The sequence below is a fragment of the Xyrauchen texanus genome, chromosome 34 (genome assembly GCF_025860055.1).
Source record: "Xyrauchen texanus isolate HMW12.3.18 chromosome 34, RBS_HiC_50CHRs, whole genome shotgun sequence".
Taxonomy (NCBI): domain Eukaryota; kingdom Metazoa; phylum Chordata; class Actinopteri; order Cypriniformes; family Catostomidae; genus Xyrauchen; species Xyrauchen texanus.
The window spans coordinates 25,761,205-25,833,293 of NC_068309.1; the positions used below are offsets into that span (position 1 = coordinate 25,761,205).

At 39.0% G+C, this 72,089-nt stretch overlaps 2 protein-coding genes across 3 annotated transcripts; one reads left to right on the forward strand and one right to left on the reverse strand.

Annotated features, from left to right (window-relative positions):
* Positions 1-275: 275 nt before the first annotated feature.
* LOC127628062 (CCR4-NOT transcription complex subunit 6) lies at positions 276-24,027 on the reverse strand. 2 transcript variants are annotated; one of them, XM_052104736.1, is made up of 12 exons: positions 23,896-24,027; positions 22,475-22,596; positions 19,829-20,015; positions 19,219-19,304; positions 18,453-18,554; positions 18,117-18,185; positions 15,462-15,619; positions 13,723-13,877; positions 13,429-13,583; positions 11,645-11,878; positions 11,361-11,563; positions 276-3,943 (listed from the first exon to the last, which is right to left on the reverse strand). In XM_052104736.1, exons 2-12 carry the CDS (start codon positions 22,584-22,586, stop codon positions 3,731-3,733), a joined length of 1,674 nt encoding a protein of 557 aa, XP_051960696.1. In that variant the 5' UTR covers positions 22,587-22,596; positions 23,896-24,027; the 3' UTR covers positions 276-3,730. The 2 variants fall into 2 exon arrangements, with proteins under 2 accessions (XP_051960696.1, XP_051960695.1); XM_052104735.1 differs by having other exon boundaries at positions 23,852-23,977.
* A 36,118-nt stretch (positions 24,028-60,145) lies between these two features.
* On the forward strand, positions 60,146-61,860 carry LOC127628067 (alpha-2Db adrenergic receptor). Its single transcript, XM_052104744.1, has one exon. The coding sequence runs from the start codon at positions 60,301-60,303 to the stop codon at positions 61,684-61,686; it is 1,386 nt and encodes a 461-aa protein (XP_051960704.1). The 5' UTR covers positions 60,146-60,300; the 3' UTR covers positions 61,687-61,860.
* Positions 61,861-72,089: the final 10,229 nt, after the last annotated feature.

Consider the following 72,089-nt stretch of genomic DNA (forward strand, 5'->3'; position numbering starts at 1 on the left):
CTCTTGCAATTCAATCTTTAAAAGTCTTGGAAATCTCTCACGTGAATATAATTTGTTCTCATTATGCACAGCTCTAAAATATTCCATCAGCAAGAAATTATTCTTTGGGTGCGTCATCACTAGAAAACTATTTAAAACATCCAGTAATAAAAACAGTTAATTCATGGGTCAGAAGTTGTGAGAATCCTGACTTTGAAAGCAGCATCAAATTATTATATTTTTTTTTTTGGCTGTTCGACAACAGTTATCATAATAAAAACAAAATACCAAGGCTGAAACAGATATAGAATTTATTTAACCATGAGTAGGAAAAAAATACATAGGAGTAAAGGAAACAAGCGGACCCTGTTATAAACACATCACTAAGAGAACTGGAGAAACAGTGAAATCCAAAGTGCCTTGTTTACCATTAGGCTTTTATCCCCAACACTTTTATATTTAAAAACAGCTGCCATTATTTGATTTTTTTTTTTTTTTTAATCTATATTCTTTTCCATATATTTATTTGCAACATTCTTTTTAAAACATTGTGCAAGTGTTATGCTGGTATTCCTTAAATGGTAAACAAGAGTTGGTCCAGTGCATCATATAGTGTCATTACCTAAATACTTAGACTCTCAGCTGATTCAACCACAATCCTGAACATTGAACTACTACCCATATTGACAGAAAAGTTGCCTATGAAACAGAAAAAAGGAAATGAAAGATACTTTAATGGTAAAAGCCGGAAATATCTGCGAAGTAGTGAAAGTCATTATTGCCAAGTTGAGTACGTTGACATGATTAGCATAATGCTATTTTTGCTTGTCGTGCACAAGACACCACCTGAAAGCATTGTCTTTGACCCAAAGGAAATTAAAAAGATCCTTTAACAATATGGCAACAATATATAAACATGCAATTTATTTATTAAAAGTGACTGGCTTTCAGAGAACAATGAGTCGGAGACAGAGAGAGTGCACAAACAAGAACACTAATATGAGCGACTCTTTCCAAACCAAAACCTTACTTTCTTCTGGAGACAAGAAAACACTTAAAGTAGGAAAAACAGGATAGAGAATTGTCCGCAATGCATCCCACATACCAAACACATCTGTAAGCAACTAAACTGGCTCTCCAACCAGGTGAAATGCCACAAAGCTTAGGGTCAAAGTTGAAGAAAATCTTGTTTGGTGACAAACGACAGCTCTTCTCTTTGATGCATTTTCTTCTTAAAAGTATCTTGAAGTGAAAGTTAGCAACAATATAAATCTATAATTCAGTGTGCCAACATCATTACAAAAAATTTGGTTTTGAGTATTACAAAATAAAAATGACCAAAAATAAACAAACCAAAAATTATTAGATAATTATAATACACACATCAACACAATTCATGTCAGAGATAGGAAACATGATACATTATTTATTCACACTTTACAAAATCTTTTTACTACAACACCAATCCAATAGAACCAGACAAGTTGCTTTCAATTAAAAACAACCAGAAGACAAAACAAAATTCATAGATTTAGATGTGAGGAATAAAAAGGAGAACTATAAGATGGTCCTCCCCAGTTCGCCCATTTACTCTTGATAAAATTAATAAAAATTGACCTTTGCCTCAAGGCAAAAGTTTACATTTAAAAAAAGCAATGGGTAGCTGCACCAGTTATCTACAATAAGTGCTTGTCAATCCATTCAATTTTTAAAACATGACAAATTCAACAGGGAAGGGGATAACACAATTGCTTTGCGAGCACGCATCAATAAATGACATGTTGATAGCGGCTGCTATTGTTGATGAAATAAAAAAATTAGACCTCGTGCGTTTACAAAGAGAACAAAGAGACAAACTCGCCACGTTTGTTTCATTAGGTCAGAGCAGGCTTTAAAGTAGTAAATCAAGTTTGAACTTGTGTCAGAATGCAACGGATGGCACAACAAGATAATGGTGGTCGAGCAAAAGTGAAATACAGAGTGAGAACCAAACAAGGAGAAGTTAGGAAAATGTACAGTTAAAGTGAATTGCCTGAGTAGAGAGGGAAGTGGCAGTAAAGAGAGATAAACGGGATGGATTGAGGGATTGACCATGGCATAAATGGACTACACAAAATGATTGTAAAAATCAGGTTAAAGAAACCGGCCTAACAAGAGCGCATCAGCAAAGCAGCTAAAAGGGACGAAGATATTCACGCTTCTCAATTTTTTTTTAGAAGCCCAAAATTATCATGTTTGATAGCATACACACAAAAGAAATTAACGGAAATGAGGATATTGGAGGACGGTGAACATGTACAGAGAGATTGAGGCGTTTCAGGTGTTCACTGATAGCACTGGCGGTACGCTTAAAAAAAATAAATAAAAAATTTAAACAAAGTGAGGCGCAATGTTGCATGTTCTTGAATATCAATACAAGTAACAGGACATCACCAGATATCTGCCTCAGAACAATTGAAGAAAAAAATTTAAGGGAAAAAAATAAACTGGTAGATTGGGGAAAACCTTGATAAGTGCAATTTTACACAGCAGAAACATGGAAAAAAAAAACGATATCTTAAACACGCTGGTCTTTTGAATGTTCATCAGGATGAACATCTAACACGGATAGAAATTATGCTTTCATTTACAATACAATCATTTTCATTCAAATCAAAACGGTGTACTTACAAAAAGAAACAAATGCAGTAGAGAAGGACTTATGTTGCTTGTATACAATCATGTAGAGATTCATTGGGCAAGAAATCTACTGGCCACATTGAGGGGTTAATTTATCAGTTGGATGTGCTTGTCTTTGCCTGTGCTTGCATATTCCACCCTTACTTCGGTGTCTTAACACGATCTTCTGGCAAACTCAACAGGTTTGGGAACAGCACTACAGGTGCAAAAGCTAGTCACTGCCACAAAAACACATCTGCCCATTACAGGTCATTTCCCTTTACTTCTCTCTGCTGTATACACCAGATGTGTGTGGGCACCTCAGTGAGGGCACTATGGCACATGAAGCTTGATAACTTCATAAGTGGGCCATTTATTGGCTAATTGAAATGTTTTCTTAAAATAAAAATAAAACTATCAACTGCACATGGTACGACTAGCATCCTATGGAGAAATCCGTTGAGATGGACCTGGTCCAACGTGTGTGTGTTCAGCTAGAGGGTGAGGCAGAATGCCTGTAGAGAGGCCACAGCATCACTAAGTGCAAGTATGAGAGTTTGACCTGCTCTCTTTATACATTAAAAGCCCTTATATTAAGGGACTTCAGCAGAGCTGGTGAAATACATTTTTATTTATTTTTTCAAATGCAGCTGCTCACTCCTAACTGGCCTCATAAATAGCATGATCCAAATGATTAATTTTATGAGAACTTGCTTGATCTGGACTCCCTGCATGTATTTCAAAGATATTGCCATATATTTATAAAAAAAAAAAGCTTTGAATTTTGTCTCAAGGTAAAACTTACATGATCACTCAGGGCCCTTAAGTGCATTATACAGTTTGAAAATGAATAATTTTAACCAAGAAAGGGAAGGTGAAAACCAAAAAGGAAACAAAACAAAATTTGGGATGTGGTATAGATAAGACTGACATTGGTGTCTGCTTCGGTTAAAATCCACGGGAATAAAAGTTTGCCATCTTCCTTCTCTTACTGGATTCAGATTTATACATAACAGCTCCTGCCTCGTTCTCTCGCTCTCAAAACAAAGCAAAAGGAGGCACAGGCTGGAGCTCACCCTGCTGGCTCGGAGAACTACCTGCGAACAGGCAGATGGATGCCGTTGACAGCAGGTGGGTAGGGCAGGAGTAGCTCCATTTGTGCAAACAGCGAAAAGTGATCAGATGGGATGTGGGGATGGGGGCAGCCAGAGATATTGTTCTCATGGAGCCAGTGGTGGTCCAGTGGACCCAGTACGCCCAGCACGTTGAGCAAAGGTTGAGAGTAGAAGATGTAGTCAATGATGCCCTATAAAAGGAAAAACAATATTACAATTGTGCCATCAATGGTTCAAGACTTTAAGATGGAGGCATTCTGACTAGGGCTGGGTGATGTATGGAATATTTAGAATGTGGCGATTTTGCTGAAGATAAAATACGCAACATCCCAAGTATCACAGTAATCTTATTACATTTTTATCTGGCCAATTGTAGGAGTGCAACGTCGATTTTAACAGCATCTCCATTTCAGTCCTTAGCAGCAATTTGTTTTTATAATTTTGAAATAGCAGAAATAAATCTACTTTCCAAACCATCCAATTTCAAGAATCTGCCTTAAAACATTAAGCAACAATTCGTCCCTTATACAGCCTTCATGTGCCACCAGAATTTTCTTTCTGCAGTGTAATCTAGTCAACGAAATCACTGACAAAAGCGTTAGTTGATGAAGGGCTTTTTGATTTAGTGAATAATGAAGAGACGAAAAAGACGCATCATGACGATAATTAAACTATTTTATTAAAGCAAACGGTTGATGAAAATATGACGTGCAGAGCAAGATATAAACAGAAGAAAAAATATGTATAGAAACATTGTTTATAAAATATGGATTCATCTAATAACCAACCATCTAACATGTTGGGGATTTCAGTTCCGCATCAGCTGTATGAGTTGAACACGCTTAATACAGGCCAAAGGAACCACTTTAAAATGAGTTATTAATCTCACTAAAAATCATACCATTTAAACATGATTTATCACTATATCCACAACATATCTGCGCAGACAATGAAGCAAGTGAACTTGAACAAAGTTATGCACTAATATCATGAGCTCAGGTTTAAGCAAAAAGCACAGTTGTAAAGTGGCTTCTCTTTTACACATTTGAAACAATAAAAAAATAAAAAATAAAAAAAATTGTTTATACATTTTTCCATAGGTTTTCAAATTGTATTAAAAGTTTGGCCTGTTACAGTTTGACACACATTTGTAATTTTGCCATAAAAGAACTGTAGATATTATTTTCGTTGACTGACAAAAATGGCACGTTGTTTTTAGAGTAAAACTGACTAAAATGAATAAAAATACTAGGGAAGGGTATTGGTACAGGATTCCCAGATTAGATTTCACAAGCTCTTGATTCCATATCAAATCATACTGGAATATTTCAGTTATAAGTCCCTTGTGCTTACATATGAAATTCACTCCCAGCTAATGCTGTTAATTATACAGGGGACCTTCTAAATGGGTACATTAAGAAAATATGAATTTTACTAATTATACTTTACAAGCTTTTCAGAGTCACATTTTGGCTTTTTAAATATGAACAAATCCATGCATTGAATCAATTTCATATTTTTTGCTACATTTGTTTAATTGAATAATTTAACCTTTTTACATCAGCATTTTTGTAAAGAGCATCTGTAGAGAAGCGCAATGAGAGAGGACTCAAATTACTTCATCTGTGCCATGGATGAGTACAACTGTTTTTAAAATCAACAACTGACTGTAGAGAACAGATTAAAAAGAAACAATGACAAATGGGTCATGTGGATCTCGTCTTTGGAGATGCACGCGGAACAACTTTTACCCTCAACACGCAGTGAAAGAATTTTTGCTGCTTAACACGTCACCAATATACTACACAATTACTGGTGAGAGAAATTTAAACATTTACCAACCAGTTGCCAAATACATACAATTTAGCTGCTCTTGAGTGATTTCCTCTCATTGCAGTGGAGGGATGTGCATAGAGTACAAGATCGATCTTGGGATTTAAGAATCAATTTCACGATCATTTAAATTAAAATCGCAATGCATCAGAAAATGTCAGAAGTGTCGAATAATTGTTCGATTAATCGTTAGTTGCAGCCCTAATAACAAGGTAGCTGCATTTAGAAAAATAAGTAAAACCTATGCCGTTTAATATTGGACAAAACAGCGCAAGCGCAAAAACAGCGCGCAAGTGAATTTCAACAGTGTGAGCACCACGACACAGCTCGCATGTAAAATTTAAACCTGCAGAACTTGCAAATCTACGGAAGCGTATTGCATTCACTTGAGAAAAAAAAAAATCTACTCTGTTTTTCTGAATTAACGACTTAATTATCTCAGAATTACGAGATAATTTTTCATTAAAAAAAAAAAATTGAGATCCCTCAAAATCCTGCCAGGAGCTCTATTTTAGCTGGATTGCATGGAAGTAAACCTGTCCCACCTTTCAAGTTTAATCCGGTTTTATTTTACTTTGGGTCTGAGACAATTTATTGAGATATATTTTAAACTTGGCCTTCAATACAAAGACATTACTGTCTATGACATTTGTAATACTGTCATGGCTGAGACACGCTTTGATCTTCCAAAGGACACTAATCAAGCAATAGACTTGTAGGCTACTTGCATTTAACACTAGAACTACCGGAATTCTAGAACTACTAGAATGGCCATAGTGGTCATTCTGACCGTTCATACTAGACTGTACCAAAATGTCATGTCATATTTACATTCGAAACTTCTATTGAGGTTTTAGAATGAAGCTTCTAATGTCTGTCGTCATATTTTATGGCGTCATCACCCTAAAAATGTATTGAATAAAATACAATAATATGGATCAAATGGAGCGCCAAGCGAACGCAGATAGTCCTACATAAGATCTTTTTTGTAATAAATAATAGTGCTAGACTATATAAATACAGGCCTATATATATTATATATTAGCTGCTAGACTGCCCCGGAAGGTGCGTGCCTCGCTTTGTGTACAGCAAGGTTTTTCCACCACAGTGAAAATGTTTTCGAAAGTCTAAACGCCAACAAACATGGATTGAGGCTGAATATTTCGTTAGATAAAAACATGTTGTGAATTTTGGAAATTATTACATCTATCCTTTTTCAAAACATGTTGACTTTTGGACTTTACAACGCTCTGGAGTTATTGGAAATTGGAAACAATCCTATTCAGCCACCACTGGAATCAAAATCCATGACTAAATGAATCTGTTATATTAATAATAAACACCAGGACACGAAATTTTAATTCTAATGAATGTGAAAATGTATTAGTTCATCGACAACCACAGAACTTGCTATTGTAGCTAATTACAGATACAAATTTGATTATTTATATTAAATTATTCTCTTTGTAACATAAAAACAAATCAATACAATAGCTTATAAAAACATCACCAATGTGTATTTCAATGCATAGTAAAAACCTTAGACATGTATGAAACACATATAGGCCAAACCCAAAATGGCCAAAGCGGTTAATAAAGAATATGAACATTTGCTAAACTGTGGGAAAACGAACTGATTTAGAAAGCAATATTTGTTTTACTGTGAGCAAAAATATCATGCTGTAAAACTATAATGAAAATAGTATGCTGTAAAATCATTATGAACGAATTCTCCTAAAAGTGGGCTCACTTGAACAAAAAAGGGGCCCCCTTTTAGGAGAATAATTTAATATAAATAATCAAATTTGTATCTGTAATTAGCTACAATAGCAAGTTCTGTGGTTGTCGATGAACTATTACATTTTCACATTCATTAGAATTAAAATTTCGTGTCCTGGTGTTTATTATTAATATAACAGATTCATTTAGTCATGGATTTTGATTCCAGTGGCGGCTGCATAGGATTGTTTCCAATTTCCAATAACTCCAGAGCGTTGTAAAGTCCAAAAGTCAACATGTTTTGAAAAAGGATAAATGTAATAATTTCCAAAATTCACAACATGTTTTTATCTAACGAAATATTCCGCCTCAATCCATGTTTGTTGGTGTTTAGACTTTCGAAAACATTTTCACTGTGGTGAAAAACTTGCTGTACACAAAGCGAGGCACGCACCTTCCGGGGCAGTCTAGCAGCTAATATATAATATATATAGGCCTATGTATTTATATAGTCTAGCACTATTATATATTACAAAAAAAAGATCTTATTATGTAGGACTATCTGCGTTCGCTTGGCGCTCCATTTGATCCATATTACTCTATTATTCAATACATTTTTAGGGTGATGACGCCATAAAATATGACGACTAGGGTTGGGCGATGTCCCCTAAATTGGCAGTTGACGATGTTGACAGTAAAACATCGTGATGGACGATGATATGGGGGGTTATATAATTTCATATAATTTTCAAAAATTATATGAAAAATTAGCATTTCGTTATTTTACTAACCCAACCCATCGTCGGCGCTTTATCAGTAGGTTGCACGACACGTGAAGCATTTTTTTTTTTTAGCTTTCACTTAAGAGTTGTGCACTTTTTATTTTAATATATCTCTTTACATAAATACTATTTTCCACTTAAAAACTATAATTTCAGTTATTTTACTATCCCAACTGACTCATCCAGCTTTCCAATAGATTGCACGTAAGGGGAAAAATATTTCTTCCACTTAAGAAGAGTTGTGCACTTTTAAGCACTTTTTATTTTAATATATCTCTTTACATAGATATTTTTTTTTTCTACTGAAAAACTATAATTTCGTTATTTTACTAGCCCAACTAATTAGTACTCATCCGAGCTTTTTAATATATTGCGCCTAAGAAAAAAAAGTCGTCTTTGGGCAGCCTTCTTGCGAAGAGAGCAGCCACAGCCACGCTCACTGATGAGCAAAAGGTCGAGGCAGAAATGTCCATGTACCTGCAGGAAATGGCCATTGATGTGGAAGAGGACCCGCTGACTTGGTGGAAAACGAACGACAAAAGGTTTCCGTTCATGGCAAGATTAGCACGGAAATATCTGTGCATATGTGCTACCAGTACTCCATCAGAGCGGGTCTTCAGCACAGCAGGTAGTGTAGTTACTCCAATCCGCAGCTTATTAAAACCAGATAAAGTGAATATGTTGGTATTTCTGGCCAGAAACATCGAAATTTAAACATGGTCTATGGTGAAAGATATTAGACTGCTTTACGCATTTTTCGCCATCCGTTGCGGAGCTATTCGATTTTGCATATTATTTTTTAAACGTTCATTTGTGTAGTTCATATGACCACTTTACAATATTTCAATAACATAATTTATTTTGTAGCCTGTGCTGAAGTTAATTGTGCTGCTAATTATAAGTGAAATTTTATGTTAATGCCGAGTTTCGGTCTGAGTGTTGTTCCCGTTTTCTTGTTCTTTATTTGTTGTTCTTCTATGTTTTAATAAATGCGTGTTATTCATATTCACCTTGTTTCTTTCATTTGATTTGACATTATGGATTTATGGCCAAGGAAATTTTTCTTTAAAAGTATTAACCAGACAAAAGTTATTTGACGTTCGCTGGTCTGGGTTTATCTTAAACTGCCGCTTCAGTGTATACAAGAGCTATGTGACAATGAGCAGATGTTCTGAGACACTACAACTACTAATAATTAATTAATAAAGGCTATTTTCTTGTAGCCTACAACATAAATATTTTAATCTAAATGTACAGTGTAAGACATGTAAAAAAAAGACAAGAAGCTAACAATGTCAAGATCAATATTTGTGTAGCCTGCCTGACACGTTATTTTCACAGACTAACACGTCACGTCTCTGGCATATACTACAGTATTTAAAATAGCATATATGCATTAGTTATATTCTCAATTTAATTTACAGAGCAATCCCAGCAAAGTTTTTAGGTTAACTATAGAAGAGACTAGGATTAGTGGGTCACACTAGCAAGACTCGCAAAAGCGGCATCACGATGGTGGCTCGACATCGTGATGTTGGTCAGCCATCACGATGGACTATGATATCGTCCATCGGCACAACCCTAATGACGACAGACATTAGAAGCTTCATTCTAAAACCTCAATAGAAGTTTCGAATGTAAATATGACATGACATTTTGGTACAGTCTAGTATGAACGGTCAGAATGACCACTATGGCCATTCTAGTAGTTCTAGAATTCCGGTAGTTCTCGTGTAATTAGTGTCCTTTGGAAGATCAAAGCGTGTCTCAGCCATGACAGTATTAAAAATGTCATGGACAGTAATGTCTTTGTATTGAAGGCCAAGTTTAAAATATATCTCTATAAATTGTCTCAGACCCAAAGTAAAATAAAACCGGATTAAACTTGAAAGGTGGGACAGGTTTACTTCCATGCAATCCAGCTAAAATAGAGCTCCTGGCAGGATTTTGAGGGATCTCAATATTTTTTTTAATGAAAAATTATCTCAGAATTACGAGAGAATTTTTCCAAGTCGTTAATTCAGAAAAACAGAGTAGATTTTTTTTTCTCAAGTGAATGCAATACACTTCCATACAAATCACAAACTCGAGCACAAAAAAAATGATTGTGCACACAAATTAACAAGTCCCACACACACAAGTTATTTTCTGCATGCGCGCAGAACTGTACACACACGCGAGTTCTTTTCTGCACACAAGTCGGTTTTGACACTCAGGGGCGGGGTCCAATCCTTTCTGTTAACAAATGCTATTGGCTGCTGACCAAATACTGTATTGATTGGCTGCATCTCTTCGAATCTCTCGTGACTGGCTGCTGTTGGACGAGAACAGACAGAAAGCTGGAACTTTTTATTTTTGACAAGAAAAAAAAAATAAATAAATACAAAACTCTCTTAGTGGAGAAATAAGAAATATACATGTATGTATGTATGTATGTGTGTATGTGTGTGTATGTGTATGCACAAAACATCTTAAAGCTACAAGAAACTGAGGAATTTAGAAAGAAACCATAACCTCTTAGTCATACATTTTTGGGGCATTTACGTGTAAATGGTTGAAATCATACTTTATGTGATAGATAAATTGTTTCGATAAATATCCACTTGTATGCCACGTCTAAAGGATGCTTTTATTTAAAAATTCTCTTTAATATTTAAATTTTTTTTCTCAAGCCTTTTGATCGAGACTTTTTTTTAAACCAATATCACCTTGTTGTTTGCTTTTTGTTGTTCAGTATTGTGTAGGGGACACTTTTCTTTCATTTACACTGACAATAATTGTATTGTTCCAATGGATGTATATTTCTTATTTCTTCACTAAGAGAGTTTTGTAAGTTTTTTCTTGTCAAAAATAAAAAGTTCCCGCTTCTGTCTGTTCTCGTCCAAAAGCAGCCAATCACGAGAGATTCGAAGAGATGCAGCCAATCAATACAGTATTTGGTCAGCAGCCAATAGCATTTGTTAACAGAAAGGATTGGGCCCCGCCCCTGAGTGTCAAAACCGACTTGTGTGCAGAAAATAACTCACGCGCGTGTGCAGATCTGCTCACTCAATAATTATGAATTGAGAGGGCATTCACGGGCAAAGGGCTTACAAAAAAAAAAGGGTTAAATATTTTTTTTTTTTACATTAAAAACATTTTGAACCAACTTGATAACATTAGCAGTTTGGTCTTAATCATATATTCCTCTGAATGAGAGTAGGGAACACCCCTTTGTGTCACTGAGTATATGCACAGAAGGCTGAAAAATACATGCTATGAGAGACCATCTAACCTTAAAATCAAAGGTGTAGTTGGTGTAAGGCATCAGGCTGTTCTCATAAGCACTCTTCAGTTTGAATCCATGTGTTATCCGGGTGCTGGAGGAGCCGTTCTTGCCATTGCAGTTGAAGTTGGTCAAGCTGTCAATGTATCGCAGTTCTTTGAAGTCCTTGTGCGTGCTGTCCACACCACCTGTGCTTAGGTACTCCACCACACCTGTGTACGCATTAAAACCCAATCAGAATTTAAGCAAAAATGTAAAAAGTTATTTAAACTTTTTGGTACACACATACGCACCTGAGTCAGGTAAAGAGTTGAGGTCAGCACACAGGACGAGAGGGATGGCATTGGTTTCTCCAGAGATAGAGGACAGCTTGAGGCTGCGAGTGGCCTTGTCCACGATGTTCTTCACCTCAGAGAGGAACATCATGGTCTGTACTAGCTTTACATCCGAGTATTCAGGGTCCCAGTGCATATGAGCATTGGCCACTAGGATGAGCTGTTTCTCCATTCCATGCAGTGGCTTCCAAGCTGTGGAGCAGAAAGAGCAAAACATAAATTAGATAAGAAGGATCACAACAGGACAGCTAAAAGACCTGAGGGACTCCTCCTAGTGGCAAACCAAATATGAAGTATGTGGGCCTAAAATATAATCTATATGGAATCACAATACTACTTTCCACTACACACAGTTGAAATCAGAAGTTTACATATACTTAAGATTTAAGTCATTAAAACTCATAAATGGGCCAAAATTCCAGCAACTTATTGTGAGAAGCTTGTGGAAGGCTACCCAAATTTTTTATCCAAGTTAAACAATTTAAAAAAGGCAAAGCTACCAAATATTTATTTATATTGCCATATCAGCATCACTGGCTATTTTCATGGCAAGATCAAGGTAGATTTAAAAAAGGTAATATATACAATGAAGACCATTCATTTCAATACATGATCAATTTACAATTTTCCCTGGCGAGACATTTTTGAAAACATCTAAATACACACACACGATTTGGGGGAAATGTCATATTGCGATTAGTGAGGTTAATATTGCGTTATGCGATTGCGATATAATAAACAAATGGTATCATGAGTCATGATACCATTTGTAGCAACTTTAATTTTTCACAGTACCTCTCTCTGCTCGGTGTCGGTTATCTTAAAGTCAAAATATCACCATAAAACCAGGGTTTTCCTGGCTCAAAATGAGGTGGTACAATACTGATAAAAAAAAGTGACGTTAAAAACATGGCTTTGCATGGCTTTGCATTAATACAATCCTAATGACCTGGCAACTGAATACTAGTGTTAATTTTGGCAGCTGTTTTTTTTGGCTAATCTTAGTCTTAATCCTGTGTCAAATGTCCTTTTAAATTTATATTTCCTATTTTCATTGATTGTTTTTAGTCATTTTGTTTGACAAAGTCTAGGCATTTATGTAGTTTTAGTCATTGAAAACTGTAAACATTTTAGCCTTAAGATTGACAAATGCTTATCAATAATACTCGTCTATCCAAAATACACACACGTAATTTTTCACACAAGATTTATCTTATGATAATCTCATGACGACATTGCGAGCTGCAGACAGCGGTGGTGAGAGACGAGTGTCTCCGTGTTAGTGCGCATCAGCCGGCGGAATTTTAAATCTCTCCCGCTCAGATTGGGTCTCTTCCACGACTGGTTGAAGCAGCTCGGACTGCACAAAGAATGACTGTTTTGGAGTTTGTGCTTATTTACATGGCAAACACCCGTATTATTTGAAGCTTAATTAAGGATGAAATAAAGATAATCGCCATGCTGTGATTGTGTTTCTATCGGACACTCGAGCTGCAGTGCTCCTCTCGCGTGTCATCATTACAGACTGGTCATCTTTTTATTAGCCGTGTAGAAAATGGGCTGTCACGTCCACACATGCACATCTTATTTCATAAATATTGCAGCATTTTGCCATCATATAATCGCACAGGCTGACATCGCGATTGGCTTAAGCGTGCAGCCACACACACACACACAAACACACACACACACACGCGGTTTGAGATCGGATGGTGGGAGAAAAAGCCAGAAAAGAAACAGACCAGACTGCTCCATCATCTCTTTCCGTAGCTCTAGTAGTACAGCCACTCCGATGTTGTCCTTGGTCATCACCCTGTTCAACATGGCCTCCGAGCCCTCTGAGTTCGCCATTGCAAGCTGATTAAACTCCACTGTGTGTTTCTGCACCAGACTGAACCTGCTCAACACACAAACAGTGAGGTCCAAAAGGCTACCAGAAAATCCGGCATGCTGGCACAATTGTGGTGGTCTTTGCCATTCTGAAAGGAGCCCTGCTGGTCTTACAGAAAGTAAACATCGGCAGTTACTGTACTCACTTCTCTGTTTTGTAGAAGACCGCACAGCCATCCACATGTTTGCGGTCAGACTCAGACATAGTCCTGGCTCGGGACTTAGGGCTGAAAAATCCTTCGTAACCATGTTCCTTCAGCTCCACCAGGAAGTAGTTGTAGTACTGCTCCGTCTCCACTTCCTGTTAAAAACATGATAAAAGGGATCCTCATCCCCAAACCGCAACCACCCAAAAATTATCTATTCTTTAAATTGCAAAGAAATAATAGCCTTTAAGGCAGATTGGAGTTAAACTGGGAGCAAAAATGTTTGAATTCTTTTTCCTTCATACGAAATCGAGGAACGAATGGGTGTGAATTAATTTGGAACAAAATCTGGCAAAAAAAAAAAAAAGTTGTTCGAGTTTGTTCCATTGGTTCGTAACAGTCCACCTGGGCTAACTTTTATGGAAAACAAACACTGCTAAACACCTTCTTACTGCCATTGGTCCACATCATCTGTAGGTGTGACCTGGAGCTCCACCTACTTTGTTTACATTTGCTTGCCGTGCGTTCATGTTGACTGAACTTGACTGACTGCACAGAGATATTATCGAGCTGGTGCAAATGTACCTATATCTGAACGACTGCTCACGTAGAGACATTTTCCAAGACCATGTAATGCAATTTGCTTTATTTAATTGGTTTACAAAAGCAATAAGATCTACTCAAATACCCTCAAGTGCCCATTCACTCATGTGACATCTGCAGTGAAAGCCATTCACACATCTGCCCATAGTAAGCTAGCTTATTCTTTTGTCTGTATCTGCCATATTAACACTTTTATACACCCATTTTAGCAATAGTATCAATGTCATCTAATTTCAATAGTGTAACGAGCACATATGGCACATTGTTAGCTTAATAGCTCCATGAATTTAGAATGCAAACAAGACAAATATATATTTTTTTACTGCATATAATTACTTTAAATCATAATTGAGGGGTAAAACAGCTTTTACTGACCTCATAAGAATTGTACTCATGAGGCATAAAGTCACTGATAACACATTAAGGCTTTATGGAGTGTCCTCAAATTTAAATGTACTTCTAAACACCTAACAGCGTTATGGCCGGTATCTAAATGTTCGCAAACAGCATACCATTGCGTTTTTTTTTTTCAAACTTCTTTTTACCCCTAAACGAAGAACTTCTGGAGTATATTGGGGCTTTTAGCTTGTCACGGAGTGTTGAGACAAAATGTGTCCTTTCAGACCAGGGGTGTAAATCACAATTCAATCTCACATCAATTCTTTAACCAGCGATCTGGTGTTTGCCACGAACTGAAAGTCTGCCTCGATGCGATTTCGATTCAGGGGTCTGCAATCGATATGAAATTATATTATGTGCCTATTTTACACAGCTTCATTTCCATTAACGCAAAAGTAAATCTTATTTGATAATTTTATTTAGCTCTCTGAAAATTGCAAATCCAGTCTCCACATTGGGACATTCACAACAAAACAGGTGAGGGGGTCTCACTCACATTACCCATAGCAGCTCCCTTTTCAGGTGTCCTGACAAGTTTGTCATATTTCCAGAGTATTTGAATTCGTACAGGCATTCTTTGCAAATTACACTGGTTTTGTCTGTCCATCTTTTCTTCTAAATCCTTAAGAGGAAATTAATTGGCTGTTGGCAAGCATGCCAAACTAGACCATCCAAGACTGACGATATTGCCCAACGACAACAGATATATAATACTTCTGCAAGTGCGGATGACCGACCTGTAAGCTGATGATGTCTGCACTGCAGCTGAGGACCTCCTGCATGATGGACTTCTTCCTGTATTCCCAGTTCAGGGCCCAAGAGGGACAGTAGCCATAGAGCTGACGTGTGGCATACTTGTCACACAGCACGTTGTAGCACATTACAGAGAACAGTGCTAAGGGTTGAAGGGAGAAAAGGAGACAGATTTCAGTAAGGTTCTCTCTCCAAAATACTCAGGATGTATCCGAAAGGGAATATCAAAGGATGTCTCAATATTTGTCTCATGGCTGTGGTTGGAGGATATTTCTTTTAAGAAAATAAATTTTTCTAAAGAAGGGCTCAACTTTCTGCCTCAGACAATGCAAGTAAACTTATGCTGATCAGCTACAACATTAAAACCACTGACAGGTGAAATTAATAACATTGTTATCTAGTTACAGTGGCACCTGTCAAGGGGTGGGATATATTAGGCAGCAAGTGAACAGTGAGTTCTTGAATTTTATGTGTTGGAAGCAGGAAAAATGGGCAAGCATAAGGATCTGTGTGACTTTGACAAGGGCCAAATTGTGATGGCTAGATGACTGGGCCAGAACCTCTCCAAAACAGCAGGAATTGTGGGGTGTGTTCTGGGTATACAGTGGTTAGTATCTATTAATATGGTCCAAGGAAGGACAACAGGTACTCCGGCAACAGGGTCATGAATGCCCAAGGCTCATTGATAAATGTGGGGAGTGAAGGTTAGACCGCCTGGCCCGATCCCACAGAAGAGCTACTGTAGCACAAATTGCTGAAAAGCTTAATGCTGGCCATGATAGAAAGGTGTCAGAACACAGTGCATCGCAGCTTGCTGCGTAGCCGCAGACCGATTGGAGTGCCCATGCTGACCCCTGTCCACCGCCAAAATTGCCTACAATGGGCACGTGAGTGTCAGAACTGGACCATGGAGCAATGGAAGGTGGCTTGGTCTGATGAATCATGTTTTCTTTAAATCCTGTGGACGGCCGGGTGCGTGTCGTTTACCTGGGGAAGAGATGGCATTAGGATGCACTACTGGAAGGCAAGCCGGCGGAAGCAGTGTCATGCTCTGGGCAATGTTCTGCTAGGAAAACTTGGGTCCTGGCATTAATGTGGATGCTACTTGGACATGCATCACCTACCTAATGATTGTTGCAGACCAGATACATCCCTTCATAGCAACGGTAATCCCTGATGACAGTGGCCTCTTTCAGCAGGATAATGCGCCCTGCCACACTGCAAAAATTGTTCAGGAACGGTTTGAGGAACATGACGAGATTTCAAGGTGTTGACTTGGCCTCCAAATTCCCCACCTCACAACTTAAAGGATCTGCTGCTAACTTCTTGGTGCCAGATATCACAGGACAACTTCAGAGGTCTTGTGGAGTTCATGTCTCAACGGGTCAAGAGATGATTAGGCAGCACAAGGGGGACCTACACATTATTAGGCAGGTGGTTTTAATGTTGTGGCTGATAGGTGTAAGGTTAAAATAGATAACCTACAATGAAACTATAAACTAAAAAAAACAAATGAGGATTCAATATGAGGGATGCCGCAATTATATTGTCTGACTGCAGTCATTTGACTCGGCCGTGATTTTCAAGTCGTTACAAGAGGAGCACGAATAAATACAGTATTTGATGTCAAAAACGTATTTTCCCTTTAAAACAGATGTTTGTCATGCCTTTCATCCATAATGACCATGAATGGGAAACAATCTTTTAAATATTAGTGTTGTTAGAAGGTTAAAAATACTTATTCTTATTTTTGTCATTTATCTTTCATAATAAAAATGTTTAAATATCTACAAAGAAAATGCAGTGTTATTGATACAGCGATGTTGATGATTAATACAAGCTGTTTTAATGTGTGAGCTCAATCATGTCGCAGGTGATTGAGTCATAAGTGTCCCAATGTTCAGTGGATGAACACCCTTGCCAATGCCCGAATTGGTGTTCACGATATACTGATTTATGACACAGGGAGCAGATTAAGATGCACCATCTGTTACTGTAGAGATGATACAATGGCAGAAAAAAGGAGAAAGTGATTGGATTAGCCTTAATGCCGAAAAATTGCAAACATAATATCAAATTGCATATAATGTGGAGAGTAGCTGAATTTGCATAAATTCTTGGAGGGACTGGTTCATTGATCATGAACATGCACTGTTATGCATTGACGTAACATATGGTTTTCTGTTCTGCATATTGTTTTCTGTTTAACAAGAAATCTGCAACTTTAAATCACCAATGTAAAAGTCACTTAAATGAAGAGGTTGTCAAACTGCAAGAATGAGGTGTGATAGTCTTGAAAAAAAATCTGTTAAATGGACTGAAAATTATAATGAAATTTCTGTTTGCTATCATTTTTCAGCAAAAGTCTGTTTACAAATGCACATCTATATAATTGCCAGCTACTACGGATTAAACCTAATAACAATTGTAAATTGGGTCATTTTTATGAATACAATTTTACATTTAATGACTTGTCAGACATAAAAATGCTGCTAAAAATTAAATATTTTCTCTGGCGGGGTCATCACAAAATCCTAATGGTTGAGCACTGTACAGTGCATCACAACTGCAGAGGAAAAGTACATTGAAGAGTGATTGGTGTTATGTTCAGTTTGTGTAACAATCTGAAAGTGTCACACCTGCTGGCCGTGTCCTTTCTGGCTCCTGCAGTGGTATCCACGAGCGAGGTGGCGGCTGTTCTATAGATACTATGGAAATGGAGGCAAAAAAAGAAAATCAAACACTGAAGTGAATTAATATTTCAATAGAGAGCAAGACTCAACAGAAAAAGAAATGGTATGACTGCTGCATTGCCAAGCAAGCACATAGCAATTATCCCCACAGAAATTCAGATTTTTTTTTCAAATCATACAAAACAATGTCATGACTCATCCAATCGCATGAATCAAATTGGTTCTAAAAAGCATGCATGAGAATAGAAGCCATTCAGGGCAGTTGTATGAGGTTTGACTCACCACGTTTTGTGCCTGCGAGATTGTCCAGCAGGTAGTTGAGGAGACGACGTGTCCCATCAGGCTCTTGGTAGAGGTTTAAGATTTCTTGTGCAAGAGGGTTTCCTATAAAACAGAACCAAACATGAGGATTGAAATGTCACGGCAGCATGCATCATCAGAACAGTGTAATATCGCAGGGGACAATGCTATCGCTCGTGATCAGGCCTTTCATCTAATTAGAATGCACTATGATGTATGTGCTATGATGCACGCAATTTTAGTCTTATAAGATTAAAGGTGCAATCAGAAAAATTTATGTTTTTAAAGTTCTCAATATGTGTCAAGTGCAAGATGAACACAATTTTACGGAGTTCACCTTTAAATGCATTTAGAGTTTTGAGCAGATAAACAAACATACTGCATGATCGTCATGGTACGAACACCCCTTGTTCAAAAACCAATTTGATTTTACTTTCAGCTACAAATGAGCTACACTATTCTCAGTTCAGTTTAGGACATTTAACCAAGTTTAAATCTACTCAGAAAAGTAGACAGGGAAATTTGTGATAAAGTTTTGGCCAATGAAGCTTTATGCAATTATTTAAAATGCATCCGATCACATGCACAATTATCTCAAAACACTGTGAATCAACACCACATGCAAAAAACTTTGCGAAACACAATTTATGTCACTGCCAAATTGCCAATACGAAAACATTATTTGATTCAGTCTCTGCCTGCACATAACAGAGCTGAAGATGTATAGGTTTCAAAAAGGAAATAGTACCTTTCAAACCCAATGTTTGCAACTGAAAGAGTTTTCCAAGCTCAAAAGGCAGAACTCGTAACTGGTTGTTATTTAAAAGCAGTTCCCTGTGAAACAAAGACAAAATTTAAAAGCCATAAAATGTGATGATCATACAGCAACAAGCACAAAGGGTGAGAGCAAACCATGTGTTTTCTACATTTACCAAGTATTACATTAAAGGCCAAATGGTACAATAAAGCCAATTTGGTTCAGACTCCATACTACAAAAAAAACCTAATATGCAGCCTGGTGCATTTCAAGTGTTGGATGAAATTCAAAGCTGCTTTATACTCAGAACATGATTTATAACCATACAGAGCTGCTGTAATCACACTAGCAGAAGTAGTAACATATTTCAACCTGTGACAAATGAAATTGATTCAGAGTAAACCACTGTCACCCAAATAGGAGATGGCTCCTGGAGACAAACTTATAAGACCTCAGAAGGTGGATCTTAATTAGCAATGCTCAGAGGGATTAAAAGTCTCTGCAAGCTACCACAATGGCCTTTCATCTACCCAACCATAATCTTTACGTCTTAAGTCATGCAATTTACTTAATGCAAATTAAGAGTGTATTAGCTGCTCACCTGAGAGATACCATGTTGCCTAGTTCGGCGGGCAGGCTCCTGATCTTATTAGAGGAGAGGTCCAGGTACACCAAGTTGTGTAGTTTGGCAATGTCGGGTGGGATTCGTGAGAGAGAGTTATCACTGATATGAAGAGCAGTGAGGTGGGTGAGGGACCATAATGCTGTACTCAAACTCCTCACTTTACCTGCAAAGTGACATAATTAATGGAGTTACACTTATATTAATTATATGTTTTATCATTTAGATCCAAATTATAGATCTAAACTTATTTATATACCTTAAGGGCTTCAAGTACTAGGTTTTGGTCTTTTATTTACATCAACACGAAATGCCATTCGCAAACCCATTTTACTTCCAAAATGTGACCCATGTCATCATTTTATATTTACGCAAAGTTGAAGTCAGACGTTCACATACAATTAGATTGAAATCATTCAAACTAATTTCTTAACCACTCCACAGATTTAATATTAGCAAACTATAGTTTTGGCAAGTCGTTTAGGACATCTGCATTACACAAGTAATTTTTATAACAATTGTTTACAGACAGCTTGTTTCACTTTTAATTGACTAAATCACAATTCCATTGGGTCAGAAGTTTACATATACCAAGTTAACAGTGCCTTTAAGCAGCTTTGGCTAAAGGCTTGACATAATTTTCTGGAATTTTCAATTAACTTCTGATAGGTTAATTGGCATCAATTGGAGGTGTACCTGTAGATGTATTTTAAGGCCTACTTTAAAACTCAGTGCCTCTTGACATCATGGGAAAATCAAAACAAAATCAGCTAAGACCTCATAAAAAAATTGAGGACCTCCAAAAGTCTAGTTCATCCTTAGGAGCAATTTCCAAACACCTGAAGATACCTAGTTCATCTGCACAAACAGTAGTATGCAAGTATAAACACCATGGGAGAGAGCAGCCATCATACCACTCCGGAAGCAGAAGCATTCTGTCTCCAAGAGATGAACATAGTTTGGTGCGAAAAGTGCAAATCAATCCTTGAACAGCAAAGAACCTTGTGAAGATGCTGGAAGAAACAGGTAGACAAGTATCTATATCCACAGTAAAAACGAGTCATATCGCAAGGAAGCCACTGCTCCAAAACCACCATAAAGCCTCAGTTTGCAAGTGCACATGGGGCCAAATATCATCCTCTGGTCTGATGAAACAAATTAAACTGTATGGCCATAATGGCCATCGTTATGTTGGAGGAAAAAGGGTGAGGGTTGCACACCAAAGAACACCATCCCAACCATGAATCGTGGGGGTGGCAGCATCATGTTGTGGGGTGCTTTGGTGCAGGAGGGACTGGTGCACTTCATAAAATAGATGGCATCAATTATATGGATATTGAAGCAACATCAAGACATCAACCAGGAAGTTATTGCTCGGTCGCAAATGGGTCTTCCAATTGGACAATGACCCCAAGCATACCTCCAAAGTTATGGCAAAATGGCTTAAGGACAACATAGTCAAGGTATTGGAGTGGTCATCACATTGGAATGTGATGAAAGAATTAAAAGCTGAAATAAATCTTTCTACGATTATTCTGACATTTCACATTCTTAAAATAAAGTAGTGATCCTAACTGACCCAAAACAGGGACTGTTTTCTATGATTAAATGTCAGGAATTGTGAAAAACTAAGGTGCATGCAAACTTCCGACTTCAACTGTATATTTCATGAATGTTGATTATTATGGAGGAATAGTCCCTTCCTTGAACACCACCGCATCCACATTTGAGGGAGCTTTATGACTAGGATGTGGAGACTTAAGGTCATGATACTCTCGGAGAGCATCTTGACGTATCCCATAGGTAGTGCTTTGTTTTTTAAATTGCTAGTATTGCTGTAACCATAATATTAACACACATTAAACTTGTTAACAATTGGTAAGATTTTAGAGAGACTGCATTACCTACAACAGTAGCCTAAAACAATGCCAAAATAACCTTTTGGCTATTGGTTACTATTAATTTCCAGGCTAGGAAACAGCAGCCAATAAGGCTAGATTGTTTCAAATGCTGTGCAAGTTATTACATATTTTTAAGGTATACTCCTTGTTCAATATATGTTGAGGTCAATCGACATAACTTGTGGCAAAATGTTGATTACCACAAGTTGACTCATCCGTCCTTTAAAAAAAGCAAAACTGGAGGTTACAGTGAGGCTACAATGGAAGTGAATGGGGCCAATTGTTGCAATGACGATAAGTTGTAAAATTGGCTATAACTATACACAGAAAAGGCTAGTAAGTGATTTTCTCACTAAAATCCCATTAACACACATCAAGTCTTGTGTATATATTAGTGAGTATTTTAATGTTATGGATTGGCCCACTTCACTTCCATTATAAGTGCCTCACTGGAACCCAGATTTGTGTTGCTTCCTTTAAGAAAATGAGAAGCCCAACTACATTTTTGTAGTAATCAATATTAAATCAGAAATGTTGTCAATTGAGCTTAGCTTGTATTGAACACAGAAAATTCTTTAAGAAAAGATGAATTTGGAATAACACGCCTGTATTGTGGAAGACACGAATTCAAAATTAGTCCAGAAGTGACTTTTTAAAAGAGTCAACTTTGATTTCATGCAGACTTTACCAAGACAAGAAACACCCTTTGAGAACCCCAACATACCAACTATCTCCAGCTCTCCCCAATATGACTTCTTTCCATTGGCGGCCTCCTCACTGGACATTATAGTGTACATCCGCCTCGGGTCAGGTGGATCATATTTTTCCTTGGGCATCCCTGTAATACTGAAACACATCAATGATCACATTCACTACCAAGCACCATTACTGTGAATGAATGCCACTTTATATGCCCTTTCTATAAATAAAACTGCTTAGTATATTGACAGGACTTCAAATTTCTGAGTAATTAGTAAAAGTACAGACTAAACAGAATTGAGAGACAAGGTGTGAGGCCTAATAAGACAATGGAAGCAGACACATGAGCATGGGAGCAGGAATGGGGATCAGTGCAGAGTGCAATTCCAGGATCAATAGCGGAGGGGATTTTTCCATTAGGCCTATGACAAATGAACACTCGCGAGCTGCTAAGTTAAGTTTTATGAGAAAGTGACATGTACTAATCTTTCCCATAGCAGCGCAGCAACGGTTTAGGAAACACGCGACTCTCCTGAAACAAACTTGAGTCAGTTTAATGTCTGTAAAGACTACAATTCAGTCAGTTATGGCAAAATAAAAAGTTGGCCCTTTAAAATTGGTATCACCTGGCGTTCATATTACAGTTACAATAAGCAAAATCCTTTCAGCCATCAGATAAAATTTACAGTGCCAATATGTTTCCATTACACAAATGCAAGCCATTAATCGCAAACTAATCAACCAAAAGGCCAGACGCGGGTCATCTTTGCGCTTTCATTATTGCAGTGCAACCTAAACAAAACCACCTCATGTTTATTTCTCAGAGCCACGTTACAGCGCGTGGACTGCTAGCTGTGTGATTCATGATCCTTGGAGTCTTAATGAGCAAATGACGCGCAATTAGTTAGGAAATCATTTTGCTTTAGGTCGTTATATGTGTTAGCAGATCTTCGGTCTAAATACTAAGTGGATTAATTTGATTATGCTCCCTAAAATGTGAGTTAACCGTTTACAGAAGGGAATAACTAGACTAAAATGTACAATTCACTCAACGTTTTCATTTGAGTGACACCAATCGCATGAAACCCCAAAAATCAAGCTATGGTGTGTTAAAAATAATTACTTTATTATTAGCTTATTTAGCATCCCCACTGACACAGCAGGCTGCTTATATAATAACAAAACAAATATACTTTAACATTCTAGACTGCGTGACTGATGCCTTTCATAACCTAGCAGTTTTTCGGCGTATGAACGCAATGACAAAAAATAAAAATAATGACACAGTAATCTATAAATCATTCTTTGATCAAATAGCTAACTGGCTAACACGCGATTATGCATTAACAAAACTAGACCGACGACGCAATCGGAAGGAAAACGCAATCACTCGTTTATATACCTTCAAACAGTGTGGAAAATGTCCCGAACACGTTTCCGTTTTACCTGTAGTCTCATACCAGTTTACAAAGACGAGTGCGCGTTTCCTTTGTTTCTGATCCGCTGCTCTTACTGATGGCAAACAAGCATCATGGCGGCCGTGAGAGTTGCAGGGCGCGATAAGAAGCGCGCTCTTCATTAGCTGGCCCTGAAACGACCACTCTGATTGGTCCTCTCGACGCCTCAACACTGCTTACGCCAGCTAGGCAGTCCAGAAATGGGAATCATAAAAATAGGTCAATTTTGCGAATGTTGACGAGAAAATACAACAAAGATGTCATTTGTTATAAACACGCTATTAGGTCATTATCTGTTAATGGTTATGTTAAAGATGTGTCGTGCAAAAAGATTTAGGAAGTACATTAAGTAAATGGGGGCGTGTGCTTGTTCTATAAACACGTTTCATTATTATTTATGGTGACAATAATATTAAAGAGATCGGGCTCATTGCCTTTGTTGCATTCAGACAACCCATGCAAAATTGGGTCTCGGTGAGTTTTAGAACGCTCGTTCTCAATGAGATGGAGACGTTTAGATGTCAACCACAGAGTACCTATAATATATGAAGAAAGTGTCATGTCAGTCCAGTAAACATAAAAAAAGCTTAATCAATATACCACATTTGCCTTCAAAAAAGCCTCTATTCTCCTAGGTACACCTAGACAGTTTTTCTTGGATGATAGCAGATAGGATGGATGTTCCAAGCTTCTTGGAGAATTCACCGCGGCTCTTCTATCTAGTTAGGCTGTCTCAATTGATTCTGTCTCTTCATGTAATCCCAGACTGACTTGATGTTCAGGGGCTCTGTGGGGACCATGTCATCTGTTGCTGGACTCTCTGTTCTCTCATAAGCTGCAGTACAGTTGATGAACACTGGATGACATTAAAGAGCTTTTACACAGATCAACTAGAACAGGGCTTCTCAACCAGGGGGCCGGGCCCACTAGAGGGCCTCAGCAAACTCAAAGAGGCCTCAAGATGACTTAAAGTGATTTAAAATAAGTTAATGAGCTATAATTTAATGCTATAAATGTATATAATAAATATCAAAAATGCAAAAAAATTACAATAAATAAGATGTAAACACTTACAATATATATATACGTATTACGGTGGCCGAGAGAGCTCAACGTGCTGCAACCTAAAGAAGACACATGCAAATAGAAAAAAACACCAGCAAATTAAGAAAACATCTTCATCAGTTTCACAGCACACGTGTACTCCAAATACTCACAACACAACCAAATACAGAAACGCGCTGCAAAAGTTCACAACACAACCAAATACAGAAACGCGCTGCAAAAGCTCACAACACAACCAAAAACAGAAACGCGCTGCAAGTAACACAGAACACAACGGAAATGTTTCCGGGGGAACCAAATAAGTGACGAACCCGGCTGGGACGTGCTTACAGCAAAGAACTGATATTGACAAGAAGTGAAATCCTATATATATATATATTTTTTTTATAAATAAACTATAATATTAAAATAATATTGTAATATATTGTATATAGAAATAATATTATAATATTATATTGTAATATTATACTTTTTTATAGTTCTTCTACTCTTTGCTTACAGCTCAAAATTCTACTTTATTTTATTTTATTTTATTTTATTTATTTTTACTTTTTTTTCCGCAAAACATACAGAGATAAATTTTTTATGACATACAACTTGTATACAATATACAAAATGTATTAACAATATGTTCAATGTCATCAGAAATGAGAAAAGAACAATGAGCTGAAAACTAAAATAAATAAAAAAGATAGAGAAGAAGAACATGAAGGAAAGATATTAAACTTTACATCAGTTACACCAGAGCCATTCTCTCCATGGCTCTGAGTTACACTATACAAATTGTTTCATGTTATGTTTAAATTTTCATAAAGAAAAGTTTCATAAGAAGGTGTAGGTAATGTAGGGTCCAATGTTTTAAAGTTGAGACACTGACACACAGATATATAACGGATACATAAAACGCATATTTTAACAGTTTTTTTGTAAAGTAAAAATACATTTATTTGCAACCGTTATGTTAACAGCATTATATTTATGTCCTCAGAACAGCTATTCAGCTGATGGACAACGTGCTGCGTTGTCATGGGAACATCCCAGGTGAAAATAATTACGTTGGAAGTTGTCTTTCATTGCTCCCTTCATCAAGTGCGTTCCAAACGGCTACATAAATGGCACACTAGTGCCGTGCTCACTCCAAAGTCCCACTTGAAGAGCTCTGCCGTCTGCCCTTCGAAGGGAGTAGGGCATAGGGATGCTCACGTGCAATAAGCACGTCCCAGCCGGGTTCGTCACTCATTTGGTTCCCCTGGAAACATTTCCGTTGTGGTCTGTATTACTTGCAGCGCGTTTCTATAGCCTATTTAGTTGTGTTGTGAAGTTTTGCAGCGCGTTTCTGTATTTGGTTGTGCTGTGAGCTTTTGCAGCGCGTTTCTGTATTTTGTTGTGTTGTGAGTATTTGGAACACACGTGTGTTGTGAAACTGATGAAGATGTTTTCTTAATTTGCGGGTGTTTTTTTATTTGCATGCGTTTTTTTCTATTTGCATGCGTTTTTTTCTGTTTGCATGCGTCTTCTTTAGGTTGCAGCACGTTGAGCTCTCTCGGCCACCGTAATACGTACATATACGTATAATATATATATTATTATTATTTTATTTGTATTTTATTTCATCAACTTAACTGTGGGCGTGTTCATGTGTCTGTCTGCGGGAGAGGGAAAGTTTATTGAAGAACATTTAATTCTTGAAACTTCTGTAATCACACAATTATTTTAATTTATTTACATTCCATGTTTCTGTTAATATTTGAAAACAATCAGCTTTGCTGTCATTTTTACAGCTAAAGTACCAGAGGAAATATATTTTGCCTATATGAGGGAACTTCGAATATTGTCTTGAATATTGACAATAGGGGTCTTCTATTCTCCTCGGTGTCAAAAAGGTTGAGAACCAATGAACTAGAAGACATGCAAATCTTGAATGTACTGCAGCTGCTTGATGTTCTTGCATGGGATCCCGATGAGAGTGCGTTGCAATAGTCCAGCCTGGAGGAAACAAAGGCATGGACAAGTTTTTCGGCATCGGGGAAAGTGAGCATTGGTCGGAGTTTTGCAATGTTCCTGAGATGAAAGAAGGAGGTTTTACAAAGATATTTAATGTGGGCCTCAAAGGTCAAGTGAGGGTCCATTCTAACACCAAGGTTTGTGACTGAGGATGAGAGGTGGATGTCATGACCAGAGAACGTGATGAAAGTGCCTGACATGGTCTTCTGCTGTTGTAGCCCATCCGCTTTAAGGTTTGACATGTTGTGCATTCTGAGATGCTATTCTGCTCACTACAATTGTACAGAGTGGTTATATGAGTTACCATAGCCTTTCTGTCAGCTCAAACCAGTCTGGCCATTCTCTGTTGACCTCTTTCATCAACAAGGCATTCACTGGATGTTTTTTTTTATTATTTTGTCACCATTCTGAGCAAGGCCGTAACCAAGATTTTTCAAATACCGAGATCAATACCCCCCTTTTGAGAAATAAATTTAGCTGACAACATATTTATTTTCAATAACAACATTTGCAAACTGTGCGCTATGTGTGTGTGTTCCTGTATCTGGGTGTGAACTGTTGAACTATGACCTATTGTGGTTTCTTGTGCAACCTCTGAAACAGTGGAGATCCATTTGAAGTGTATGCATCCTCTGAAATGGACTTGGGTTCTCACCACTAACTGTAACTGATAGAATAATATTTCTATTATCAGTTTAGTTGACTCAACTGTTAGTTAATACAACACTTTACTGCAATGCATATATACAATACATAAAATAATAAAGAATACCTTTAGCTTTCAGTAATTCAGTCTCACCTTTTATCAAAACAAGTAACTATTATTCTGTGGCCAGAAGCACCCCACCTTTGCAGGACTGTTTTGGGATAACGCAATGCAGTGTCTCGCACAGCTCACATAAACTTCAATTTGAACTTCAATTTCAAGTTTATGTGAGCTGTGCGAGACACTGCGTTGCGTTCTTTAATTGGTTTAGGAAACACTCAGCTACAGCCAACTACTTTCGTTTTGACATGACAGTGGTATCTGCAAGTACGTGTCACGTGACGGTCCGTTGATGCAAGGATAATTGGCTCGTCGGCTAATTTAACTTCACAATGAAACGACACTTCAAGAAAAAAATACCGAGGACATGACCTCGGTGTTCTCAATGGTAGTTACAGCCATGATTCTGAGTAAACTCTAGAGACTGTTGTGCGTTAAAATCCCAATAGATCAGCAGTTACAGAAATACTCAAACCAGCCTGTTTGGCACCAACGATTCATTTACAACATGTCTCAGAAACCCAAAATATTAACAAAAATAAAAACAGGTCCGTTTTTTATGACAACACTGGCCGTGTGTCATAAAAAAAAAAAAATCCATAATCATTGTATATCACAATCATATACTATAGTTAAATAGTTTAAAGCTGGAGTGTCACTTTTCCAATATTAAAATGCATTGTTTTTTCCCAGCTTAATATGCAGACAACTATATGGAAGAAATTCATAGGTTAATTTTCTCAAAAACTGTAAATACTGTCTCTGTGGTGCTTTAAAAATTCCTGTGTTTGTCTCTGAGCAACCCCCTTTGACCCATTCCAACAATATTACTCAACCAATGGTGTGAGATGGGGACTATCTGACTGTTTGAACAACTGGTGATGAGAGGCATGTTTTGGAACACATTTTGAAAACATTCATTTTGCAATTCCATTCATTTGCGCTAGTGATGCAGAAATTACATTCTTCAGCTGTAAGAAGGCCTTCAGCTCGTTTGCACCAGCGAGTTTCACGATGTGACCGCCGGCTCGTCTCAGAGCCTGGTCGAACCATGTTGGCCTTTTCGGCGGCACCATAAAGGATTTTGCCCTGTAATCCTCAGTGTTTAAAAGGCAGACAGGTAAAGGCATTAACACTGGCTCCGCCACAGCTCGCCCCAGTATGATGCCCTAGCGTCGAGCCACCCGCAGAAAGCAGACACCACCCGTCTAATGGCCGGTCACCAAGAAGACTTCAAAGTGTTCCCCAAGACTGGCAGTCCACGAAGTAGGAGATCCACCACACAGGAGCTGGTGAGAGCACCCACCATAACCAAAAAAAAAAAAAAGAGGTAGGTTGCAGCCAATAATGGACCTGTGAGTCTGAATCGGACTGTGCACAGACTCCCGTCCAAGATGCAGACACAGAAACGCATCTTAGCGAGCATCCGGCATCAAGGTTGGTTCATGGCGGTAGACCTGAAGGACGCATACTTCCATACCAGTATGAGGTCCTCCCCCTCGGTTTGTCCCTGTCACCTTGCGCTTTCACAAAGGTCGCAGATGTAGCCCTTGCCCCATTAAGGGAAGTGGGCATCCACATCCACATCCACATCCGCTGTGCAGGTTACGCTTAGGGGAGACTCCGCCAGCTGATGGTCAGGAGGTCCAGCTGATCTGGAGTCAAATCGGCCAAGCACAGGTAGACCTGTTCGCTTCCCCAGAATCCTACCACTGTCTGCTCTGGTACTCTCTGACCGAGGCTCCCCTCGGCACAGGTGCCCTGGCGCACAGCTGGCCCCTGGGGCTACGCAAGTGCACGTTTTCCCCTAGTGAGCCTACTTTCACAGATGTTGTGCATTGTCAGGGAGGACAAGGAGCAGATCCTTCTAGTGGCCCCTTAATAGCCCCCACAGCTTGGTTCTCAGACCTCATGCTCCTCGCAACAAATTCCTTTCTCAGGGATGGGGCACCATCTGGAACCCGCGACCAGACCCCATGGATGGGACGCGGAAGGCTTAAGTGGCCTAACACCTGCGGTGGTAGATACAGTCACTCAGGTCAGGGCCCCCTTAATGAGGTGCCTGTTGACTTGAAGTGCCGTCTTTTTGCTAAGCGGTTTTCTTCCAGATGTGAAGACCCCCAGAGATGAGCAGTCAGATCAGTGCTTTCCTTTTTGCAGGAGAGGTTGGAGGGAGGGCTGTTCCACTCCACCTTGAATGTGTGTAGCCACTACATCGGCACATCATGATGCAGTAGAAGGTAAGTATTTGGTGAACCATGACTTGATCCTCTTGTTCCTGAGAGGCATGAGGGGGTTAAACCACCCCAGGTCACACCTCGTTCCCTCGTGGGACCTCTCCGTAGTCCTTCAGGGCCTTCGGGGATCTCCCTTCCAGCCCCTAGAGTCAGCTGCGTTAAAGGCGCTCTCCTTAAAGACCTCCCTCCTGATGGCGCTCACCTCCATCAGAGGGTAGGGGACCTGCAGGCATTCTCTGTCAGCAAAATATGCCTGGAGTTTGGTCTGGCTTACTCTCACTTCATCCTGAGACCATGACCGGGCTATGTGCCTAAGGTTCCCATTACCTCTTTTAGGGATCAGGTGGTGAACCTGCAAGCACTGCCCCAGGAGGAGGCATACCCTGCCTTGTTGTTGCTGTGTCCGGTGTGTGCTCTTCACGTCTACTTGGATCGCACGCAATAGAGAGAAGGCTATGGCTGGGCCAGCCAGTCCTTAAACTTCTGAGCAGTTAGCCGCTCCCTGAGGTTTAGGGGACAGCTTCATGCCTGCCAGTGTGTTGGGGGTAGTTACGCGATGGATTGCTGCGCTGGCTACGAAGCACACATAGTTCAGCCCGTCTTGCACCACCAGTCTGCGTAACCCGGTTCAGCTCTTGTTCCATTGGGACCCCTTGTGTCAACTCATCGACAGAACGTTGAGTGAGTGACAGATAGGGAACGTCATGGTTACTGATGTAACCTCCATTCCCTGATGGAGGGAACGAGACATTGTGTCCCTCTTGCCACAACACTGCACCAACCGCTGAAATGGCCGGGTCTTTGGCTCGGCTCCTCAGTGCGAAACCTGAGTGTGTGTTTGCAAGGGGCACTTCTTTTATACCCAAATGTCCAGGGAGTGGCATGCAAATCCCACACGCCAATGCTCATTGGCCATTTCTCAAAGATCAGAGATGTCATGCTCCCAAGGGTGACCTCTAGTGTCAACTCATCGATACAATGTCTAGTTCCCTCCATCGGGGAACGGAGGTTACATCAGTAACCATGACGTTTTCTCCAACACCTTCTTTGGACTGTTGATAGTGGAGTACAAAACTCCATTGTAATAGTTTAGTGCAGTAAAACGACTAGTGTAGGCCTGTTTTATGTGTTTATGTTGTGTTTCTAACAGTCATGCATATTTAAGTTTTCATAATTTCAGAGAGCACAATTTGCAAATCATAACAGATACTGAGGGATAAGTGTTTCTCTAGCTTTAAATGTTGCTTATGTACTTTTATGTTAATTATATTATAATTACACTACCAGAATAAAGGGAAAACACTCTAGTTGAACAAATTACATATTGGCATTTTTCTAAAAATAATTATAGATGCTTCAGCAATATTCATTTTGGGGGATTTTTTTTTTTCAGATTGTTTTGAGCTACTGCATAAGATTTTAGCCAGGAGTTCAATGCATTTATGACTGCACAACATAGGCCTCTAACAGTACCAGAAATCAAGTGATATATGTCCATCATTTCACATCATATCTAAGTTGAATTCACCACTGTCATTTAAAAGGAATACATATTTTTCAATAAACTCTACTTGAAATGTGTGTTGTAACGAATTAGTGACAGCACAGAAACTGTCAAGAGAAAACCCTACAAAATACCACAAACTCCCACCTGCTGAGGGCTAAACAGTCATAGCTTCCACATCATGATAACCAGTAGAAACCAGGAGAAAACCTTTCATGAAATAATATCAATAGGTTTAAAAGTTGAGGCCTCATTTCCATTAAAACAGGAAGATGGAAGAAGACCTCTTTGTTTTAAATGTCTTTTATTTCATGAAATCAGATTCAGGACTTTAAGGATAACAAAGAAAAATAACATGTAAAATTAAAATACATCAACACATCATTGACTTAATGCTTTTATGGAAGCCAAATGTCTTAAGTTATATTGTGAGGCTAAAGTCTATTTTCGGACTCATTCATCGTACTGTGACTGGTCAGCAAATTGACATGGTGAACATATACCACAGAATAAAGTCATAAATATATATTGCTAAATTATCTCATGAATATGATTTTTTTTTCATAATATTTTTTCATAATAATCAGATAATGGAAAATTATATGTATGTAAACACAGTCATTGATACATTATCTGATCCATTGACGTGCACAGAACATGGGCAGCAGGGTCGCAAGCCCCTGCCCCTTTCTTTCACAAATCTAAAGATGCCCTTTTGGATCAGAAGATGAGGACACAACACATGTTTTTTGGTGGGGTGTTAAGATCCAATAATTTTGGTTGATGGTTCAGAGTTTTATGTGTGACGTATTTTTCACTCAAATTTTATTTTGCCCCAGACTCTGTATTTCAGGCGATGGGGTGGTCATTCATATCAGGGATAAACTCATAAAAGATTGGGTCTATATTTGCACTAGATTGTTCTAAGGGGATGGAAGTTGACCGGAGCACCTTAATTTCAAGAGTGGTGCACAGAGATGGGTAGGGTGGCGGCATTCGAGAAAATGTCATGTAGAAGGCTGGGAAACTAGATTTATTTGATAGAAAATGGGGCAGCAATTTGGCCTTCTTGGAGGGCTCTCAAGGCAGTGGTGATAGAAGTATGGTTTTAAATGTGTGTGATTATGAATATTTTTTATATATATATATTTTTTTTCTTTCTTCTTTTTTATTTATGTGTATACTCATGTGTGACCACAGGGATGTTTGTTGAGGGTCAGGGTGGGGTTGGGGATTGGGAGGGGTAACAGTGGGGGTTAAATGTTGATTCTGTACATTTATTTTTTTGTTTTCTTTGTCAATTTTGTGGACAAATAAAAAGTGTTAATCAGAAAAAGAAGCCCTCTTGGTCGTCCAGAAAAAGGGGAGAAATTGTAATAATTAAAATAAAAGTTAAATAAAACCTCATCATAGTCTCACAATCACAGTAATAATGTGTTATTTAAATCACAGGCATATTAATGAAAATATGGAGTGGAGGTGCCTTTTAAGAGCAGGTGCTACAGCAGATCGGGGCGGATTCCAAATGTAAGTGATCCTCCTTATGCACTATACTCACTCCGAAGTGCAGAGCCCTTGAAGTGTGTACTCTGTAGGAAACATGTCATTACTGTATGAAAGTACACTTCACTAACAGTCTTGCGGAAGGGCCCGCCGGGAACAGATTCATTTTCTCACTTACGTTTTGAATGAGCTTTTGAGTGGCATCCCCTCCAGCTAGAGTGACTTCAAGGAAGCAAAAAATGCAGTTTTGAATTCGCCCCGGAACATAGAGTAACAGGTAAGATAAAAAGTTCACTCCACGTATTGTGTTGTAAGTTCATCAAGAGAATAATTCTCAATTGCTACTGTATTTCCAACATCACATACCACTGGTGTAGACAAATTAGATTTTTTGGCGTGGCAGGCTTAATGGATAGCAGATCTGAAGCACAGGAAAACACAAATGAGGACAGCAACAAATACTAAACGAGATTAGCAGAATTACTAGATTCTTAGTCAGCCTTATCATTAGAACCACTCTAGTAGACTGAACAATCTTTCGATAAATGGCAGAGAACTCCAGGTTTAAGTAGAGCAGACTGGTGATGAGATGATGAGTAATCAGTGGGAAGAGCTGCCATGCCACCGGAACAGACCAACTCATAGACAAACAAGGGGAGACACAGACAGACAGAAAACACAGATGGCAGAAGCCAACATCCTGACCCCTGTCCCTGATATTTTTTGTGCACATCACTGATCTGATCCAATATTAGACATATATTTAATATCTTTTACCCAGTCCCATTAATTATCTCTATAATTCTAAATATGAATCATCCACGTGTGCCAAACTGAATCTACATCATTCAATTGCCTACTTAAATTCAAAGCCTGAGATTTAGCAGCATCCTTAACTTAGCAGTGCGTCCACTGAAATCTGACAGATGCTTTTGCTGCATTCACTTATCTGAGCATTGCATGGGTTAAGCTTGTCAAATGTTCCATCATCTTTTGTATTTCTATTATCTCGCTCCAACTTCCGCTGACTGTGCAGATGCATTCCAGAGAGCTTTCTAATGCAATGGCTTCATGCTTTGAAATGAGGGATTCATTTTATTGACCATGGCTGTGACAACCCTATCAAAAGCTATTCAATGGCTTTCAATGGCATGTGAGTCTCTGCGTTATTAGGCCTTTCAAGCAATCAAACACCTCAGGCTATATAAATCAAACACTTGATAATTATCTCAGTGCAGTGAGAGATGAAGTCTGATAATGTAATCGTTTCCTATCTCCAAATAATAGGGAGTGAAGGTCAAGGGAGAAAGAAAGGTTGTAATAGAGAAAAGAAGGAAATCTTTCATTATGCACTTGCAGCTCTGCTCATGGACTGAGTAATGAGATGTTTTGACATATAACTGCCATCTCCATTTAGCCACCAAATCTCAGTCTTCGATAGCATATTTCTAATTTCATTCTTGATTCATATTCATGTGATCAGTAGTGCAATGCAAGGCTGCATAGTGTAAAAAGTTATAAAGTGTATGTGTACAGAGAGGACAACATGAAACTAAGTTTTCAAAGAAAGTTGTGAGTAGACTTTATGTTACCAGTAAGTTATTTTTCATTGTCATTGGTCTGTATTCAAAATCACTTGAAATGCCAAGATCAACAAAGAGTAAAGCAACAAAGCCTACAATAAACAGAATGAATTAAATAAACTTAATTAATTATTGTTGACAGAGACTCCTCCGGGTTCAAATTGGAGATGATTAAGCATCTCTAGTTTGCAACTGGCTTACTAAAGACAGATTCTTTCATGTTTAAATCTCTATAATGCGCTTGTGTTGATGAAATAATTTTGTCCTAAATACAGCTACAGACAATAGATGCCTTGTGTATTTAAAATTATGTAAAATGTCTGTGAAGAGGAGGAGCACGTGGCTGGGCCATGAGGATGTACGTCTGGCGCTGAATTGTCCTAATCAGCTGGGAGGGGGATAAAGATGAGCCGGAGGTACCAGATTGACAGAGAGAGACACACATACATGTGAATGTGTATGTGTATGTGTATGTTTAAGTTTCTTTAATTTAATTTATGTCATTAAAGTTATGTTGACTGGTCTGCTGGTTCCTCCTTGTCACAATATCTTGTCTGTGAATGTCTGAGACAATATTTGGTTCAATGATATGATGCTCATGTTTTGTATGGATATTATAAGTGATTCAAAACAAAAAATTCACACCAAAAAATTACTTGAATACACCTCTACAGTGAAAACCCTAAAAAGTTGACTTTACTCAATTGATTAAGTAAACTTATTCAATTGAACTGAGTAATGGCATCTCCAAAACTTGTGTGATTAAGTTCACTTAACTTTGTGTTCATTCAGAATTAATTTAACTATTTAAGTTAAGGCAACTAGATGCAAGTAGACTTAAGTCAAATTTGCTATTTAAATGTTGAATGGATTCCACAGAAATGCAAAAGGCCTGTACTTCATGCACAATGAGACCTTAGATATTGTTAACAAGGTGCAACTTGAACAAAGGGGAGACAAGGGAGACAAAAAAAAAAACAACAAGCAGAAACAATTTTGTTTAAAAATATTATTAATATTTTTTCTTGCATTATTGTTTATATTTTTTCCCCAACGTGGGGCAGACATTCCGTGTCCATGTGATAAAACCATAAAACAAGTCACATTTGAAAATGAAAAGGTACATTTTGTTTGGGTCAAATGGAGTAACGCTATGAAAACTTCTTGATGTTCGTTACTTAAAAATGTATCTTGCAAAAACGAAATTAGTAACTAAGTTGTGTACACATATATTAAAGGAGCAAGTAATTTGACAGTAACACCACTTCACATTAAATTATTATTATTGTTAATGAAGAAAATGATATAAATGTTTTCCAAAAATCTATGAAACCAACATGGACAAGTTCAAATTGATACATGCATTTTAAACTATATTTTAAAAAGGTTTTTCTTTTTATCCTCTTAGATAATTATTTGTCAACAACCCTTTTACAGTTGCAGGAAAAATATGTGAAAGCTGTTGGTATGTTGGATGTTGGTACTCCTATCATTATGAGGAATCTCCATAAACATAATAATTTTTTTACAGTACAAACTATATATTCTGTCCCCTAACCTACCCCTAAGCCTAACCCTCACAGGAACCTTTTGACATTTTTACATTTTCAAAAAACATTATTTAGTATGTTTTCTAAGCTGTTTGCATTACAGGGACACAAGGGGTGTCCTCAAAAACCACATTCATTACATAATACCCTCGTAATTACTAGTGTGTGACTTAAAATAATGTCCTCGTAAACCACTAAACCCAACTCTCTCTCAATCTCTCTCTCTCTCTCTCTCTCTCTCTCTCTCTCTCTCTCTCTCTCTCTCTCTCTCACACACACACACACACACACACACACATACATACACATACAAATAGTTTGCACAGTCACAAATAAGACAAACAGTTATACATTTTCATGTCTTTGTTGAACACACAGTGTAAACATTAATATTGTGGCGCTAAAATTTTGTTATTTCTTATTTCTAACAGATCTGATGATAATTTCTATCCCCTAACCCTACCCTTAAACCTAACCCTCACAGAAAACATTTAGCATTTTTACATTTTAAAAAAAACATTGTTTAGTATGTTTAATAAGCCATTTCCCTCGTGGGGACAATGTAGTATAAACATATACTACATTGTATATGTTTATACAACACATACTTTTTCCTGCAACTTTATGGTCACATTATTAATCAAAATCTGATTCCGCATGAATTTGATTTCCATATCCAGATTAAGCCAGTATTCCAGTTTCTAAAAAATCACAATAAATCAGCTCATATATGCTTTTATTTATCAGGATTTTGAGTCATGTACTACCTTTATTTGGAATGTCCACTAATTTAACATAATTTATACACAATGTATCATTTATTCTTCAAATATAGCTTGAAGAAAAATATTTTTTGTATTGTAACTGTATTGGTAAGAGTTTTCCCACAATCGGATAGCAATGAAACTGAGAATGTTGTCTGCTCAAGCAGCGATTAGAAGGTTTATTTTCTTGTCCTCTTGCTTTCTCTGCCTCCTCTCTGTTTCTCTGTTTTCATCTACTCTCCTTGTCCAAGCTTGTTGCATCAAAAGAGTTCATTGTGTCTCCTGTGCATTTGTGAAAGAGCCGGGTCTGTAAATCAAGTCCAAAGTAAACAAAGACACTACTTATGGTTATGAATCATGAACAGAGTGCCCTGGGGTGTTCCCTCCAGCTTGGCCTGGGAATTTGTCACAGGGGAACAAGAGGCCACGTTTTGACCTATGACACAAAACTGTGACAATCCTAACTGTCCAGAGCCTGTAATGTTTCTTTTCTTCCTCTTGTGTAATAATGCAGGGTACACAAGGTTTTCTTTCATTTGTTGTGTCTCCCTGATCAATTCTCACACTCACACCTCCACATTGTCACCTTCAGTGAGCACATCTACAGCAATAAGAGCAATGTAATAATTACATTTACCTCTTAGCATAAAAACATGAATGGCCAAGTTTGTCTACAAGCTATTTTGGGAATAAAAGTGCAATGTCAGTGAGAAACAATGTAGGTAATCAAAGAAATAACATTTGATGTCAAACACAACAATTTGCGAAATGAAAACATTTTTTCAAGCCACTAACATTTTACAGTTCCTGACTTCAGTTACCACATCATGATAGGACACACATAGCTTTGCCCTGCTACAAATGAAAGATGTTCCCCAAAAACTCAGTAACTTGAAAAGCCAAACAACGTGCCCTATTTACTCATCCCCTGGACCTTGTCAGCCAGCCGGTTGACGGACTGACACAGACGGGATGCCAAATAGACACATGTTTAATTAAACACAGGCTAAGCATTAAGAGTATTCTAGAGCCATGATTTACTCCTGCCATGTGTTTACATCATTCTGTTCCCTCACAAGGCCATTGCCTCAAATCACTGGCCCTCAAAGTCATGCTTAGCTTCAAATCACTGAGACATTACTTCAGATCTCACCAATTGTAATTACTTTTCCTCATTAATTTAAATTTGGAAGTCATATAACTTTGGATTGTCAGATATGCAAGTTCCTCTCTGACACCTTTTCCTCCATTTTCTAAGAAAAATACAACAAGCCAGGATGAGGCAGACAATACAATACTATCAGCATTTAATAAATAGCGCAATGTTACATAACCTGCATGTGCAATACAATAGCCCCAAAGAGTATTTGGATACTTAAGCCACACTTAGAAATGTATGAATGTCTAAGTGAATTTTTTTTTAAATAAAATCATACCAAGTGATATCTTCAAAACATTATGATATATATTACATTTTTTATTATTTAACTTTCTGAGCCTTAATGTCTTCTTAAGGTCATTTTTAGTGGATGTATGAGGTTGTAATGTTTAAGTGTGTTTTTGTTCATGTTTTGTTTTCATGTCTTTTATTTTGTTATTAACAATGTTTTATTGATTCCAATCATAAAACATACAAACACATATACTGTAAATAAAATACAGAATCAATTATTCACATTAAACCCCTCCCACCACTCCCTAAACAAGGGTGCCCCAGCCAATTTCCATCCCCTGAGGATGACTCTTCTGCCAATCATGACTCCGGCTAGGATCCAACTTTTTAAATATCTATCCCCAATGTTATTAACCATCCCATCACCCAGGATACAGAGTCTGGGGCAAAATAAAATTGAGTGTCCATACCTCACATATAAAGCTCTGAACCCTCAACTAAAATTCAACTAAAATTCTTGGATCTTTGAAACTACTCCCAAAAATAGTACAGAACAGGAGGTGCAGCTGTAAATACCTAAATAACTGAGATCTAGGAATCTTAAAATGTTGAACGAATTTATTTAAAAGATCTCAACACTCCACTCTCATAAAGGTCACCGAGTGTTGTAACCCCCCTCACAATCCACTCTGACCAACAGAAAGGGTACTTATTAATACACTACTTTGGGTTCAGCCATATGCTTGAGGCAACATTTAAATAAATGTCTGAATTAAACACTCTGGACACATTTGTCCATACCCAGTGCAAATGCGAGATTATGGGGTGTAACTTAACTTCTCTAGTTAGTTTAATAGAAAGGCTTTGCAATGGCGAAATAGGGGCAAGAGATTCCTGTTCAATACAAAACCAGGGAGGGGCTCTCTCTCAGGTGGAAGCGACCAATGAGCCAAATGTCTGAGACCGAATGCATAATAATAATAAAAAAAAATCTTGGGTAGGCCTAGGCCACCTTTGTCAACCAGCCTATGTAATTTATTGAAATGTAAACTGGGATGTTTACCATTCCAAATGAAGGACATTGCTATGCTATCAAATTGCTTAAAATAAGAGAGGGGGACATCTACAGGGAGAGATTGTAGTAAGTAGTTGAATTTTGGAATACAATTCATTTTAATTATATTAACCTTCCCAATCATAGATAAATGTGATGAAGCCCACCTACTCACACCACTCAATTTTTTTTTTTATTAATGGGTCAAAATTAACTAGTTGCCTGTTTGAAAAGCCATTACTTGGCAGTACGCTGTCAGAGCCAAAGCTTCGGATTTAGACCAATTGACCAATTGTTGAATTTAGAGAAGGAATTAATAATCCTGTGGAGACAAGACATAGATCCAGTGGGGTCTGAGACGAATAACAAAATATCATCTGTGTAAAGCAACAGTGTATGTGCCACACCTCCCGCCATCACCCCTAGTAGATCATCCTCCTTATCGTGGCTGCTAATGGTTCCAGGACAAGACAGAACAATAATGGGGAAAGAGGGCAATCATGCCGGGTGCCCCTATCAGAGTAAAATAATCTGAAATTAATCCATTTGTTTGTACCGCCACTACCAGGTGTCTATAAAGTAACTTAATCCATTGAATAAAAGTATTTCCGAACCCATACATTTCCAAAATTTTAAAAAAAGAATCCCAGATGTCAGTGACCGGAGTCTGATCATTCGCCACTGACCACATGATATTGATGAAACGCCTAATGTTTTCAGAAGAGCTGAGGCCCTGAATAAACCCCACCTGATCTATATTTATAAGAGATGTCATTACTTTACTTAATCGGTTAGCAAAAAAGTCTAGCTGGATCAGGGAAATTGACGGTAACTCTTACATTTACTTGGATCTTTGTCCTTTTTAAGAATCAGACCGATTCTTGTGTCATAGTTGGTGGAAGCTTTCCATTCTTTAATGATTCTGTATTAGCTTCTAACAAAAGTGGAGCCAGTTCTGTAACATAAGATCTAAAAAATGTATCAGCAAAGCCATCTGGCCCCAGAGCCTTGCCTGTAGATAAAGCCTAATTATCTCGTCAAGCTCCTTCAAGGTTATCTGAGAATCAAGATAATTTTTTTGCTCAGTCGTCAGTTTAGGGAGATCTAATGGTTCCACAAAGTTTCTAATATCTTTATCAGTATACGAAGACATGGAAATATAAAGATCAAGACAGAATTCTTTAAAAGCATTATTTATATCAATGGCCGAGGTAAATATTTTACCACCAGCAGATTTCACTGGGAGGGAATGGTAGAAAAAGACTCTCTCTTCTTTATATATATTTAGCCAAAAGCTTCCCTGCTTTGTCCCCTGACTCAAAGTATGACTGTCTTGCCCTGAACAGCCAAAAATCCACCTTCTGTGACAAAATAGTATTATATATCTGTATTTCAATCGGTCAGTTCTCTGAGGCCATCGGTGACATTCGGCGCTTCAGCCCTGCCTCAGCATTTGTAATATTCCCTTCCAACTCCATAAATTCTCGTGCTTTGGATTTTTTGATGAATGAGACATACTGTATGATCTGACCCCTAAGAACTGCTTTAAGTGCCTCCCAAGCCACGCCCACAGAGGATACTTAGGACCAGTTGGTCTCCATATAAACACTGATTTCAGCCTTTAGCATTTCTTGGAATTCAGGATTTTGCAATAGAGACATATTAAAGCACCAACTATATGAGTTATTTTTCTCCAAATGTGGAATCACCTCTAAACTCACCAGGGCATGATCTGAGACAAAGAGGTTTCCAGATGTTAACAGATTAAATGAGGGATTTAGATATAAAACAAAAAAAGATTATAGAATAAATCTTATGGACTGATGAAAAAAACGTTTAGTCCCTACCAGATGGGTTCAAAATTCTCCAAATATCTGTAAGACCAAGATTATTACACATCCTGTGAAGCGTCAATGTTGCTCAGGGGGCTTACACAAATATAAAAGTTTCCTCCCAATATTATATCATGAGTGCCAGTGGCATGCAACATTCCATCAAGATCTACAAAAAAGTTATATTCATCAACTTTAGGTGCGTAAATATTAGCCAAAGACAACCTTTGCCCCTGAATTTCTGCTAAAACAATGACTTTTCCTAATTTATCATTAATCTGTTTGAGACATTTGAATTGTATATGTTTACTTATCAATGCAATGACTCCTCTGCTCTTACTTGAGCCTACACTAAAGAAAACATGCCCATCCCATATCTTCCCAAATGTATCAGCTTCCTGTGGGGAAAGATATGTTTCTTAAAGAAACACAATATCATATTTCTTACGTTTAAGAAAATAAATAACCTTCCTTCTATTTATGGGGTGCCCCAATCATTCACATTCTACACGGAGAGAGACAATCCACCCATATTAACATTTTACATTTTGACATGTTAGAAAAAATAGATTATGTGTCAAAAATAACATTATAAAGACTACATTCTAACATTAGTGCAACAATCAAATCCCGAACTTCCAATCGAATCAAACAAACAGAAAAAAGAAAAACATGCGCACGACAGCGCCAACCACCATCCATGTACAACTTTGCCATTGGATTGCTTAAATCTTCTGTAAAAATGTTGTGAGACAGAATTACACAACAGAAAATAATCATAGGGTCATTGGTCCCTATGTTATCAGTTCAGTCTTGTCATTTATGGTTTTGTTATCTTGTTAACCCTAGTCTATGTATTTAAGCCCTCATGTTTGCCTTTGTCCTTTGTCGAGTATTGTGATTGTATTATCCTGTAATGTTTTGTCATAGTCTTTGTTTTCATTAGTCAAGTTCAGTCAAGTCAAGTCATAATCTGTTCCTGTTTCATTCATGTTTAGGTTCTGTTTTGTTTCATTCACGTTTTTCCGATATACTTTCCGATGCACTTAAGTTCTCACTACATCATCGCCTTCACTTACTCATGTCTGCCTGTCCTGCTCTGCCTGCCCCAATGTTACAGATGTCAGTACCCCTGAAGTTCACACAGGTGGTCTAGCAGAATAACATGTTCCACAATGTTGGACAACCAGAAAGTGTCCAAATACTTAAGACTATTCAAAAATAAGACAATCTATTATTTTACAGTGCATTCAGAAATTATTCAGACCCCTAACTTTTTTCACAATTTGTTATCATGCAGCCTTATGCTAAAATGCTTTTCCACATCAAGTTACAATTTATACCCCACAATAACAAAGCAAAAAACTTTTGATTTTTTATAACTTTTCAAATGTATTAAAAAGAGAAAACTGAAATATCACATTGACATAAGTATTCAGACCCTTATCTCAGTACTTAGTTGAAGCACCTTTGGCAGCGATTACAGTCTTTTTGGGTATGATGCGACAACCTGGATTTAGGGATTTTCTGCCATTCTTCTCTGCAGATCCTCTCAAGTGCTGTCAGACTGGATGTGGACCGTTGGTGGACAGCCATATTCAGGTCTTTCCAGAGATGTTCAATTGGGTTCAAGTCCGGGCTCTGACTGGGCCACTCAAGGACATTCACAGAGTTGTCCCTAAGCCACTCTTGCATTGCCTTGGCTGTGTTCTTAGGGTAATTGTCCTGTTGTAATGTGAACCTTCGGACAAGTCTGAGATCCTCAGCGCTCTGGACCAGGTTTTCATTAAGGATATCTCTGTATTTTTTGCTACGTTCAGCTTTTCTTCAACCCTGACCAGTCCCCATGTCCCTGCCACTGAAAAACTCCCCCACAGCATGATGCTACCATCACGGCTGGGATGGTATTGCACAGGTGATGAGCGGTGCCTGGTTTCCTCCAGACAAAATGCTTGGAACTGAGGCCAAACAGTTCAATCTTCAGTTCATCAGACCAGAGAATCTTGTTTCGCACAGTCTGAGAGCCTTTAGGTGCTTTTTTATGTGTCTTGAACTGAGGAGTGGTTTCTGTCTGGCTCTGCTGCCATAAAGATCAGATCAATGTTGTATTGCTGTGATGGTTGTCCTTCTGCAAGTTTCTCCCATCTCCACACATGATCTCTGGAGCTCAACCAGTATGGCCTTCGGGTTCTTGGGTAACCTCTCTAACAAAGGCATTGCTCAATTTGGCCAGGCGACTAGCTCTAGGAAGAGTCCTGGTTGTTCCAATCTTTTTCAATTTAAGAATTATGAAGGCCACTGTGCTCTTGGGAACCTTCAATGCAGCCAATTATTTTGTAGCCTTCCTCAGATCTGTGCCTCCACACAATCCAGTCTCAGAGCTCTGCAGGTAGTTCATTTGACCTCATGACATGGTTTTTGCTCTGATATAGATTTTCAGCTGTGATACCTTATTTAGACAGGTATGTGCCTTTCCAGATCATGTCCAATCAATATAATAAAGACTGCAACATAACTGTAAAGTTTGGTCTCCAAGGAGTGCAGAGGAAGAGAGGAGACACAGGAATTAAAATCATCACATCCTTTAACAACATTCGTAGGAGTGGAACAGACGCAGGAGTAGAACGAACCCTGGAGTAGAAACTAACAATTAACTAATCAACATGCCAACCTAACACTTCAAACATGACAATTCAAACATTAACAAACATTACTGTTCATTACCATTCAAGGACTGACCGTGGCAGGCATGGGCTCTGGCTCTCTGACCGTGGCAGGCATGGGCTCTGGCTCGCTGACAATGGTCGCTACCGCTGGCTGTGGCAGGGAATCGACCACCGGAAACAGAATAGGATGAGTAGTGCAGGAGAAAACTTCAAAATAAGAGTCCTTGAACATGGTGGAGACAAACTGTGACAATAACGAAAGTTGAAAAAAATGAAGGGGTCAGAATACTTTCTGAATGCACTGTATTTTTTTTTAATATAAAAAGTCTTCTTTTGTTGAACAGTCCATTATGCACCATCTTTGGAACTCTCTGGGCCAGCTATTTTTCTATGTAAACAAACAGGATACAAGTGCATCCGTTGACCATTGGGCATTCCAATTTCTAACGTTAATTTTAATAGAAGTGGGCCTTCTCCGCTAAATTGTCTCTGATATAAACACCCTCCTTAAGGTCCCTTTCTTACATCTCCACACTATTTCTGACTTCATTCCTAATTCAGCTTTAAAAATTCTGAAACTGTTATTCACGCATTAATTAGCCCCACTTAGACTACTGTAATTCCCTTATTGATGGTCTTCCCAAAACACTCCAATGCAAAATTCTGCAGCTCAAATCCTAACACACACCAGGGTAGGGTTGCACCAGCTGGGTGTAAGGCCTCACTTAAGTTGAGATGTAAAGTTCACTCTTACTGCTTAGTTTGTAACTAAGTCAATGCTTAGTGTGGTTGCGCCACCTTTTCTTAAGGCAAGATTTAACTAATAGGTCATAAACTCACCGTTAAGTAATGCATAGTCACATAATATGACATTTACCTGTATTGATCGAATAAACAGCCTTCAAATTTGTGCACAGAACTGTTAAAAAGCCAAGAATTTCAATGTTATCTCTTTACGGTTGATGTTCAAACCTTGTTTGCTCACGTAACTGTCAGCTGTAATAAATTATATCCTCATTAAAATATAATACGTAACAAAACATATTTCATTTAGCCTATGTAAATAATAATAATCAATAACTGTATCTAATTTTGAATGAGGGTCAATAAATAAATACAAATACAACAGCATGGAAAAATAGACTCTAACCTATTTCGTATGTTGAAACTTGAGACCAGCGTACACAGGAAAGTGTACCGTTAGATCGGTTTAATGCTGAAGTACTTATTTTTTTCTCGCGTAAATATAAACAATTGTAAATGCCAACATTATCATATATGTTGAAAGGATTGAAGCCTGTCAATCAAAACATGAGCTCATTGATGTCATTAAATGAGTCTGCTTTTCTATTACTCCTGGTCGGAGGTTTCCGTAAATATTTAGTTCATACTTAGGGTTATGTTCTACCTAATTTTAATGGTGCAATGCTCCCATATTTAGTAGTGTGTAAACTGTGACTTAGAGCTCCAGGAAATCTACCCATATCACTCCCATTTTACAACAACAGCACTAGCAACCTGTTTCCTATTGTATACAGTTTAAAATCATTGTTATTTTTTCAAAACTCTCCACAGTTTGCACCACTTTATTTATCAGAACTGATCCTGACACCCCTGTGCATGCTCTCAGGTCCTCAAATGCTAACTTATAAGCAGTACCAACATTCAGTGTCAGTGTTACTGCACCTAAACTCTGTAACTCCCTCCACTGATATCTCAGTTCAATCTAAACAGATTAAAACTTCATTGAAAAACAATTTATTTGCACTCTTTGTTATCCATAAGTTATTTTATGTTTATTATATTCAAATTACCTCCCCCCTCATTTGTTATTCATGATTGTTGTCCTGTACATTTTCCATGTTGTATTGTTTTTTTCTGTTGTTTTTGTTTTGATCCTTCTTGCTCTGTAAAGCATCCTGGGGTCCTGAAAGGTGTTATATAAATAAAATGTTTTACTATATTTAGCCATTGCTGACAGACAACATGAGTGTAACAACAATCTTTTGTTTAAAAGTGTACTTCTTCTATCTATAAATACAATTTAATTACACAATGTATTTCATTATCTAATGCAGTGACATTCATAAATTTTAAGTGTAAATTAAGTGTTAGAATAATTGCTAGGGGCAGTGTATGTTGTAAAACGAATCGGTTACCTAACGTAACCTCGGTTCTCTCTAGACGAGGGAACGAGTATTGTGTAAGCTAGCTTACGCTACGGGAAAGATGAATCTTTTCTGAGATATTGAAGCCAAAAAATTATCCTTAATTTTGTATCATTTGTCAACGCAGTGCAGCAACTGCAGACCTTGAGCGGGCTAGCTAGCGAGCTCATTGGTTGCTCTGCGGCAACTGCTGCAGCCTATAGACGAACTTGGGCGAACTCGCGTCCAATGAGAGGCGTCCGGCGCTACTGCATCAAAGCCCGCCAAAATGGGCATGGCTAGAGTGCATATAAGCGTAGTTCGTAGGCTGGAACCCTGGTTTTCATTGAATGAAGCGAAAGTCGCTCGTGGCGCTGAAGCACGGCCAGCTACGCAATACTCGTTCCCTCGTCTAGAGAGAACCGAGGTTACGTTAGGTAACCGATTCGTTCTCTTACGAGAGGTTCTCTCGTATTGCGTAAGCTAGCTTACGCTATGGGAACCCATTGTCAACGCCGTCTTGCCAAGCATCCACTGCATGAGCCCCGGGGTGGGGGGACCCAGGGGAGCCCTTGTGAGTGGGGAAATAATATTTGGCCGGCAAGAGTGCGGGCCAGTGTGTGTGTAATACATAAGCACATTGTGGGAAGGGAGCGACAGAGCGCGGTGCCGGTCTGTGTGGAATTAGTCCCATCAGTGCAGCTCACCAGGGGAGCTGTAGCGTATTAAACCACTAGTAGTTTTGCCTGCAGGGCGGGCACTTCCAGATTGTAAAATCTGACAAAGGTGGAGGGGGAAGCCCAGCCCGCTGCCACACATATGTCGTGAATGGAAATCCCGCTGGACCATGCTCACGATGAGGCCATGCCTCTAGTGGAGTGAGCCCTAATGCCCAACGGGCATGGCAGGTCTTTTGACGCGTATGCGGCAGCAATAGCGTCCACTATCCATCTAGACCGTGTCTGTTTCGAGGCGGCGAGACCTTTGGTGCGCCCTCCGAACGAAACGAGAAGCTGCTCAGAGTGTCTGAAAGAGGCGGAGCGCGCAGTATACAATCTCAGTGCTCTGACTGGCAAAGGAGATTTGCGTCGCATTCGCTATCGGATGCTGGCAGCGCCGATAGGGAAATGACCTGTGCTCTGAAAGGAGTACCGATCACCTTGGGGAACATTGCCGTGTCTAGGCTTTAAAATGACCTTGGAGTCACTTGGTCCAAACTCAAGACACGCAGCGCTGACAGACAGCGCGTGAAGGTCTCCCACACATTTGACTGATGACAGGGCAGTCAGAAAAACGGTTTTGAGTGAAAGGTATTTCAAATCCACGGATTGAAGCGGTTCGAAAGGGGGGTTTTCATAGTTTTGAGAACTATAGAAAGATCCCAGATAGGAACCGATGGGGGGCGCGGGGGGTTCATCCTTCTAGCTCCCCTGAGGAAGCGGATGACCAGCTCATTTTTTCCCAGTGACTGGCCGTGCAGGGGTTCAGCGAACGCCGCGACGGCCGCCACATACACTTTGAGCGTGGATGGGGATCTGCCCTTATCCAGCAGCTCTTTGTAAAAACACGAGCAGCGACGACACCCCACATGTCCGTGGGTCCAGGTCTCTGTCGGTGCACCATTTTGAAAACACAGACCATTTTGACGCATAGAGTCTTCTCGTGGAAGGGGCTGTAGCGTGTATGATGGTGTTTATTACCCCTTCTGGCAGAGCGACGGGTAGTCGTTGATCACCCACGCGTGCAGCGCCCAGCGCTCTGGGTGGGGATGCCAGATCGTGCCGCGAGCTTGAGAGAGGAGATCTACTCTCACTGGGATGGGCCACGGCGCTGTCAGTGACAGCTGCGTAAGCTCCGGGAAACATGTCTGATTCTCCCAACGCGGGGCTATGAGGAGCACCAAGTGACGCGTTTCCCTGATCCTCTGCATTACCTGTGGCAATAGCGAGACGGGAGGGAAGGCGTAAAGCGGGTGGTTGGGCCAGTCCTGGGCCAGCACGTCCTCGCTTTTCGAGAAAAATATTGGGCAGTGAGAGTTCTCTTCTGACGCAAAGAGGTCTATCTCTGCTCTGCTGAATATGCGCCATAACTTCTGGACTGTTTGAGCGTGCAGGGACCATTCCCCTGGGGGAATATTGTCTCTGGACAGTCTGTCTGGGCCGTCGTTCAGGTGGCCTGGCACGTGCGTTGCCCTCAGCGAGCGCAGGTGGCACTGGGACCAACTCAGTATGCGTTTCGTCAGATGGAAGAGGTTCCTGGATCTGACACTGCCCTGACAGTTTAGGTAGGATACCACAGATCTGTTGTCCGAACGGACCAGGACGTGGTGACCCTGAATGACCGGGAGAAAATGCACAAGCGCGTACTCGACCGCTATCATTTCCAGACAATTTATGTGAAGGAGCTTTTCCTGAACTGACCATAGGCCAAAAAAACCGGAGAGCCCTCGCAGACCGCGCCCCAACCCGTGTTGGACGCGTCTGTCGAGATGACTTTTCGGCGAGATACAGCTCCCATCGTCACCTTGATCGGCTGGCGGCCTGTGGCCCAAGCCCGGCGAGACGCGCGGGTGTTTAGCCAATGCTGAAGCGGGCGCATGCGCAGTAAACCCAGCTGAAGTACTGCTGCGGCTGAGGCCATGTAACCTAGCACTCTCTGAAATTTTTTCAGAGGCGTGAGGCTGTTCATCTGAAAGGACGCGGCTAGTCGCTGAACACGGCGCGCGCGCTGTGTAGATAAGCGAGCCGTCATTGCCACGGAGTCTAGTTCTATTCCAAGGAAGGAAATTGCCTGACTGGGCTGTAGTGAGCTCTTGGTCCAATTGACTGCAAGACCCAAACTGTTCAGATGGCTGAGGAGAACTGTTCTGTGAGACAGAAGCTCCGTATGTGACTGTGCCATAATCAGCCAGTCGTCCAAATAGTTCAGAATTCGCAAGCCCTGACTCCGCAAGGGTGCGAGCGCCGCATCCATGCACTTCGTGAAAGTACGGGTGCTAAAGACAGGCCGAACGGAAGGACGGTGTATTGATAAACCTGGCCGTCGAGGCGAATCTCAAGAATGGCCTGTGACGGGATTTATCTGAATCTGAAAATAGGCATCTTTCAAATCGAGAGAGATAAACCAGTCCCCTGGCGCGTATGCGCGAGGAGTTTCCTGATTGTAAGCATTTTGAACGGTCTTTTGCAAGCACCTTGTTCAAAACCCTGAGATCTAATATTGGTCTGAGGCCGCCGTCTTTCTTGGGAACAAGAAAATAACGGCTGTAAAACCCCGACTCGCTCAGCTGAAGGTGGCACTTTCTCTATGGCCCTTTTGCACAGAAGGTTTGCTATTTCTGAACGAAGCATGCAGGCTGCTTCCGTGTTCACAATAGTTTCGAGCCAGCTCTGAAGCGGGGAGGGTGGCGATCGAACTGTAGCAAATAGCCCTGTTTTATTGTGCTTAACACCCATTTGGATATCCTGGGATAGCTTCCACGCTTTGAAGCGTAACGCTAGAGGGTGAATGGCCAAATCGCCCTGATTGCCACACACAGAGCGCTGAACAGAATGTGTGAGCGCGCTTACTGTGCTTATGCATGACTGCTTGCAGACAGCAGGGACAGGCTGTTCTGTGAGTGACTTCCCGATTGAGGTGAATGAGGAAAGAGTCACATCTGTGAAGTGATGCGCGAGCATAGTCACGGGCACGGGACTTACATACAGAGAAGTGTTTGCTGGCCGTGTGACAGAGCGGGCAGAGAATGGGCGCACACGTATTCGTGAGCGCGTTTATTGACTCTAACACTCGAGCGGGCTGTGTCCGCTTTATGTGAGTGGGCTCTGATCGGGACACGGGAAGTGTAATGCTTGTGTGTAGAGGTGAACACTGGATTGTGGGCACATTTTCTACACAAGGCTGGTCATGTGACAGAGCGGCCAGAGAAGGGGCGCGCGCACGGATTCGTGGGCACATTTTCTACACATAAGGCATGTTTGCTCTTTACAAGATTTCTTTGGGTCGCCGTGAAAACGGCGTTTGAGTGCAGGCAAGCGGGCAGTATCACCGGCTTGTTGGCTGCTGAATCCACCACTGCAGTAGCCTGAGAGAAGGGGACTGACAGAGGGTCAAGCTTTGACGGCTGTCCGGCTGCGGCGGGACTGAGCCGTCGTTTTCTCAACAAAGCTAGGAGGACTTCGGTTGCTCAGGTTTCAACGCAATCTTAGGCCAAGGCCCGCGGGGGGGCGGCGGTCTGCGGCGGCTGTCTGAGCGCGACCTAGGGCGGCCTGTAGAGGAGCTAGCGCGACGAGGCAGGAAGAGATTCATGGCTTGGGTGGCTTTCTGGACTTCCGTGAAACGGTCAACAATGCCACTCACCGCGGAACCGAAGAGACCGGACGGAGAGAGCGGCGCGTTGTCCGTCGCGCTCCTTATATCTGAAACAGCCTCTGGGTGTCCGCCTTTCTCATCCCATTCTCGAAGGAGGTCCGCTTGGAGGATCTGTAAGACGGCCATGGAATGCAGAGCAGATGCGGCTTGGCCGGTGGCGGCATAGGCGCGGCCAACACAGGCGGAAGTAGTTCTGCAGGCCTAGACGGGAGCACCGGTTTAGACCGGCATCTCGCGGAGGGCGGGCAAAGGTGTGCTGCTACCGAATCCTCTGGATTCCTGGGCCGAGGAGGAGGCTTGGGAGCCTGACCACCCCTCGCTGTCCGAAGCCATGATGGAACAGCAACCCTTATCCTCCGCCTCGTCATCCCAGATGGCAGCAGTGCGGCCGCTCGGCGGCAACTGCGTGTCCCGGGGGGGCGGGGAGGGTGAAAGCGAGACTCGAGGGAGAGGCTCCGGCGAGGCAGTCGCTTCTAACACCGGTTCCGGCAGCCTTTGGGAGCGGCGCTCTTATTGCGCTGGCGAAACGAAAGCGCGCGGCGGCTTCGGTTTTGCATGCTTCGAGTCGAGCCCGCAGGGTCGACATCGGAAGCTCCTCGCAGAGGTCGCATCCGCCGTCAGCGAGGGCGAGCTCTGCATGTTCCCGTCCCAGGCAGAGAGCGCAGATGAGGTGGCGGTCTCCGGTGCTGAGAGGAGCGCGGCATGAGCCGCAGGGTGCGAGGCATCTTTAAAAAGACGCTCAATACTCTTTTTGTGAAGTTCGCTGAGGAACTTAGCTTGCTCTAAAAAAGGATACATCGCCGGATGGCGTAGCTCGCAGGATGGCTGAAGGTGGCGAAGACGGCCGGCTTCTTCGAGCGCTGTCCAAGCTTGCTAGATGCCCCTCGAACGGCGACGCGGCTTCCAGTTCAGAGATGGGAAGAGCTTCGCTGAAGAGATGAAAATCAGGGTTCCAGCCTACGAACTACGCTTATATGCACTCTAGCCACGCCCATTTTGGCGGGCTTTGATGCAGTAAGCGCGCGGATGCCTCTCATTGGACGCGAGTTCGCCCAAGTTTGTCTATAGGCTGCAGCAGTTGCCGCAGAGCAACCAATGAGCTCGCTAGCTAGCCCGCTCAAGGTCTGCAGTTGCTGCACTGCGTTGACAAATTTTTTGGCTTCAATATCTCAGAAAAGATTAATCTTTCCCGTAGCGTAAGCTAGCTTACTCAATACGAGAGAACCTCTCGTAAGAGAACACCAATATAGTGCTTCTATTCAACACTTCTGTCCTTATTAGTAGATTAATTGGGTGCTTCTCAAGAAAATGTCCTGGTCATATTTACCCCAAATCAACACACTCAAAAAAATATGAAAATATATTTTGCATAAAGAAAATTATGCCTACATTTAGGATCATTGAATGAATATTCTCTCATCATTTACTCACATTCATACCATCCCAGATATGTGTGAATTTCTTTCTTCTGCTGAGCACAAACAAAGATTTTTAGAAGAATATCTCAGCTATGTAGGTCCGTTCAATGCAAGTAAATGGTGGTCAGATCTGTGAAGCTCTAAAAATCACATTGTCACTGGGAACTATTTTAATGTAAAACTGAAACCAAAAGACACAAACACACACATAGGATGGACAGCTGCCCATAAACACTCTCTCTCTGTCACACCACCGTCCGCAGTCGGCCTTTATCCCTCTCAGAGGCTTGATTAGCCTGATAAGGGACCGGGTGTGTAAAATCACGACCCGGCCCTGCCCTCTGCCCTGTCACACACATTAAGGCAGCATAAAAGTAATCCATCACTTTGGGTGAGAAACAGATCAATATTTCAATCCTTTTTACTATAAATCTCCACTTTCACTTTCAGAATGTGAAATTGAAAGTGGAGATTTATAGTAAAAAAGGACTTAAATATTGATCTGTTTCTCAAACACATCTATCGTATCACTTCAGAAGATATGGATTAAACAAATCTGCCACTGTTCAGGACACAAAAGCAAATTTTACACCTTAATTCTCATTACATATATATATATACAATTGTAAAGTATTTGTAAAATGTAAAAACTGTCGTGATAATAATATCACAATGTAAAAAATCTGAATGATCCTAAAATAAGCTTCAATTTCTATATTCAAAATGTAATTTTTTACTTCTTTCTTTTGATTTTGGAGTAAAATAGGTCTAGGAATTATTTTATTTTTTTTGACAGGTTTCATGAGAATCATCCAAATACAAACAACATAAACAATCAACATAACTCTATATAAACACCTCTAAACTGAACATCTTCATCCATATAAAGCACAGACATATTCACACTTCTTTCCATTTTCTCTTTTTATACATATTATCTGAGATGAATTACAGATTATCTCTTTGACTTTAAGAATGGAAAAACCCAATGGCACTTGAAGGGATGATTATTATACACACAGACTAAATCATGGTTCGATAAAACTTCTAAATATTTGATATTTTTCTTCCTTTGAAGCTTCGAATTGAGAGGCTCATTAGCTGAAGGGCAAACAGAGAACAAACCAAATAGGTTGGAGCGGAAACAAGATCAAGGATGTGTTTGTTATAACAGCTTTTAACCTCATGTTGGATACGTTCTTCAGCCATGTATGCAAATTAAATCATAAAACACTACAACTGTGACACCAGTAAACCCACCAAATCATCACTTGCACTGAGGGAGTTCAGTATCACAGAGTTCACAAACCATTGGAACTCACTGACATTGGGGACGTTCCACAAAAATGTGAGTGTTTGTGTGTGTGCGCGTGTGTTTTTTGTAGGTTACAAACTGGTAATTTCAAGGGTATTATGCTATAAATGTGTTTAATGAGAACATTTCTAGTGTCCCCATAAATTAAATTGCTTTAACATACTAAACAATGTTTTTTTTTTTTTAAATGTGATAATGCAGAATGTTTTTTGTAAGGGTTAGGGGATAGAATCTATAGTTCATACAGTACAAAAATCATTATGTCAATGGGGAGTCCTCATAAGGATAGCCGCACCAAAGTGTGTGTGTGTGTGTGTGTGTGTGTGTGTGTGTGTGTGTGTGTGTGTGTGTGTGTGTGTGTGTGTGTGTGTGTGTGTGTGTGTGTGTGTGTGTATGACTGCATGCATGTGTGTGTGAGAAAAGTGTACATATCTGAGCTCTGCGTAGGCAAACATCAGTGATGGTACATCTGTCAGAAAGAGATATTTGGTCTGGCACTAATTCCTGTGAACAAAGCAACCAAATGAGAGCAAATTAACCTAGTGCATTTCACTCTTTAAAAAGCAAACTTCCAGTATTCACTAAACGAATAAGTGCTTAGAAGCACATACTTACTTTCTGATATAACATAGTTTATCTTTATCCATAATTTAATATTGATGGATAATGTTCTCTTCTTCTGACATTACTGCATAATATTAACTTACTCCCTGAATTACAATTAAGAGGGCTGAGCTGAATTTGTAATTGCATCAATCAGCAATTTGAAGCCACATTATTTGCCCTACAGGGGCCATAGAGATAGAGCAGCTGATTATACCTTCCAAACACCTAGTGAATCAGTGTCTACTGTTAGCACACAGCAGTCTTTAGTGATGCAAGATTCAGACCATACCAATGTCTTTCAAAAACAAACATGTATGGATTCTGTGTTGTTTTGAATAGCAAACATGAACATAAATGAACATCCTCAGACTTTTTTGAATGTTAAGTTTTCAGTTATCAGTCTGTACAATTTCCATTTACTGTATAATAAACAGTATACGCTTGGAGTGCCTCCTTCAGGGAAGCAAGCAAAGTGAGATCCACTGCCGCCAGCTCTTTAATGAAACACTTTAATATCATTTTCTTTCTCTCACTGGAAACATTTATCCAGAAAAATATGGTTACCCATTTTCATTATAAACAACATGTATCTTTATGGAAGTTTGTTAATTAAGCACCAAGCTCTGCTAGCACCCTTTCAGTCATTTTGACACTACATGGCAAAAGTTTTGTCTTGATTTGAGCGTTGAGGCTCATTAACTTTGATGAATGCTGGCGACTTATAGGTCAGCATGTCAGCCAACTTGTGAATTCTACTTGTAAACTCATATCTGTTATAAGCAGTGTTGGGTGTAATCCAATTAAAATGTAATTTGTTACTGTAATCTAATTACTTTTTATTAAAAAGTAGTGTAATACAGTACATTTTAAATTATTGTAATCACATTACAGTTACTGACTTTCAAATAATTTAATTACTTTTGAGTACTGTACATTATAGGGTTATACTTATTTCCAATATATCATTTATGTAATATACATGAATTATGGCCCTGTAACGAGTCATTGTGAAGGAGAAATGTGAGGTGCTGAGTGTATGACTTGTGTATAGCAATGAACAAGAAAGAAATATAGACATTATTTTGAATTGGTTGAGTGGAAAAGTGTTTTAGAAAGTAAATTTACAGTAATTAGTAATGTGATAAATTTTCAATGAAGCAATTAGTAAAGTAATCTAATTATAATTTTAGATAAATAATTAGTTAGTTGTAGTGGATTTCAATTTTTAATAACTAACCCAACACTGGTTATAAGGGAAGACCAGGGGTAGTTGTCACACTTTTCAATTGAATGACATCTTTTATTGATAGTATTATTTCTGTATAGACACATCATGAAGTCCTTGAAGTCTTGACTACAAAACATTATTTTCACCATTATTGCCTAGGAAAATGATACAGATCATATTGACCTTTTGAAAATATTCCTCAAGGGAATCATACAAAAATATCTAAGCTTTGAATTTGGCTAAAATAATTTTTATTACATAACTGTATACAGTATAACTGTATAAAATTGCAACATGTCACATGCCCCCACATTATTACCCTTAAATACCATTCTGAGAACCTCAAGGTTTGTTAAATCTATCTTCATAATATAGTTGAACCTTGCCGTAATGCTGCTATTACAAACATATAATGATATTTTAAAAGAATATTCCAGGTTCATATTCAGTTATTTAAGTTCATTCGACAGCATTTGTGGCATAATGTTGATTACCACAAAAATGAATCTTGACTTGTCCCTCCTTTTCTTAAAAAAAAAAAAAATAAACAAATTGTGTTACGGTGAGGCATTTACAATTTAAGTGAATGGGGCCAATCTGTAAACATTTAAATACTCACTGTTTCAAAAGTATTGCAACAAAATGTAAACATTATGCATGTTAACATTATTTTAGAGTGATACAATCACTCTAAAATAATGTTAACATGCATAGTGTAAAATAATGTTAACATGCATAGTATTTTAGAGTGATACAATCACATACTAACCTTCTCTGTGTGAAGTTATTACTAATTTTACAACTTCGTTGTCATGGCGATGTAACGGTGTAAAAACTAAAACCCGAAAACAACCATAAAAACAAAGAACTTTACCACCAAGGTGATACATGAGTTTTAACAGAAGAATATTTGTAAGTACTTTTATAAAATTATAAGCTTCACATTTCTGTCTTGAACCCTTCAAAAATTGGCCCCACTCTCTCCCATTGTGAGTGCCTCACTGTAACCTCTGTAACTTTTTGTTTTTGCCATTTTGACAACTTCACAATGTAACAACTAGTGGTGGTGTAGTGGCTAAAGCACAGGGCTGTTAATCAGAAAGTTGCTGGGTCGAACCCCACAGCCACCACCATTGTGCCCTTGAGCAAGGCACTTAACTCCAGGTTGTTCCGGGGGGATTGTCCCTGTAATAATTGCACTGTAAGTCTTTTTGGATAAAAGCGTCTGCCAAATGCATAAATGTAAATGTAACTAGCCCTGGTGCCCAGGGGTGTAAAGTAATTGAGTAAAAATACTTAAGTATAATATTGCGTATTATTTTTTTGGGATTTGTACTTTACTTGAGTGCAGTTTAAATGGAATATACTTGTACTTTTACTTAATTACATTTCCAAAGAAAAAATAGTACTTTGAATAGTTTGTTTATTCTAGCATGCCTTTATACCCTTGTTTTGCAGCCCTGCTCCAAACAGGCTGTTTTAGTGTATGTAGCTTTAAATGCAAAAGAGCTGCAGCATCCCACACCCCTTTCTGGAAGTGGGCTATGCCTTTTCTGCTGGTGCCATGGATACCATGGCAACAACAATGCAGGAGAACCAATATGGCTGCTACTGAATACACCGGTGTTCAGCCGTACATGTGTGACTAATTTGTGTAACTTTTTTTGTAGGGTTATGATGGATGATGTGTTGTATGGTGTCTAACGCCAACTTTAGCTTTCTCCGCTTTCCATTGTAGGGAACTATACTACTTCAATAAACAACACACAGAAAGTACTGTAATGATGTTTGCTAAGCGCAATATAGTGGCATGATACATTTAGTATAATGCTCATTTTTTAATTGTGGAACAGGTGCTCATCTGGAAACTGTGAAACGTAGCAACTCGTTACACAAAGCACAATGTTTTCACAACAAGCATTTTTCATGCAATGTGCAAACAAGCAAATTCAGAAAGCCAAATTGCAAACCTAAAGTATAAAGTGCGAAACTTATGACTTGCAAATCTGAAGTTAGGTCACGGAGAGTTGATATTGATCAATCCTTGATCCTTAGCTTGGAAGCAAATCTAGTCTTGTGTTGACCTTCGTTGATGAAGCAGTTCAACGTAAAATGGTTTGCACAAGCATATAGAGATTTTCCTATTGTTGTGGGCACATTGCCATCAAAAATAAAACTAATCCACTGGGTCTTCAGTGGCTCTGATGCTGGGAGTACATAAAGACTCTTGTGTTCGCTCTTGCAGCCAACAACAGAACATTTGGAATGTTTACCTCCTAGCTGGGACATTATCGAGTTAGCACAAGCGGCTCTAGCAAGGAGATAAATATGGCGGAGTGTGTGCTTCTCGCTCAGGTTTTAATGAGGGCTGATCTAAGCTACTCAGGTGGATCTCTTCACCAGCCATGGGCAGTACCTTTCCCCTTTTGACATCATAAGGGGCTGTAACCCTGAATGGCTCGGTCGGAGACAATGTTTTTTATTGATGGGGAAAGGAAAGAAATGAGGGGATGGTCTTTTACCATATTCTGTGATTGTCTACACACACTGGGGATACATAATTATGTAAAGAAAATGGGAAAAGTGGATTTTGCACAATATGTCCCCTTTAAGGATAATGTTCTATCAAGATTTAAATCAACAAAACAGACCTCCCTTCCCTAAACCTTAAACCTAATCCTAACTGATAGTGTAATAAAAACCAAATGTGACATGTAAAACACAATTTCTGAAGCATCCATGTCATTTTGTGGTGTTTCTAAACACTTTAGGTCATGTGTCGACTCGTGTGCTCTTCAGGACTTGTACCCCAGTCCTTTGTATTGCATATGCACCACTATCAGTTGGACTACCACGCAAGATCACACTTAAACAAGCTTGTAAATGTAGTTGATTATGTAATGCAAACGTTAAAATGAGCCATGCGCTATAGTAAAAGTGTTTAGATGTCATAAGATAGTATTGTGTGAGGAACAGAGCAAAAAGTAAGTGTTTATGGACTGATAATCTTCTGTTTTACTGGTGATTTGTGTGAAAGGGTATAAAAGTCATTGTTGTTTTAGCGCCTCTAGTGTCCATTTCACCTGGAAATTGCTGCGTTACATACAACAGGCCACATAAAAATCATTGTGCAAAATGTAGTTATTGTAACATGATTCTCTGACCAGGTTGCGAATGCCAATGGGGGAGAAATATGACCGTAAAAAGGCGACTTAACCAACCAATCGACACCTCTTTTATTAACAACATCCTCACTCTTGATTTCGTTCTAGCTAGGAAAAAGCTATTTTTCTTAATTTTTTTAATACTTAAGTACAATTTAATGTGAAATTTTTTTCATTTGCACTCAAGTAGGTTTTTGGCTAGATACTTGGACTTTTAATTGAGTAAAATTTTCATTCAGTATCCATACTTACACTTAGGCCTAGTTCATTTAAAACGCATCTGTCCAACCTAAGACAGCGTTTTTGTCCACGAAAAAAATAACTTTTTGAAATGCACTTCAAAGTGGATACATTTGAATATGCCGTTTTCACGTAGTAGTGTGGACTGTGTGAAAACGAATGCTTTGGGAAACGATGACGCATTTTTAGTCATGTGATCTATCCAACAAAAACAATCAAGATGGCGGCTTGTGTTATAGCGGAACACAAGGACAATTGCATTTCAGACCGTACATGCTGTGGGAATTTTCCACATGTGCAGTGTCATGATTTAAGCATTTTCATACGTTTCAGTGTGGACAAGCAACATTTGGAAAACGCTTGAAAAAGTTAGTGTGGACGGAGAGCGTTTTGTATGTATCCAGATTAATGTAGATGTAGCCTTAAGTATAATTTCCGAGTACGTTTTACACCCCTGCTGGTGCCCAATTTGTTTTATTTATTTTTGTTAAATAATCCTTAATAATATCACTGTTTTCTTATTTTTAGGATAACTATTAAGATCAAACATCCAATGTTATTATTACATTCACTGGGCACTTTATTAGAACACCTGTTCACCTATTTATTCATGTGATTATCTAATCAGCCAATTGTGTGGCGGTAGTGCAGTGCATAAAATCAGGCAGACACGGGTCAGGAGCTTCAGTAAATGTTTACATCAACCATCAGAATTGGAAAAAAATTGATCTCCGTGATTTCGACAGTGTCATGATTGTTGTTGACAGATGGGCTGGTTTGAGTATTTCTGTAACTGCTGATCTCCTCAGATTTTCACTAACAACAGTCTCTAGAGTTTACTCAGAATCATGCCAAAAAGAAGAAAAATACAGTGAGTGGCAGTTCTGCGGATGTCAAGAGAGGTCAACAGAGAATGGCCAGACTGGTTCGAGCTGACAGAAAGGCTATGGTAACTCAGATAACCACTAGTGAGCAGAATAGCATCTCAGAATGCACAACAGCAGAAGACCACGTCGGGCACTTTTTTAGGACCATAATGTTCCTACTAAAGTGCTCAGTGAGTGTAGGTGGATAATGACATCTTACATTCTAACTACTGATAAACAGTCAATGAATCTCATTACCACTGTCGATTACTATTCACTAGAATTACAGGCCCAATAATGGCATGGCAAAATAAGGACCAAGTCACTAAAAGTAAATGAAGATATTTGCAAAAGCTCTTTTGCCAAATTAAGCCTCTAAATTACCCCTAAGCATAAGTATGCTACATAATTCATGTAACCCTTATTTGCTCTTTCACTGGGAATTGCATTAGAGGGTAATTGAACTCAGCAGGGATTGTCCGATTATGATGTAACATTTTAGAATAATAACTTAATTAAAATATTATAATAGCAGTAAAACCTCATATACTGCTTAACAGATCTTTAGTCAATCTAATGTCTTGTAATGCAGAAATGGAATGAAACTTTGATTTAATTTTCTAGTAGCCTGTATGAAAATGCATATAAGAATGTTATGCATTATATAACCTTTATTGAATTGCTTATAAATTAAATTTGGATATTTACAAATATGTTTTATTGCTATTAAATCACACATCGAAAGAATGTGTACTACACTGGAGAAAAAGCACACCGTCTCGTGAAGAGAGCGAGAGAGAGAGTGTGTGTGTGAGAGAGAGAGAGAGAGAGAGAGAGAGAGAGAGAGAGAGAGAGAGAGAGAAGAAGGAGTAACACACACACAAATGCTCACATGTTCGTTTAGCGCGACACACTGGTGCGCAATGATTCAACCCACATCAGAACCAACCCGAACACCAAGCATTCTCTATTTCTGCCTCCTGCACGATTTTTCGGTAACAAAGCATGTCTTTGCTTTGTGTGGTCCATAACTGCCACATCAAGAGGACAACTGAAGAAACAGACAATAGACATGTAAATAATCCTAGAGTTTTAAAAGTTAAAACATCATTTTTGGCATGATACGTTTGGTGTGGATTTATGTTTGCCCGATTACTCAGCGCTTCACATTGGAGGTTACAAGTTCGAAGTTGACGCGCGTCTTGGATAAAAATACGCGTGGAAATGGGGAATCGTCTCCAAACGCATCCAGAATGGATTTAACTACCATCACCTTCTCCACGGTGAACTCATCCGCGGATACTAACAGCACGAGCGCACCGAGACCCCCGCCACATTCCCAGTGCGTGGCGTTGATGATCATTCTCGTGGTCACCGTGATCATCTTGGTGACCATCGTGGGGAACGTATTAGTCGTGGTTGCCGTTTTCACCAGCCGCGCGCTGCGTGCGCCACAGAACCTCTTTCTGGTCTCTTTGGCGTCCGCTGATATTTTGGTGGCCACTTTGGTCATCCCTTTCTCCCTTGCCAATGAAGTGATGGGCTACTGGTACTTCGGCAGCACCTGGTGTGCCTTCTACCTGGCACTGGACGTGCTCTTCTGCACGTCATCCATCGTCCACCTCTGCGCCATCAGTTTGGACAGGTACTGGTCGGTGACCAAAGCGGTCAGTTACAACCTCAAGAGGACCCCACGGAGAATCAAGAGCATGATCACGGTGGTGTGGGTCATTTCAGCCGTGATCTCCTTCCCACCGCTTCTCATGACCAAACACGATGAACTGGAGTGCTTGCTTAACAACGAGACCTGGTATATCCTCTCATCCTGCGTGGTGTCGTTTTTTGCGCCTGGTCTCATCATGATTTTGGTCTACTGTAAGATTTACCGGGTGGCCAAACAGCGCGCGTCCACCGTGTTCGTGGCCAAGAACGGGGTGGAGCGACAGCCATCGCAGTCAGAGACATGCTTCGTGCGCAAGTCGGGCAAGTCCGAGGTGGAGAGCCCCAGCAGCCACAGTTCGGGCAGTCGCGAGCGCAAAGGCGAGCTAGACGACATCGACCTGGAGGAGAGCAGCTTCTCCACCAAACACAGGAACTCACGCTTCACCAAGAGTAGAAAAGTGGAAGGGGCAAATCCATGCCCAAAGCCAAATGGACGCCTGTCGTGGGCATGTAGCCGCGCCTCGGAGCTCGATCAAGAGCCGAAGGCGCGACAGCTCTCCTTATCCAAGTCGAAACTGGCACAGATGCGCGAGAAACGCTTCACATTCGTGTTGGCTGTGGTCATGGGGGTGTTCGTGCTCTGCTGGTTCCCTTTCTTCTTCACCTACAGTCTTCATGCCATTTGCCGGGAAAGTTGCACAATACCGGATTCTCTATTTAACCTATTTTTCTGGATTGGCTACTGCAACAGCTCAGTGAACCCTATCATATATACTATCTTCAACAGAGACTTTAGGAAAGCATTCAAAAAGATTATGTGCCAGAACCCTGTACGCACGTAAATGTACATGTATATGTATTGGCGCGGGTGTATTGTATACGTTAACGTTTTGTTTACCTGTGTATTTGTGTGCGGGCGCGCGCTCAAAACTGAGAGACTTGTGCGCGCGCGTCCGCGTCTCAGTAAATAGCATTACATTTATTGATCACTGGAGTTTTTCATGTTTTTTTTTTTTTTTTTTGCCCTTTCAGTGCCATTCGACTTCAGTTCTACGTGTATTATTCATGGCAGCACATTTTCGAATGGAATTAGTACAACACTGTCTCGAAAGTCTGTGAGACATTGAGACTATTTTATTTCATCTCGATCCATTGTAGAGCATAAATGTGAGGCAATTTAAAATAAAGTTTTTGAAAATGTGTTTTAGTGCCATTGTTCATGAAAACAGCTGACATAAATATTTAGCTGTTAAAATGTCTAAATATATTACAGCCCAGAAAGGATGGTTAAACAAACATTTCACATTTTGTAGGCCTACAGTCTTGAAATGACACAGCAGAATCAGGACTGACAGCCATCCTTGCCGTTGTTCTCGGTCCTGATGGGATTCAAAGGCCTTGAAAGTTAGCCTGGTTGTGAATTGGTGTCATTTAACCATCAAAAAGCAACAAAGTCCAAAAATGCATTGCATATCCATTTCTGCTCCCATCATAGGGGTCAATGACGTGACGCTCATTTTTTTTTTTTTTTTTTTTTTTCGAATCTATTTAGGTATCCAAAAACACATTAAAATGCAATTCACAAAAAAAAATAATAAAAAAAATAAAATAAAAAAATAGGTTGAATACACCTCTACTACAGTATGATGAAAATGTTTTTTAATTAGGGGGGAGCTTAGCAAAGACGCTGACTACTACCACCATTGGAGTGGCGAGTTCCAGTGCATGCTGATTGACTCCAGCCACTTGTCATAAGCAACCAAATTTGCCCAGTTGCTTGGGAGGTAGACACATGGGGTAACCTCCTTGTGGTCACTCTAATGTGTTTTTTTGCTCTCGGTTGATAAGTAGTCTTTTCTTTCATTATTATTTATTAAGTAAGCATTAAAACTATTTTGTCTTTAATTATTATTGATATTTAAAAACTTCTGTTCAAAGACATCAAAGACATTTGGGGCAACCAACATGTAGGTTGCCATTTTTTTGTCATGTGACAATTAAAAAGATAAAATAAAATGAACAGAGCAACCCATAAAACTGTGAAGTAACGACTAATAATAAAATAAATAAATACAATGACATTTTTAATTAAAAAAAGGGCACATTTTGTGTGGAAAAAACGTTTTGAAATGTTTTACTTCTTAATTTTATCTAAAAATTATTTAAATAAAGATTAAGTTAAGTACACTCTCATGTATTCAAGGTGCAAGAAATGTATTTTAATGTTTTATATAAATATACATACATATATATATATATATATATATATATATGTGTGTGTGTGTGTGTGTGTGTGTGTGTGTGTGTGTGTGTGTGTGTGTACGTGTGTGTGTAGAAAATGCTATAAAAGTGTTTCAAACATTTACAAAACCAAATTGGACACAATTATTACATTTCTATGAATTTCGTGTTTGCTTTAAAATAGATTTTAAACAGATTTCTAAGTTGTATCACCTTATTTGTCAATGACGCATAGACTGCATAAAATGACAATAAACACTGGGAGTTTTAAATATAATTTGAGTATCCTAATTTACATGTCATTTATGTTAATATATCCATAGCAATTCAATGAAATGTCCATAGCATTCACATCGCAGCTGAACTGAACAGTTGTATGTCAAATGTAAACTAATGAGTAATACCCTGAAATCTCTGAAAACAGACCTCTATTGCCAGATATGAATAAAGTGTAGTAACACATGTTAAAGGAATAGTTCACCCAAAAATTAAAAAAAATAATGATGATCTCATTTACTCACCCTTATGCCATCCCAGATGCGTATGGCTTTCTTTCTTCAGCAGAATAAAAATTAAGATTTTCAGAAGAATTTCTCAAATCTTTTGGTCCATAAAATCCAAGTCAATGGGTGCAAATATTTTGAAGCTTTAAAAATCACATAAAGGCAACAAACGTAATCCATAACAATCCAGTGGTTAAATCAACGTCTTCTGAAGCGATATGATAGGTGTGGGTGAGAGACAGATTAATATTTTAGTACATTTTCACTATAAATTCTCCTCCCTGCCCAGTAAATCTCCACTTTCTTCTTGTGTTTGTGGTGATTCACATTTGTGGTGATTCACATTGTTTATGCATACGCTACCTACTGGACAGGTAGAAGACTCTCTAGCAAACATGGACTTAAATATTGATCTTTTTCTCACCCACACTTATCATATCAACCACTGGAGTCATATGAATTACTTTTATACTGCCTTTATGTGCTTTTTGGAGCCTCAAAGTTTTGGCACCCATTAACTTGTACTGTTTGGCCCTACATAGCTAAAATCTTTTCTTTTTTTTAAATCATAATTTGTGTTTTGCAGAAGAAAGAAAGTCATACACATCTGAGATCGCATGACAATGAGTAAATAATGAGATAATTCTCCTTTTTGGATGAACTGTCCTTTAATGCTAGAAGAAGCACACAGAACAGGCTTTCCTGCCCTGAAAGAATTAGATTAGTGTTATTTATGCTGTCATTTCCTGGGGCAAATATCAAAGGCAAAAGGATTTATATCTCAGCTTGTGCTTGTTTCTCCTTATCTGGGGAGTAATCATATCCCTGTTGTTCCTAATCGTATTATTTTTGTGTCATTAACTCAGATAAAATAAAAACCTCAGTATGGTGTTGTATCCTTCTTTTCTGGCATCAACTAGAACCAAGTGACCTAACTAGAGAGCTGAGAGAAACACAAAGTTATAGCAAAGGCAATTTTGCTCTCCTCCTTGAAAGCTATTGAAAAAAACAGAGAGATTTCAAATAAAAGATAAAAATGAAACAGAATAGCAGAAAGCAGTGTAAAATGTGTAAAACTCTTTACTGACCCCACACAAAGGCTACTGCTGTTTAACAAGAAACACAATGCTGTGATAGACACACCATGTAGGATGCTACATGGAATAATTCACCCCAAATTAAAATAGTTAGAGACTGACACTCAGTCACCAACCACTTTTATTGTATTGAAATAAAATGCAAAGTAAGTGAATGGCTAATGAGACTAACATTGTGCCTAACATCTTTTTTGTGTTCCACTAAAGAAAAATGGTCAAACAGGTTTGGAACAACATGAGGGTGAGTAAATGATGACAGAATATTCATTTCTCGGTGACTATCCATAAGTTTGGGGCAAGACAGCAATGAGAGACACTCTTGCAACTTTTGAAGAGTTCGATCATCAAATCCCCTATGAAATTAAATGAAAAAAAAAAAAAAACTTAATTGCTTGAGCTCCTTGCTTTGACACCGCATTTTGGCAGCTCTCTCAATCAAAAATTCAGGCAGGAAGCTTAATAAATGTTTCAGAGGACCATTATAGCAGTCGGCTCTAGTCCAGGCCAAAAAACACACACAAATGAACAAAACACATGCTGAAATGACTAAAACCGAGGTTGCATTGATTTTTCATGCACACTGATGACTGTTAGAAGAAGGAGTGAGAGAAATCACATGAGAGTCTTGATTTCCCTGGTACAGGGTCAGATCGGAGGAGGCCAGGGGCGGGCAGCAACTCCTGTACACACTGATGAGGGCCATTACTGTGTTCCATTTTTTTCCACAAAATGTTTGTTCCTTACAGGAATGTGTGCAACCTCAGAACAAAACAACTCATCTTGTTGCAATTTGGTTACAAATGATAAATAAGGCACCACAGATGTTTTTTCTTCTTCATCACATGACTAAGATAGGGCCATCATGCACTGCGCCATTTCCGTTTGGTTAAACTCTTTGGTTTAAGGAAATAATGTCATAATGTGTATTTTGGGGCAGAGCAGTCTCAAGACAGAGGCGTTACCATCATAAATTTGTAACTGCATCAATACAATGTGCTTTTCGTTCCATTCTTACCTCAGTTCAGAGGATTCTATCACAGACTCGTCAATCTTCATCTATTTATTTCATTTGTTTAACTATAATATTTTTTATACTTATGAATATGCTAGTTAAGTTACATTTCAAGCCTAGCAATATTTCAGATCCCCAAACACAACCCATATTCATAAACCTAACCAATTATCGACAATATAAACATTTAACAGACACGTACGTTTTGTCAAAATCATTTTTAGTTACATTAACCCCACATCCACCCTTATCTCTAAACCTGAACAATTATCAACAATATAAAAGACGTAACAAGTAAATGTCACAAGAATTCATTTTAAAAAATAACACACAAAAAAACCCACTATAAAACTATTTAAAATGACTTGTGCTGCGTTTCAATGCTGAAAATGTTTCTCTCCATGAAGGCAGTCATACAGTATCTCATTCACAAATTAGACATCCTTTAAAAAACAATCAGCTTGTTGAAGCGGCTATTTTTAAAGGTTTAGAGGAGTGCGGGTCAGGATATAAGTTTTACAGTGAATGATTGTTGAAAAGAGGCTTAAATATGGATCTGTTCCTCATACCAAGCCATCACAAATGTCCTTGGAAGATCTGGAATGCAGCACACAAATAGCATGGATTACTTTTATGAGCATTTTTATGGTGCTTTTCTGATTTTATGAGAGACTACATTTTCAGTTCATTTAAATTTTAAAAGAAGCCTTGGGTAAAGTATTGAAATCCTCTGAAATGAGTTGAATATGGCATCAGAGACATTTTTGAAATGGACAAAGGACAACATTTTGGGGGAGCAGGCAAAAAGCTGCCAAAATGATGTAGCGTTGTGAGAGTGTATTGATTTTGGGCAATAAGACAATTGCTGTTGTATCAAAATATGCAAGTTCATGATATCTTACTTATATGCCTAAAAAATGCTTTATAGGTATGTAGGAATGTCTGAATCCAATATTTGCATAACATCCTGTCTACTAATATGTCTACTTCAAGGAGTCAGTTTTTGAAGGGAGCATAGATGTAGCCTTCACTGTCTATTATATCCCATAATCAAGTGTCTGTGGTTTAGTTGGCGGAAAGAACAAAAAGAAAATATGTTAATGAATTAATAAATGTACATTTATTATTATTATTTGTTCAACTTACTATTTCATCTAAATAAACGTTGTAGGAACATAAATATTTGCTTTGTTATCTCTGAAGCTCATTTGAATGATCTGGACCATCAGATGTGACATTATGGTGCCTTCGAAGCTAGTCTATAACCATTTAAAATATTGGAGGTAGGCCTAAAACTGTCTATTAAAGGAATATTCCAGGTTCAATACAACTAAGGCTCAATCAAAAGCATTTGTGCCAAAATGTTGATTACCACCAGAATGTATTTCAACTTGTCCTTTTCTTTAAAAGAAAAAAGAAACAAATCTGGGTTCCAGTGAGGCACTTGCAATGGAAGTGAACGGGGCCAATCCATAAACATGTAACACAAGACATAACCAATATACATGTAAACATGATTTTAGTGAGATAAAAATCGCATAAATTAAAAAAGGTATCCAATTTTGTTTCCATGATGACGTAATGCAATAAACTGCAATGAACATAAAAATGAAGAATAAATCAACTCTACAGCTCAAATAGCATAATATTAGCATATAGAGGAAAGAGTATATTTGTTGTGGTCATCACATTGAAGCGCACATTGCTGTCAACTGAGCTTAATTTGTATTGAGCAAGGAATATTCCCTTAAATCATTGACTGGGCAGCAAAGACATTCCAAATAACATTGAGTGATATTTGAGCAGTGACATTGGCCTTTAATTTTTTTAGTATGTTTCACTAGTATGTAAGTCTTGTATGAGCATGTGACTTGACTTGAGCTCTAAAGAGCCACCCACTATGGACAGCAAGCTTTACCCTATTCAAGGAATATATAAACATGTAAACTACTGACATTTTTGTGTTGTGATTGTTATGTATACCCTGTCTTGTTTCACTGTTGCCATTTTGTTTGCCATTTTTGTCACTTTTGCATTTCTTAGTTTTCACTTTAGTCCCTTATGTAACTCCATAGTCCCCTTGTTAGCGTTCGTGTTTTCTGTCATTGTTTTCACCTGCCCTCGTTAATTTACCATTGGTTTCTGTCTATCACCTTGTTATCTTGTTTGAGTTCTGTTCGTTCATTGGCCCCTTTTTCCCATGTTTATGTATTTATACCCTGGTTCTTTGTTCAGTCCTTGTCTATCGTTGTTTGATGGCAGCCTGGTGTGTGTTGCCTTCCCGAGTCCTCTGTTTGTTTACATCGTGTTTAGTTAGCAGTTTTTATGTTTGATTTCCCCATTGTGGGTTGTTCCTTTGTTTTTACCTGTTTGTTAATTAAATAAAGTTTAAACTGCGTTTGGATCCGCATCTCCTCGTTGCTCAAGCGTAACAGTGATCAGCAGGATTAGATTCCAGACCTTTGTTAGAACTCCATTAAATAAATGTAGTATGTAGCAAATGCATTTAAAATGTTGAAAGTACCTGAATAAATCTGTCACTTCAAGGGCTAATTGGGCAGTTTTCACAGTTTCTCTATAGCGGAATCACCAGTGTGAATGGGTTTTAGTTCCTGAAATATATCAGTCAAGAAACAGACTTTATGCTCTTGCATATTCATTCAGAGTATGATTCTCTCATTCAAAAATCCCCAAGGTTGCCTTTCACGGGTGTCAGCTGTGTTTTGAGTGAGAGTTTAAAATGATTAGCTTTGAGAGTTCCTCAAGACATCATGAATAAGCCCACAAAAATAACAGCGGTGTTGTCACTTGTCAGCTTGTTTTAGCTTGATGATGCAGTTTAATTTAAGTCAAACCTCATAGGAGACTTTTTATTAATATAATAACTCTTTAAAATAAAATCACTAAACACAATGTGCTATGCCAGAGAACATGTCTCTGCAACGGTTTACATATTCTCCATCCACTTATATTTAATATTTTTTCGAGTAGCTGCATGGGAAAGCTTCAAAAGTCTTTCAGTTCTTCCCAGTCTCAGTTGCATCACCAGGGAATGAGTTAGGTGAAAAAATAACATCTGCTGAGAGCTAACCTATGCACAGATGGACCTGAAACCTTATTAAAAAAAGAAAAAAGAAAGTATCATCTCTGTCTTCTCGTTTTATTCTTGAAAAGAATCAGTCATCAACAAATGCTTTAGCTTGAATTATTCCACTGTTCTTTCTCCTTTAAAGGTTTCTGAGGATGTGTCTTGAGGAGATTTACAAATCTCTTATATCCTCTAGTTCATAGAAACAGATCTAAGAAATGAATGCAAAGGCAGAGTGACGCAAGACTAAGTAATGTTAGGCACAGGAAAGGACTGGCTTTGTAACACAGCTTCAAACATATAATGTTTGGGAATCATAATTTTCCTTGACAGCTAAGGTTTTTACATGTAAAAATGACTGCATGGAGTGCTTTTGTGTAGAAGTCAAACAAAAAATAAAAATGACAAAGATGATTGTGATGAGAAGGAGGGCGTGGCCGGGCCGTGATGATGCATGGCTGGCGCTGAATCAGCTGATCTGCGGGAGAGCGAGCTAAAGGGGAGCCAGAGGCGCCAGTTCAAGAGAGAGATGCACGCGGCCATGTTGCATGTGTGTCTGTGTTTGTTAAAGTTTGTTATATGTTGAGGTTCTTATTAAACTTTATGTTTACTGTTCAGCTGGTTCCATCCTCCTCCTTGCCAGTCCTCTTACTGTTACAGTGGTGCCAAAACCCAGGAAGGAGGAGGGATGCGCAGACATGAAAGATAAAGAAGCACGCAGCCGAACTAGCTTCTCCAGCTCCCCTTTATCTCGCTCTCCTGCTGCTCAGCTGATTCAGCGCAGGCCGCGCATCGTCACGGCCCAGCCATGCCATCCTCCTCATCACAATGATTAAATAGCTCTGAAATTTCTGACAGTCACCATCTTAAATGTGTTTGTTTGCTTTAGGACCCATATTTTAAATTGGACATTGAATTTTGACATAGTAGAGTACCACAATATAGTTTCTTGTACAAAAGTAAACAAAAATATCCTTTCAGTCAAACACTGAAACTGTTTATGCTCCTTGCAAGTGAACCTTTATTTAAAAAGTCATATTTTCATGGTTCTGTTCTTGGTTTTCGAAAACGAGGTCACGTCACACAACCTGTCCATGTTGTCTTCTGCCTAATTTGGCTAGCTGCAACAAAGTGACAGATGAATTTGTGCCAAAATACCATAGAGTTTAATTGGATGCACAACCTTTGATGTCAAAAACAAAAGATAGTAAGCATTTTCTCTTCCCATTTTAAAATCTATTTATTTTACTATTTTTAATTTTGTTATTTGCAATGTATTAATTCCATTTCCATGGATTGTCTTTGAATCAGGACTGATGAGAAGCAGTTTCTTCATCCTGTTAAAAGTTTACAAATCTATTTATTTTGCTATTTTTATTTATTTGTTGCATTTTATTATTTGCAGTCCTGTGACTTTTCTAGGAATCTATCAGAACAGAACTGCAATTCACAGTAACACTTTACAATAAGGTTATATTTGTTAACATTCGCTAATGTATTCATTATCATGAACTAACAATGAACAATTACTTTTTTTTTTTTTTTTACAGCATTTTAAAATCATGATTAATGATAGTTTATCAAAATACTATTGTTAATTGTTTGTTTATGTTAGCTCATAATGCATTAAATAATGTTAAAATTTTAATGTAAAAAAATCATCCGTACATGTAGATATCAGTGTTGGAAAAGCTATTTTGAAACTTAGCTACCCAAGCTACAAGCTCATAACTTATTTTTGTTAAAGATACACCTTTCAGAAAGTAAACAGTAGCTAACTAAGAAATTATTTTTATAATGTAACAATGAGATCATTTATTATTAGCCCATTTAATTAAATAATATCACTGAAATCATTTTCTATTTAATAAGGGTGACTTTATACAAATAGGGTGATAACACTAAATTGAACCTAAAAATTTTAAAACTATTTTATATAACTGAGTCATAATATAGTGATAAACAGCAGCAATTAACTAAATATTTGGCTTCAAAGTCCCAGTTTGGCTGTGCTGAGGCTCAAGTGAATTAGTGAAGCATTTATGTGAACTAAAATGAACAAATAAAATGTTATAACTCCCACAGCTCCATTGCTATGTAAGCAACACTATGTAAAAATGTAGAATTTTGTGAGATTACAGCTACATGTTGGAAAATATAGATTGTTACTGGAAAACTTCTACTATTGTGAAAACAGTACTGTATGAAAAGTACTGAAAAGAAGGTTAGTAGCATCTCTACTTTCAGTTAGTTAGGCTACCCCCAAAAACTGGAAGATATAGACCTTATTCACAGCAGTGCCATCTCTGACGGGAATGACAATGAGGCTGTGAGGGATATACACTCACCTAAAGGATTATTAGGAACACCTGTTCAATTTCTCATTAATGCAATTATCTAATCAACCAATCACATGGCAGTTGCTTCAATGCATTTAGGGGTGTGGTCCTGGTCAAGACAATCTCCTGAACTCCAAACTGAATGTCAGAATGGGAAAGAAAGGTGATTTAAGCAATTTTGAGCTTGGCATGGTTGTTGGTGCCAGGCGGGCGGTCTGAGTATTTCACAATCTGCTCAGTTACTGGGATTTTCACGCACAACCATTTCTAGGGTTTACAAAGAATGGTGTGAAAAGGGAAAAACATCCAGTATCGCGGCAGTCCTGTGGTGAAAATGCCTTGTTGATGCTAGAGGTCAGAGGAGAATGGGCTGACTGATTCAAGCTGATAGAAGAGCAGCTTTGCCTGAAATAACCACTCGTTACAACCGAGGTATGCAGCAAAGCATTTGTGAAGCCACAACATGCACAACCTTGAGGTGGATGGGCTACAACAGCAGAAGACCCCACCGGGTACCACTCATCTCCACTACAAATAGGAAAAAGAGGCTACAATTTGCAATAGCTCACCAAAATTGGACAGTTGAAGACTGGAAAAATGTTGCCTGGTCTGATGAGTCTCGATTTCTGTTGAGACATTCAGATGGTAGAGTCAGAATTTGGCATAAACAGAATGAGAACATGGATCCATCATGCCTTGTTACCACTGTGCAGGCTGGTGGTGGTGGTGTAATGGTGTGGGGAATGTTTTCTTGGCACACTTTAGGCCCCTTAGTGCCAGTTAGGCATCGTTTAAATGCCACGGCCTACCTGAGCATTGTTTCTGACCATGTCCATCCCTTTATGGCCACCATGTACCCATCTTCTGATGGCTACTTCCAGCAGGATAATGCACCATGTCACAAAGCTCGAATCATTTCAAATTGGTTTCTTGAACATGACAATGAGTTCACAGTACTAAAATAG

What these genes read in the sequence shown, in the direction of transcription:
- LOC127628067 (XM_052104744.1), top strand. Translation starts at nt 60,301, where the DNA reads ATGATACGTTTGGTGTGGATTTATGTTTGCCCGATTACTCAGCGCTTC.
- LOC127628062 (XM_052104736.1), bottom strand. Translation starts at nt 22,586, where the DNA reads ATGCCCAAGGAAAAATATGATCCACCTGACCCGAGGCGGATGTACACT. An exon ending in TCTCGCAGGCACAAAACGTG is followed by an intron (nt 18,186 to 18,452) that starts GTGAGTCAAACC and finishes CCATTTCCATAG; the next exon opens with TATCTATAGAACAGCCGCCA. An exon ending in CAACTCTTTACCTGACTCAG is followed by an intron (nt 11,564 to 11,644) that starts GTGCGTATGTGT and finishes ATGCGTACACAG; the next exon opens with GTGTGGTGGAGTACCTAAGC.